This window comes from Trachurus trachurus (genome assembly GCF_905171665.1).
Source record: "Trachurus trachurus genome assembly, chromosome: 15".
In the NCBI taxonomy this organism is placed as follows: Eukaryota; Metazoa; Chordata; class Actinopteri; order Carangiformes; family Carangidae; genus Trachurus; species Trachurus trachurus.
In genome coordinates this window covers 27,979,049-28,051,137 of record NC_139906.1, presented here as the reverse complement: position 1 = coordinate 28,051,137, position 72,089 = coordinate 27,979,049, and the positions used below count along the sequence as shown (strand labels likewise).

Here is a 72,089-nt window from a genome sequence, read left to right as displayed (position 1 = left end):
ACACACACACACACACACACACACACACACACACACACACACACACACACACACACTAGGCCTGTCACAATTATTACATAATCGCCTGATTGCAATCATTGTGCTGATCGCAATTATTTTGCATAACGGTTAAAATGGTTTCCATCTGTTTTCATCTGTATAAAAACAGCTGGATGAAACTAACAGAAATGTCAGATCTCATCACTATTTCTTTGTCGTTTTCCACCGTTTGAGGTTTGAATGATGCTCTTTGGATGACATCATCATGTTGCACCCCCTTCTTCTTTTTCTTCTTCTTCTTCATCTATGGTTTAATGACACAAGAATCAATGGAGGAGTTTAATTTCTAATATTCAACGACAGCATTTCAATGAGCATCTATTGACATTAGAGTCATGGATTTAGTTGCAAAGCCAATAAATGTCTCTTTTTCTTCATAAGGTGTATGAGTCTTTATGCTTGTAACAGTGGCATAAAATGATGAGAAAAAGACAATTAAATTGTTAATCACAATTACAGTTGTGCTCAAAAGTTTACATACCCTGGCAGAATTTGTGAAATACATGGCTACATTTCAGAAACTATAATGCAACAAAACTTTTTTTATTCAGAGTTAGTGGCTGGGCGAAGCCATTTATTATCACACAATTGTGTTTGATCCTTTTGAATCCTAATGATAAGTGCAAACACCAAAATGGCCCTGATCAAAACTTTACATACTGTACCCTCAAAGTTTGACCCTGATAATATACACACAGATTCACACAGACACATTTAAATGGTTACTCAGGGTAACTGTCCACGCCTGTAACTTGACTGCTTGTAATTTGTGTCTGTGTATAAAAAGTCAATGAGATTCTGGGCTCTTGACAAACACCTGCACATTTCATCCATTGCTGCACTGACTTTGCTGGATTTTGAACCATGGGGAAAGCAAAAGAAATAATCAAAAATTCTGAGGGAGAACGTTGTTAAATTTTATAAAACAGAAAAAGGATAGAAAAAGACATCCAAAGATTTGAGAATGCCCATCATCAGTGTTCAAGCTCTCATGAAAGTGGAAATTGAGAGTTCTGTTCTGTTGATAACAAGCCACTGTCTGGTACCATCAAACATTTGTTGGTCAGACTCTCTGATGATCTTTTTATTTAAATGATTGTGTCATTTCTGGATGTCTCAATAGTTTAATTTGAATCCCATTAAAAATAAGAGTAATCTGTTTTGTCTGATCACTCCTGTCTTCCTTAATGAATGGTACACAGTTACAAAATCTTCCAGGGTACGTAAACTTTTGAGCACAACTGTATATGTATGGCAATAAATCGTCAGCTAAAATTTCATGATTGTGACAACCCTAACACACACACACACACACACACACACACACGCACACACACACACACACACAGTGACAGCACCAAACTGATCTGACTGAGCAGCTGATTGTGGTAAAACTGTAAAACTGTGGGACTACTGTACCAGGTTGCACATAGGCTACACCCACCTACACAGGCCAAAGCAAATCAAAGTGAAGTCCATATTAAAGAGCAGAGAGTGGAGGAGATGACAGGTAGAGGGGAGTGGAGGGTGGGGGACATGCTGTCATCTCTTTCCGTTGTCTCTGCTCTGTCTCTGTGGTTGGCCTGAGAGAGAAAGGGTGTGGAGAGGAAACACAGGCCGACAGGGTCCCTTCCTCCATCCTTTCATCTGGCCTTTTTCTTGCTGCTGCCATCAAATATTTAAACGGCCCTGTCTGTCTGTCTGTGGGTGATTGTGTGCCCTGTGTGTGTGTGTGTGGGACACACACTTGCCACCACAGTTTAGTCATCCATCCTTCTTTTTTGTAGCTGCTCCGTCTTTGTTGTTTGTTTCAGGATGTCAGATGGGCAGGTGACTCCAATGATCACAAAAACACACACACACCCTTCCCTTTTTACTTCCCACTCACTCTGTACATTTGCCTCCCTGCTCCCCTTGGTCTCTGCTGCTCTAACACTCTGTCTGTCTCTGTGTTCAGGACTGGGAGACATGGCAGTGTCCAACTCCATCGGCAGTAATGTGTTTGACATCTTGGTTGGACTCGGTCTCCCCTGGGCGCTGAAGACCCTGGCCATCGACTACGGCTCTGATGTAAGCGTTGTTCCCCACGCGTCCTCTTCTCTGCTTCTTTGTTCATAAATCTATAATTCTCCAACTAAAGACACGAGGACAAACTTCACTGGAGGAGTGGATGTGAGATGTGTCGGTGATGACTCAGCTTTTGTTTCACTGCAGCTTTGAAACCATAGGCCCCATTTATCAAGGCAAAAAATGAGATCTGAATGTGTCTATTTGATCAAGATGAAGTCGTATTAATCAAAGTTGTTCATTCACAGTGAATGATGACTCCCACCTGTTACGCATTCATCAGTTTAAGGCACACAATCAGCCAGGCTCATCTCCAGAATCCAAAATATGGTTGTTTAACACAGCTGTGAGCCTCACTGTGCAGAGTTACATGTTGTTGATTCAGACAGGAAAACATCCCATTGCATGTGGGAAAGTTTCCCTGGATGCAATGATGCATACGTTAAAGGGATAGTTCAACATTTTGGCAAATTGGCCCATTGCCATAATCCCCATACTGTAGTTTTAGGAGTAGGTTTGTTACCTTTAATTGTTGGTGCAAGCTGTTTTTAGAACGGCGGAGCAGAGCCACGAGCTGCTCATCAAATACACAATCCAACAACTCCAAAACGCTCTGGTGGACAAGTTGTGACTTGAACATTCACCACGCTATGAGATAATAACAGAACATTTCTAGACGGAGTTGTTTTCGAGGCAAATAAAAACTGCCCCCGACGGGAACAGGCATCAGTGGTTTTGCATGAATTTACCTCTAAAACAACTCCGTCTTGTAACGTTGTGTTATTATCTCATAGCGTGGTGAATGTTCAGGTCACAACTTGTCCACCAGAGCGTTTTGGAGTTGTTGGATTGTGTATTTGATGAGTTTGATGAGGGAAACCAAGAAATCCCATGAGCCTGCGTAGCGTAGCTCTGAGCAGCTCGGCTCCGCCGTTCTAAAAATAACTTGCACCGTCAATTAAAGGTAACGGACCTACTCCTAAAACTGTAGGGATTATGGCAATGGGCCATTTTGCCAAAATGTTGAACTACTGTATCCCTTTAAGTTCCTGACCTCATGGTGTCTTATATTGACGTCTCATAGCAAACAAAGTGTTTCACAGGTTAAAAACATACACACAGGAAGAATATGGTTCATTGACAGGTGATTGACACAGAATAAAAGATCTGTAGAACAACATAACATTGTCACACAACTCAGAAATCAGTTTCAATTTGCTAGATACCTACCAATTAAAGTTAGTGATAGTGAAGTAGCTGATGGATCAGAGAAACAGTAGGAAGCAGAAGTGCCCCATTTACTCTGAAAGAGCTGATTTGAAGCAGAATACAGGAACTTCATCATCATTACTACATGTTTGACACACTTTCAACCCATTCCTGTTTCTCTGCAAGCTCAGATATTTTTATATGCTACATTTTATTTGAACTTGATTTATATTCAAGAAAGTGAAAGTATCGAATATAGTTAATATTGTCTGTGGCGTTTCTAATCATAATTTGAAAAAGAAAATTTTTTTTTTTACAGGAATTTTCAGGCGGTTGATAAATACTGCTCTAATGCCTTGCATGGCAGCACTGTTCCTCACTCCCACCAGCAGATGTCCCCACTGAGCTGTGGTTTCAAACGCTTTGAGTAATCAACCAATTTTGACACAGCTGTGTTGAAAGTGTCATGGTTTGTGAAGCTCCACGATGGAGTGAGGCTGAGTTCATTGACCTTTTGGCCACCGGGAGCCACAGAACACACAGTGACTGACCTGGAGTCAGGTCCAGTACCAACTGTTTTCGCCAGTCTTCTTCTTCTTGGTCTTGGTCTTGGTCTTGGTCTTCTTCTTCTTCTTCTTCTTCTTCTTCTTCTTCTTCTTCTTCTTCTTCTTCTTCTTCTTCTTCTTCTTCTTCTTCTTCTTCCCATGCATGAAAAATCACCAAACCAATCGGCTTTATGCACAGCTCCACTACTTCCTGAAATTAGCCAGCTCCTTTATTTCCTGTCTTACATTATTGGACCAACTGATTAATCCAGGTGTGCCTGACCATTGTTGTGAGGTCAGACACACCTGGATTAATTTCTAAACGTTCTAAAGCTAATGTTTTTCGTTGTCTGCTCAGAATTCCTAGCCTAGAAATCTAGCTGCACCCTAGCGGCAGCAAATCTATTTGCTCCGTAGGTGGGTCTCGAAACGAGCCATAGGAACTTTTTGAGTCTCGAACACCGTTTGTGTTCACCAATCACAGCGCTCTATCTGTTTAGAGAGTCGTTGGGCGGCTTAACGCCATGACGACATACTTGCGACGGTGAAAAACATGACAACATGGCTTTGGCAAAGGAATCGTTTGAATCGGCGTTGGCATCAACTTTGAAAGAATTAAACTTGTCATTTTCTTTAAAAGTTGAGCAAGAAACTGCACTGAAGGCATTCATTTCGAAGAAGGATGTATTTGGTGTTTTGCCGACGGGATATGGGAAAAGTTTAATCTACGTCATCCTGCTCTTTGCTCTGATTGGTCGTAGCTCTACCCTATTGGTGCAGAGGCAGTTTGAAAGACAGCCTTCATCCCGCCCCCTGGATTGAGCCGAGGTCTACCGGTCGTTGCCAGACTAGACATGTTAATGATATAGTCTGGCTTGTAAGGCTACAGAATTGCCTAAAATGTGTCTAATGTGGAGCTGAGGAGCAGGTTCAAGTCAAACCTCAATGTCTGGACGTGAATGTTAACGTGTGATGTGTTCGTCCCGCAGATCAAACTCAACAGTAAAGGCCTGATCATCTCCGTGGGGCTCCTGCTGGCGTCTGTGTTTCTGACTGTGAGTATACACCAGCTGCTCCCGACCTCAGCCTGCATCAGTCTGAGTGTGTGACAGCTGCTGACTCCCTCTCTCTCTGCTGGTCTGGTCTGGTCTGTGCAGGTCCTGGGAGTTCACCTCAACAAGTGGACTCTGGACAAGCGTCTTGGCGCCGTGTGTCTCCTCCTCTACTCCGTCTTCCTGTGCTTCTCCTGCCTCATCGAGTACAACATCTTCACCTTTGTCAACCTGCCCACCTGCCGGGACTGACTTGACTGCACACGCACACACATATACACCCACAAACACACACACACACACACAAAGACCACAGATCTGATTTGGTGTTTTCCTGCGAGACGAGCTCTCACTCCGCTCTGTTTTTCTCAAGAGCAGAGGGACGGGGTGGAGGTCAGCGGGACTTGTCGCACCCCCTCCCTCACTACAACTACAACAACAACACAACCAAACCCACTGCTTCGTCTTCTCTCTGTGTTTAGGTGTGGATGTGGTCACGTTTTTACTAGCTGCTAACCTGAGAGGACAGGTGTGTCTGTACGGATAAGAATAATAAGCGATAATAAGGACGTAGGGTGTAGTTTAGTGCTGTGGTGCAGATGATAAGGATGAGGCTTTCAGACACACTTATCTTAGTTTCTGTCCTCTTATCCCTCACACACACACACACACAGACACACACACACACACACAGAACCAGGGCATTATCCACTCACCTTTTTATATTGACCTTCAGCAGCACCACAGCTGTAGCGAACGTGTTTTTTATTGGAGATGAATTAGCTTTATGGAGAGTCTGTCTTTTTTCCCCCCTGTAAATACTGCACCTTTGTAAATAACTCCAGATGTTCCCAGATGTTCTATTAATGAATTATTTATTCAAGTCATACGCACATTCTCTTCTTGTGAACCAGAAGTCCGGACCTCAGACAGGTTCCACGCGACCACTCATGTACAAAGAAGCACAATTTTAACCCGAAGCCGTCTGCTCCTGTTGATTTCGGTGTTTGATTTGGTTTAGCTGCGTCGTTCAGTTTAGTTATGTGTGTGAGTGTGTATGTGTGTGTGTGTGTGTGTGTGTTTAAACAGATTCAAAGTTGCACTGTGAAGAGCTGAAACAACTGTTCCCGATGCATGCTGATTATGAGGAAAGGCATCCTTGTAAAATGAAGCAGGTTCATATGAGATCATCATGTGAGGGCAGCGGTGGGGGGGTCAGAGGTCGGGGGGCTGGGGGCTGGGGGCTGGGGACTGTGTGTGTGTGGGTGTGGATGTGTGTGGGTGGGTGGGGGGTATTATAGCCTGTACTGCCACGTAGGGACTGCTTCTTCTCTTCTCTAAAACACTGACCAAATAGACTCAGAACAGCTGAGCCAAGGTGTTCCCTCCCAGCTGTACGTCCCCCTCCTCCTCCTCCTCTTCCTCCTCCTCCTCCTACTCCTCCTCTTCCTCCTTCAGTGGTAGTATTGTAGGAGTAGAGTAAAGATGCAATATAAAGCATCAGGACTTTATTACCCCAGCTTGGATACTTTAAAGCTGGGTTTTATTTTGTATCCGGGAGTCGTTTGTATTTTGTAATGACCGCTGTTTAGATTTGTCAGCTATGGTAGGTTTGTGCTACATAAATATTCCTACTAGTTTTTAGAGCATGTACAACGTGGTTTGTGAGATTTTTATTCTGCTGCGGGACAGAGACACAGACACAGAGGAGTCTTCCTCAGAGACGTCCTCCTAACACGTCAGCGTCTCCTGTCTGACTCACAGAGGGGGGAAAAAAAAACCTAAAATAAACCGACCTGAGCTGTTTCAGGAACATTTTTAATTTATTGATCAGTAATATAAACTATCAGTTGTCTTTTGAATGTAGAAGTCATTTATGGTGTTTATGTACGATAGGTATTTATTGATCTCAGAGACAGAGCAGAGCCTCTATACGATGTGACCGGGAACAGGGTTTAAAACGTGTGTGTGAATCTTCTGTAAGGCAATAAACACATGTGTAAATAAGACACGTTTATAATAGAGTTTAAAAAAGATGTCTGTCGGTGTGTAGCACAGCTCATCAGTCTTTATCAGTGACGACACAATCAATCCGAACAGGACTGTTATTAACATGAATTAAATATCATCAAAGCCACGTTTCACAGAATAATCAAGATAAGACCAACTGTTGAAATCACTGTCGGACTGACAATGGGGACGATGTCCTCTTCTTTACACAGCAGTAGCATACAGTAGCACACAATGGACTATTTCATGTACAGGTCCCATTACATCCTTATAATCTCTTAGAGCACCTAGAAGAATTGTCTGACATGGTACTAATTATAGAGAAAAGAGACTTACAGTAATAATGTTATGACTTGTTGGTCAATTACCTGTATTCATTTGAAGTTTTGAAAAATGAACCTGTTGAGTTTATACACAGATTATTTCCAAAGGGATTTTTGTGGAGGTCCATTTCTGTTAGAAAATATTTCTTTTAATTATCGGCAGAAACAGAAATTGAAGAAAACAACTCAATCAGCCGAAAGCAGTGAGGAAAAACAAGCAAGCTTCAAAAAGTTGAGCAAAGCACTTTACATAGTCCAATCGTCTATAAAGGAAGAGTGAGACTGGTCCGGTTTCACTCTTGTTCCATCATCGCGAAACCTGCAGGGACTCATAGATTCCTTCCCACTCAAACTGAGAACAGTAATAAGAAAGCACAAAGTGATGTGGCACATGCTGTGTTTTTAAAACTGCGTTTTTGTAGCTGATTTGAGTTCATGTTTCATGGGAAACAGTTACAACAATGATGTTATTGATGAAGTGAGAAGTCGCTTTGGCAATTTTAATTTTACCAGTCTGAGTAAAATTCTTCATGTTTTCTATTTACATATAACATTTATCTAATATATCTATATACACTTCTCAAAAAAATAAAGGGAACACTTAAAGCAGATATCAGTGGAATGTTTTTGTTAATATAAGTCCTAAATAGTCCTATTTTCCGTCAGCAATCACTTACATGAAGTATTTCAGCCTAAACACGAGTCTCTCCGTCACTCTGCTCTGCTGTAACCCGAGGGGAAAATTTTCCTTGTGGGATACAAGTGTTATCCAATGAGGAGAGAGAACGGGATGAAGGGCTGTGTGTGCAGCCAAGGGATGCGCGTGAATGTGGTGACGTAGCACGAGGACCAATTGATGCCTGACAAGGGCGGGGGCTGCTAACTCATGGTGCGTTCAAGGAAACTCGTACTTTGTGTTTTTCCTTCCTGTGAAGTCATACCAGTTCGATCTGGTACGAGTTCACGGGTCGGAAGTTACGAGTGGCCGTTATAGGGAACTTTCACAGACAACAGGATGGTAAAAACACGAGCTACGGGTTACCTGGAACGCTACAAAGTCGTAGTTGTGACTTGAAGCTGTAACTTACGGTTTCAAAAGCCTGCCTTGAACGCAGCATTAGCCGAAACGGCCGTGCCAGTGATATCTGCTTTAAACAACACATTTTAGACCTCAATTAATGAAATATTGCAGTTTAAAATCGTTATTCAATATATAGTAGAGTGTGTTGAGAACAAAATAACATAAAAATGATCAATGTAAATCAAAATTATCATCCCAGGTTGATTTCACACGGGTGTGATATACTTGGAGTTACAATGTGTTGTTCAAGTGTTCCCTTTTTTTTTTAGCAGTTATATAAATATATATATATATATTCTTAATTCAACATTTTTGATTTAGTGTCACACAATAACAATGCGCTGTATTTATTTTTGGCACGTTAGGAATTCAATTCATTCTGTTGTTTTTCTCGCAGAAACGGGCTTCCACACATTCTTTAAAAAAAAAAGCTAATATCTTGCTGCTAGTGTCTGCTAATGAATGGGAAATGAAGTCCTTTAACCTTGAGTTTCAACCTGCAGCTGACTGAGCACCGTCTCTGTTCTACTTGTAGTTTGTACCGCGCTGCACAGTTTACAAAGATCCTCCTGAGAGTTCAGTAACATATCAGTTTATTTCTGTGAAGCTGTCAGGAGGAGATGGTACTCGTCATTATTATCTCACCCAGTATCTATCGGTATCTATCACTCACCACACTGACTGTCATCCTGAAGTATTATCACTCATATATACATATATATATACATACACATACACACACATATATATATATATGTCATGTGTATCATGTGTACCATGCACTTTACATTAAACTGTTGATGTTACAGATGATTTGGTTCAATACATTCTGCGCTGCTATTCACTGCATGAACCTGAACCCTCCTGTGGGAATCATGTCTCTGAAACTAACCAAACCACAGACGCTCACATTATCAAAGGACGCGTCTTATAAGGAGATTTCTAAATTATTTGTGATATTCACATGGGTGATATATTGCTGCTGTACATATGTATACAAATAGGTGTAAATGTATTTATATATTTTTTGTCTTAATCTGTTGAATATATTTTTCATAGATCCTAGGTCTCCCTCGTACTCCCTTTGTTTTGACGTATTCCAGACCTCTGTCTGTCTTTGTTTACTCGCATGGAGATACTGTAATTTCAGTATAATAAATTATTTATGGTCAAATCTCTATGTATTTTGGAATGAGAATCCAATGGGTTTTTTTTAAGGTGGCACTGGATTTAGCTTGAACTGGATTTCCTAGAGGACTGCATGCTGTTGCTATAGTGTAGGACGTAGAGGACAGAGAGTGAGCGTTTGCAGACGATGTGTTTACCTATCTATCAAACTTTACTTCTTCATATACAAGAACGTTTTCAGCCAAGCGTTTACTTTGTGTTTATGTTTAAAAATGTCATTTTAGAGATCATTTTGCTACCTGAGCATTAATAAAGTTGTCCTTGTTTAAGGTAACACAACTCACTGTTGTATGTCTTTGGTGTTATATCTGATCAATACCTTTGCACTGATCATTCAGGGCCGTTGCTAGGAATTCTGGGCCCTCTGAAAGAATACTAAAGTGGGCCCCTCCCCCCCGACTTTTCCACTTTTTTTTTTAGACTACATATGTGTATTATCATTTTTTATTTAGCCTACTTTGTTTTGATGCTAATGCAGCATTTCCATGAGTATTAGTCAGGGTCTTATGCAGAATAATTCAGTCATACAAAGATTAGACTACTGGGATTTTTTTGGGGGCCCCACTGGTCGCTGGGCCCCTAGAATTATCATCACCTTTCTCCCCTATACAACGGCCCTGTGATAATTTAAAGCAACACTATGTTAGTTTCCAGTGTTCCTACCCGCACAGGAAAGTTCCGGAGTGCAGTTGCAGCCGGCGACCCCGATCAGGCTGCAGCGGCGGCACCATTCATCCTACTAAGCATTTTTCTACTACTTGAGTGAATTTAGAAACATTATTTTAAGGTTGAGAAACTACATAGTGTTGCTTTAACTATGAAGTTGGGAGCTAAAACCTGCACTGTTAAAATGTGAGATGAGAGCATCACATAGTGGTGAACAGCTAGTACAACACTGTCTGACAGAACACAAGTCATACACCTCATTTTATTTCCAAGGTTTATTAAGTACAAAATAATATTTATGATATTTTTCATGACAAATAAAGAGCAGGAAGACGTGTCCTGGATGAAAATGACATTTGACACCATGAAGAACATCACGTGTGAAGAATCCCTGCACTGATAAACATTCTGAACTACATCCAGACTACACACACAGGTGATGTTAATACTTGTCCTTCGACAGCTCTCAGGTTTCCTTCACACACGTCAGATCTTACCTCCATCTTTACTCAGACATTTAAAAGTTTCAAGTATTTTTCTGTCAGTACCAAACTCTACTCTAACAGACCGTACTGCAGCAACACTCCAGCTTGATCGGCGTGCACTGTAACACACCACGTTTCCACTGGGAGTGACCTCAGACCAGCTAAGACGTCCACACAGCCTCTGTATTCCTCACCAGAATAAAAGCTTCCAGCATCTGTCAGCAGTACAGAGTCCTGTTCAGTCAGAATATGAAGAAGATGCCCTTTAACAATATCTATCAGCTATGATACATTATCTTTCATATCACCAGGATAATCAGTAAATACATAATGAATGTTACATATTTAAACACTGGCAGATCAGCCTGTTTCTAGCATTACCCTGAAACACAAACCACATGCACAGACAATATTTACAAAAAAATCTTCAAATGTTAATCCTTAAGATTATTGTTAAAAAGAACAAACAATATATATAATATTTTAAACTATTTCATAGTCAGGGGTTTTTATGTCATTTAGAGATCTGGATCTTTTCCCTCAGAGTAGTGTGAAGCCCTGAGTGTCGGCAGATTGGGCTGAGTGAGATCTGATAAATGACCTCAGTCGGAGTCATGGGTAAGGGGAAGATACAGACTGTGGTTAAAACGTGTTTTTTTTCTAACTGAGTGAAGTCTGAGCAGCAGTCATGATCAGAGTTGAATCAGTTCTGTAAACTACAATGAAAGGAGCTTCACTGCTTCCTCTCTTATCTCCTATCTAGGAGAGAAAACTGCACAGTTCTGTCATTGGATTTCTTGCTGCAACAACATTTAATGCAATGCACTATTGTGGACTCGCATAAATGTAGAAAACAGCAGAAAAGCCAGGACTGATGGAAATCCTTGTCTGATTGACTGAAGCCCAGATACACCACGAAGAATAAGCAGATTATCTATTTCATCATCAATAAAATTCATTCTGACCCCTAAATAACTGTTTTAATGGTTTCTACTTGTATACTTTCATATTATTCTATTTCAATTTATAAATTAAGTTAATTAAAAAAAAAACATCCCTGTGAAAGTGCTGTCAAATTCTTTTCTACTGTAAGTCAAGCTGGTTCAGAACACCAGCTCCTGTGAGTCGCCTCCTATCTGTTATTTTCTTCTATTCCGTCTTCTTTGTTTGTGTTTAGTCTGTGGGGGATGTTCTAGTCTAGGACCAGTCAACACAACATGTTGACAGAAGAAGGAGAATCTGTATCTGTGTCCTGGTTCGGGGGCCGCGACCTTCACACAGTCACAGCAGCACGACAAGGCTGTGTGGTTACAAATTCATCTCTGTTAAAACCAAGGGGCTTAAAACTTCAAGTTCCCTGGTACCAAGGTGAAAGGTACAGGCTCTGAAGGGGCCACACCCAAGATGTGGCACCTGAGCTGGGCCACAGTTTGCTGTTTTCTGACTGCTCCAGTACCAGAACACAGGTCTCAAATAACCAGATCACAGTTTAAAGGTGGTCCATACAGTTAAAGGTTGAATATGTAGAATTACCAGAACAACAACAGAAAAAGAATTCCAGCAGTCGATTGCCAGACCGTTGCTAGGTAAAACGGGCCGTTGCTAAGGAAGCCGCTCTGATCAGAGGACAGCAGAGGAGGAGAGCTAAGCAGGATATTTACCTTATGTTTCATTTTTACCGTCATTAACAGCATAAATAAATGACTTGTAGCTTGTTGCAGGGAGAGTGGAGGCTCTCTGCCTTCCACACCGCTGCTGCTCAGAGCCTCCGCTGTCACTGCTCTCGTCAAGTTGAAAAAAAAAAAAAAAGGAGCTCGGTGGCACCAGGAGTCCGCGACAGTAAACGTGTTTATGACACATAAGACTACACAAATACTCCTAACATATATATGATAATCCATTGATCCACCGATTGATTATTAAAAAGGCTTGGTTGGAAACAAACGCATACGACCGGGAGGAGGCAGGAAAACTGCGGAGAATTGAGCCACATGTCGGCTACAGGCAGGTACGAATGTAAACAGAATGGGACAGAAAGTCATTGTCGAGCCCGTCAAAAAAATTTTAAAATATTAATTCAGACTAAAAATTCATTCTGTACGCCTCAAAACGCCCCGTGGATGTATATATATATTTTTTTTAAATATAGCTTTTAATAAATATTCTACATATTCAACCTTTAAGTATGAGTTGGGAACATTAGGAACTCTACAGGAAGTTAAAATCTTTTTATGCACATATCTTTTATGATCTCTGCAGGTTGTTTGTCTGTTCCTCTTGTTGAAAAAACATCAGGTTGCCGTGGGCAGCGAACACCACTAGGTGACGCCACAACACACTAAACACACAATCTGAAGGATTAACAGTTTGAGTACATTGAGAAGAAAACAGGACAGTTTACCAGCAACTGTCAGGAGTAAATCATAGTCATAGTCACCTAAATACATCTGTTGTACATTAAAAGAGATTTATCGGAGATTAGACGCATACGTCTGATTTCCCTCAGGTCACCTCACAGGTACGTGAGTCTGGGACTTCCCCAGGCACCAGGACTGAGAGTCCACGTGGTCTTCAACACCCTGCAGCATGTTCAACATGTTCCAGCTGCTCTGATGTCAAAGGAAGTACAAAAAAAAACACAACAACCCCCGCCTTCCTCCTGTTTCTTTCCCTCCTCGCTTCCTTTCATCCGTCCTCGCAGAGACCGTGTTCAACACGCTGGTCTCTGTCACTCATGTTTTGTCAGAGCAGGGACACAAAGACCCCATTCAGACCTCCAGTCCCCCGCCCGCCAGGCTGAGGCTCAGCGCCGGGCACAGGCCTAGACCCAGGGGGGGCTGGGGCGAGGAGGCCGCCGGCCCCCTGCTGAGGTCGTTCAGGTTGTCCGGGGGTTCAGAGGTCACGGTCAGGTTGTTGAGGTTGGGCGCGGCGGCCAGCGTCAGGGTGCCGCCGCCACCGGCCACCCGGCGGTAGACGAAGTGGAAGGGCGCGACCTGTTGGCGGCTGTGGAGCTCGGCCTTGATCTTCTGGGGGTGGGTGTCGGGGGCCAGCTGCTGACTGCTGCCCTCCATCAGCAGGAAGAGGCCGTAGTTCTGAGGGTCCGGCACCTTGAACTTGTGGGCGCACAGCTGGCACACCTCCTCCACGGTGGCGTACGGCCGCACCTGAAGGGTTTTGGCCGTGCAGCCGCTGTCCAGCTCCTGCAGCGCCACACGCAGGTAGTTCTGAGGAGGAGACACCATAGCATAAGTTATTTTATTCTCCTAATGATCTTATTCGTTTATTGAGTTTTACATATTAGAAAAACAATAGTGTTATAATTACAGATCTAAATTCAGTATACCCCAGAACAGATACCACCCCCCCACCCCCATCCCTCCGGCACCCAGCCCCAGCAGATGGACATGTAGCCTATAGTTAAAAGTAAAGACAAACAAAAGAAGAAAAAAAAAAAAAATAATAATAGTGATGATGATAGAGGAAGAGAAAAAGTGGGTAAATAAATAAACAAGTGAATAAATGAATGTATGAATAGATACAAAATAAATAAATAATAACAGTTGTAATACTCAATGAAATAAATAAATAGACTAATAAGATCAATAAAGAAACATAAATATTGGCAGGTAGTAAGGAGCTTCACTTCTCCGAAAAAACGTCGGAGCAAACTCCTAACCAGCCGTCATTTGGATACACAGTTACTTTCTCACATGAAAAAATATTAAAACTTAATAAAGTGACGTAATAACAGCGCTACGTGAGAAATAAAACAGCTTTTCGTTTTACAGCCACTGCTGCCGGCTGCCGCAAGATGCATTCTGGGAAACTTTTCATACCCCGCCGTTTGAAGTGTGCCTCTGAAAAATCTCAGTTTGAAGGGGTATGTAGCCCTACCACTTCCCCCTACCCCTCTGTCCTAACGGGAATTGGGACATCCCTACCCCTACACGTGAACGCGCAAAACGGAGGGGTAGGGGTAAGTGGTAGGGCCAAGGGGGGAAATGGGATTGGGCCTAAAGCTGATGGCAGTTGGTGCCCCGCTGCGATTTCCGTCGCCTTAACAACGCCACAACCCCTGTCCGCTACCCTGTCCCGCACATACAGGATTTCTCCACTCACTTGGCGGGGGCCACTATCTTTTCCAAGGTTGATCTGGTGCGCGGATACCACCAGGTGCCAGCCCATCCGCAGGATGTGCCCAAAACAGCTGTCATAACACCCTTTGGCCTTTTTGAGTTCCTGCGAATGCCTTTCGGACTTAAAGTGCCAGTTTGACGACTGTCCATCACCTTTCTGGGACACCACGTCACCCCACAGGGAGCGCTTCCTCTTCCTGCCAGTCATTCTGGCAGTCTGCCAGTGTAATAACTCATCTATCAGACGATGTAGCTCAAACTTTGTGCAAAATTCTATTTTCGAGTAAATGTGGGATGAAAGTGGGGTATTTTTTTTTCGCATTGGATAATGCAGGCACACAAATTATGCGTCCCGCTGCTCACGATTCATCAGCCACTGATATTGGATCCGTCATCCGTCAATCAAACGTCTGAGACACACACACACACCGAGCTCGGTCTTGCCCCAAACACTGAATATCCCACCCGCTCGATAACGACCAATCAAATTGGTGAGTACTCAAATGCACGTACTCGTACAGTACTTGTTCTGGAAAAAAGTGGTATTAGTGCACCCCTAATTAATAAAGTTCTATTCTATTCTATTCTAGATATATGAATCTGACTGAGGCCATTTGGAGGGCAGATTTACTGGACTGGACACTCTCCTCATCCTTGTGTTATCAGAGGATGATGAACCTTGTCCAGTCCACCTGGAGCCATAGAGTGACTGAATGTGGCTTCTCTACACCAGTGTGTACTTCCTGTAATGATTTCTTTGCAGCACAAACGAGCGCGGGCGTGTCTTTTACCTGGAAGTCGTCGATGGACGGTGCCGAGCGCAGGGTGGTGCGCCGGCGGTGCCACTGGTGGAGCGTGTCCCGGGTCTCGGAGCTCAGGACTCGAGCCGCCTGCTCCTCCTGGAAGTTGCGGATCAGGGACATGGCTCCGTAGGCGCTGGTCAGGTAGTACCCACCTGGACACGGAGACAGAGGGAAGAAGTTAGAGGGGTGGGGTCAGAGTCAGAGGGGTGGGGTCAGTAGAGGCGGAGGGTTGAACTGAACCGATACCTTCTCCGTGCAGCTGAGAGGGATCCAGCAGCTCCATCATGTAGAGGATCTCATTGTCCAGCTGTGGCATGTCACACTGAGCCAACACGTAGGTGAGCATGGGCAGGAAGTCGTCAGCGCCGTACAGACGACCTGAGAGCACAGACACAGGAGACAGGTTCAGGATCAGCTCATACAGGAATGTTACTGTTACTCTGTTATAGGGATGTCACGATTCCTTGTTTTCACAATTAATCATGGTAAACGCCACAATTAATTAATCGTAAAGATTCCTAAATACCGTTAAAATTTGATGTTGGAACCGTATCGGCAGATGTGCGCAAAAATAAAGGTCCATGCGCAGATACTGGTCCATTTATCTGACATAACATTGAATTGGTAGGAATTTAATGTTAGTCTGTCATTTTTAATTTAAAAAAAAGCAAAACAAAACAAAAACGATTAAAATAAACACAAACATTTGTTAAAGATGACAATTTATGACCTGAATATTTCAAACATTTACCCTGGGGATTAAGAATTGGTCATATATTAATAGATACTTGTGTAAACAATGAGTAATGTAATTATATTTTGACTATATTTGATTTGACACATTCACAGTGTTGTGAAATTAATTAATGCATAATAATTGTGATAATCGTAGTACTGTGATCATTTCTCTGACAATAATCGTACTAAGAAAATGTATAATCGTGACATCCCTACTCTGTTACATTTACTTGAGTAACTTTTTGGATAAACTGTGCTTGTAAGAGTAGTTTTAATGCAGCATACTTTTTACTTTTACTTGGATATATTTTAATATTTTAATATTAAGAAGTGGTACTTTAACTCCGTTACATTGAGCTACATTCCTCTTGCTACTTATCTCGCTTTTTATCAAACCAATTTTGTTGCTACAGTCTGATAAAACAAAAGTTATTTATAAGTTAGGTGCCTTTCTGAAGTGTGTCCTTTCTTTGTTTAAGTGATATTTACCATATTAATGATCTATTTATCTATGTTGGGTTTTTTTTGTATGTCCTCCATTTGCCAGAGATGTAAAGTATATACATAGTTTGCTTGCTACGCTTGACTACTTGTACTGTCTAATGTTTGTCTAATTTAAAGCAATGCACTATTGTAGACTCACATAAATGTAGAAAACAGCAGAAAAGCCAGGACTGATGGAAATCCTTGTCTGCTTGACTGAAGCCCAGATACATCATGAAGAATAAGCAGATTATCTATTTCATCATCAATAAAATTCATTTTGACCCCGAATATTTAAATAATAGTTTTAATGGTTTCTACTTGTATACTTTCACATTATTCTATTTCAATATTTCAATTCTTTATAAATAAAGTTAATTAAAAAAACATCCCTGTGAAAGTGCTGTCAAATTCTTTTCTACTGTAAGTCAAGCTGGTTCAGAACAGCAGCTCCTATTCAAACCTTTATTTATTCTCGAAAGGACATTGAGGTTTTACCCTCATTTGCAATGTTATCGAGATCACAGCAATATTCAAAGCGAAACACAATGTACAGCACAAGTCACATATAGTTAGGATAAAACACAGTTACAAAAGTTAAATACATCTGATTCATTTAAAAATTAAAAAAAACAGTTACAAACTGTGGTAAAGAGGTTTGAGATGATATTTTTATATGAGTTGCCTCCTATCTGTTATTTTCTTCTATTCCGTCTTCTTTGTTTCTATTTAGTCTGTGGGGGATGTTCTGGTCTAGGACCAGTCAACACAACATGTTGACAGAGGAGGGAGAATCTGTATCTGTGTCCTGGTTCAGGGGCCGCGACCTTCACACAGTCACAGCAGCACAACGAGGCTGTGTGTGTGGTTACAAATTCATCTCTCTACCTGTGCGACCGACCAAGGATCCAACAGGTGGATGATCACATCAGCACTGAGAGGAAACACCAGTGGGCGGGAGAGCCTGAGGATTAAACTGTTTGATTTTCAGCCAAATGTTAAAACCAATGGGCTTAAAACTTCAAGTTCCCTGGTACCAAGGTGCAAAGGTAGGTTTGTTTTGTGCTCCATGCCACGTATATGGTTGTGAGATAAATTAAAAAGTGAAGTGAAATGCAGCCACTAGCCAGGAAGTCACATGACTGCACACAAAATCTCTGCAGTAAACAGAGGTGGCTACTCCACCTCAAATTTGAGGAAACACGTTCTGGTCAGTAGATGTGTTGTGGCTCTGAGCTGGCCCGAGGAAGTGTCCACTTATCAGGAATTAATGGACGAGATGGAGGCCTGAACCGTCCCACATGAAGCCTGACACACACACAAAGTTTATGGACAGTTCATAGACCTCTGTATGCAAGAATATGTAAATTATTGTGGGTGCATTTGCCTTACTTTATGTTGTTAAGTGTTGTTCTTTGGCAAAATCTGAATTTGTGCATTGCTATTTTATATTTTTGTCTATTTGATTACATTAATGCGCTGATCATTAGACGATAAACCAGCGGTTACTCAGCAGTTACTCAGTACTTGAGTCGTTTTTTTTCACCAAGTACTTCCTTACTCTTACTCGAGTAAATATTTGGATGGCTACTTTTTACTTGAGTAATATTATTCTAAAGTAACAATACTCTTACTTGAGTAACATTTCTGGCTACTCTACCCACCTCTGCTCTGCTCAGCTGTGTGTGTGTGTGTGTGTGTGTGTGTGTGTGTGTGTGTGTGTGTGTGTGTGTGTGTGTGTGTGTGTGTGTGTGTGTGTGTGTGTGTGTGTGTGTGTGTGTGTCTGACTACCTGAGTTGTCCTCCATGATGGTGTAGATGAGTTTGCAGACCCTCAGCAGCGTGCTGACCTTCTTCTCGGGGGAGTAGAGTTTACACATGGTGTGGAACTTGTGTCTGATCTTCTCTACGGCCACCTGGTCCGGGGGCGGGGTGTCGGCCACGCCCATCTCCTGCGGCTGCCGCGCCTTGGCCAGCGACAGGTTCTCCTTCAGCTCCTGCCAGGCTCCGCTGCGCACCTGGAACTCCTTGAGCGCGGCGCTCACCACCGGCTTCAGAGGCTTCAAGACACACTTGTGCATCGCCTTCTCCAGGACCTGGTCTGAGGACAAGAGGAGAGATGTGATGTTATATTTCAGAGTGTAAAACTATTCTGTCACTTGTGCATTTTAGCTGGATCAGTGTAGGTTTATCAAACAGGAGGAAACAGTTTGTTTAGGACTATATTCAGCTGCGTAATGAGTAGTGAGTAGGGATGTCACAATTACTTCTTTTCGCAATTAATCGCGGTATTTAACGCCACAGTTAATTGATCATAAAGATTCCTAAATACCGTCACTTTCCAAAATAAAGATTATGTTTGAACCGTGTCGGCAGATGTGCACCAAAGTAAAGGTAAATGCACAAATTCTGATCCATTTACCTAACGTAGCATTGCATTGGTAGGAATTTAAATGGTAGAGTGTCATTTGTAATTAAAAAAAAAAGATTTAAATTAACTTAAACATTTGGTATGGATGACAATTAATGACTTGAATATTTCAAACACTTTCCCTGGCGGATTAATAATTGGTTATATATTAATAGATATTTAAAATATTTTATAATTTGTAATGTATATTTTAACTATATTTGATTTTACACATTAATAGTGTTGTGAATTTAATTAATGCATAATAATGTTGATAATGGTAATACTGTGATTGTTTCTCTGACAATAATCGTCCCAAAAAAATCTATTATCATGACATCACTAGTAGTGAGTATATTTGTGGCAGCAGGACGGTGTCTGTGAGAGTGTGTGTCAGAAATAAACCACAGTGTGTGTATGTTGCTGGTGGCTTTGTGATGTGTTGTAATGGACATCTGAGCTCAGAGGAAGAAGATACAGCAGCACAAAACGGAAAGTAATGACATGTGTCGGAGCCAGCACCAGAGTGGTCCAGTTCCTCTGAATGTGAACTTTGACCTCCTGGGTGTGTGTGTGTGCAGTGTGTGTGCAGTGTGTGTGTGTGTGTGTGTGTGTGTGTGTGTGTGTGTGTGTGTGTGTGTGGGCTGATAATGTCACACATGAGGAAGTGAAACTCAGCCCTCAGATAACAGGTTCCCTGACATGACACATGTTCAATGACGACATCATCCGTCTTAATGTCTGTTAGCATGTTAGCCGGGGGTGGGGGGGGGGTCGGATCTGGGGGTCAGTGTGGTGTCAGTCAGCTGAGTCTACACCAGCCTGTTGTCCTGTTGTGCCGTGACTCTATTAAATATGAAAGGAGGCTGAAAATCACATGTCTGTTCTGATGATACAAGTCAGTGGTCCTGAAATGTGTGTCTCTTTTCTATAATGTGTAGAGAATCTATAGCACTCTTAGTAAGTGTTTGCACTTTCTTTTAATACAAGATGCACAGCAGCAGTACGGAATAGGACGTGTTTCCTCCGCAGCACTGGTATGTGGGTGTGTCTCCCATTTAAACAGAACCAGCTGGTCCAAATCAGTCATCACGGTATAAAACCCATTCAATCCAATCATTCAAACACTGACATATTCGATAATGCATTGTAAAAATTTACATATAGCTAGGAAAAAAGTGAACCATCACAAATATCCCAACTATATCAGAAGATAGAAGCTCTTATGCACAGTAACAAGACAATAGGCTATATGCTGATGAATATAGAATGCCATAAATAGAAAAGGGAAAAAAAGGACAATAGAGTGAGCATGCCTTATCTACCTATTCTCTTCTATAATACACATTAGTTTCTGTGGGAAACAGTAAGGGAGAAACAGCTGGACAGGGAACCGGGATTTGACACAACACCAAAAAAAACTGAGAGCTGCTGGGTAGCTTGTTGCTGTCGAAGAAGCAGGTCTGTGGAGCCGATTAGTCGATTCTTATCACATGTCACGCAGTGCGCTTGCTGCCTCCCAAAAAGTTGACATTTTTCCTCTGCACAAAATGGATCAGTGTAGAATATGGATCAGCCAATCAGAGTCAGAGGTAAAAAATGTGATTACAGCATCTCTGCTCTCCATTATCGGTGGATCCAGACCGTCTTCCTGCAGACTGCTGAGGTCACACACATCACCACCTCTGCTCTCTGCTGCTGCTCGCTCTGTAAACACTGAGGTCTAGTGCAGAGTGTTGTTGTTGCTGGAGCTGAATAATGCAGAGTGTCCACACAGCTGAGCTACTGCAGCCTGACTAACACAAACATGATATCATGATACAGACAGGATGGAGGCAGAAGGAGGCCAAACCACAGCACTGCTGAATAAGGACCACGTGTGTGTGTGTGTGTGTTTATGTGTGTGTGTTGCGTTGCTGACTGTTTCCAGAATCCAATGAAATCAGCAGTTTTTGTGGCTGAGCACATCTGCAGACACAGACTATTTTACTTTCCACCACAGCTGGATGACGGCCATCATAAACCAGTTTCATTAGGCCGTCTAACTGGTCCGAATGGAAACTTTCTCATCAGCTCACATTACCGAGTCGACACCTCCCGACACGACACCTCTGCAGGATCTGGACCCGGTATAGCGACACACACACACAGGGGTGGCAGGCAGGCAGACACGCGTGCCAACGTCTCACAGACACATTCTCACTTCCTCATTCCACAGCCACCGACTGACGAAGAGTTTCCAGAGAGGAGGCGGCACGTTGACCCAGCGGAGGAAACAACTGTGGTTCTTCTTTCACTGGTTCTGGTCAGGACCGAGGAGATGTGTGGGTCAGCTAGTTTAACACTTTCTGCTTTTCAACCTCAAAGTGTCTGTAACACCAACCTGTGGTTTACTGCAACACTTTCACAGAGATTGAGTGATACCAAGTCAGAGAGCGAGGTATAAAATGGATGGATATAAATATCTATGCAGTGCCTTGGTTCCTGACAGGACCTGGTGCCAGGAAAAACCAAAGATTTATGAATAAAAACTTGAAACCAGCTGGTGTATGACATTTTGTCAAAATTGAGTTAAAAATGTATTTTTAATTCTGTGATTCTGTGAGTTGTATGCATTTGATCTCCAAAGCAACAACAAAAAAGAAGTTAAAGGTCCAGTGTGTAATAATTGGCAAGGTTTATTGGCAAAATCTGCATATATACTACCCATTAATATATTTGTATAAGTGTATAATTGCTATAAAATAAAATTTGTTTGGTTTTTGTAGCCTTATAATTATTTCCGAATGGAAAAATGAAAAAACATATGAAGAGTTCATTTGCAAAAGCAGGTAAGTGCCATTTTGAAAAAAATTAGCTGATGGTTTTGAATTATTCTTTACATAGTGTTGTTTTCAATAAAGCTTTATTTTTTTGAGTCTCATCTGTTTTTGTACATCTCATCTCCTTGGTCAAAGCCACTCAACTTTGGTTTGACTGACATCACCTGGTGTAAATAATAATTAAAAATGTTCAAATATTTTTTTTAAAAAGGAGGTATCTGCTTCTGCAAATGAACTCTTCATATCGTAAAATGGTTTAGATCTTCACCTCATCGCTCCATGCTCCTGAAACACGTCGTGGTAAACAAGTTTTTTTGCCCTCTGAGGCCACCGTCACTTTGCTGATGTGCGAGCGAGTGAGCGTTGCAAACTAGAACCTGAACGCTGGAAATCACGGTTTTCCTCCCATTTTACACATTGGACCTTTAATTTAAACTTAAGTTGAACTCCAACTGTATTTATAAAGTTTCACCTATGAGCCAATCAGCACACACTGATAGCAGGGGCCCACAGAGCCAACACTATACTTAGGTCAAGAGCTCTGATACAGAGATTATACATGTTTACCCACACCCACACACACACACACACACACACACACACACACACTCATTGACCTCTGTGTCCTACTAGTTCCTGCCCTGCTTCCACAGTGAACTGGTGTGTGTAGCTGTCATGGCGGCGGAGCGACCAACGTCAGAGTCTCTTCTGCTTCAAGGCTAAACAGGAAACCAGGGGGAAACTTGTACAGACTCCACACACTTCATATAAACATCCTCTGCTTCCTCCAGCCTCCAACCAAACACCTTGTCCAACCAAACAGGAAACATGTGAGGAACTTCAGTGACCTTACACTCCTCACGATTCCTTGTTTTCACAATTAATCGTGGTATTAAACGCCACAATTAATTAATTGTAAAGATTCCTAAATACTGTTACTTTCCCAAAAAGATGATGTTGGAACCTTATCGGCAGATGTGCGCAAAAATAAAGGTAAATGGTCCATTTAACTAATGTAACGTTGAATTGGTAGGAATTTAAATGTTAGCGTGTCATTTTTAATTTAAAAAAAAAACAACAAAAAACAAAAAACGATTAAAATAAACGCAAACATTTGGTATAGATGACAATTTATGATCTGAATATTTCAAACACTTCCCCTGGGGATTAAGAATTGGTCATATATTAATAGATACTTGAAATATTTTGTGTAAACAATGAGTAATGTAATTATATTATTGACTATACTTGATTTTACACATTCATGGTGTTGTGAAATTAATTAATGCAGAATAATCGTGATAATCGTAGTACCGTGATTAATTCTCTGACAATAATTCAAACAAACTACAAATTTACTACAATACTGAAGAATTTTTTCCCAGTATGTTGACACTGGTAATGACAGACTGGGTGGTGTCTGCAGGTCTGTGTTGCTCTGAGGAACAAGTGCACAGCAAACACTGAAGACATCATGACCTTCATCACCATACAGACACGCACACAAACACACGTGTAGACATAGAGACTCACTGTGTCCTTGGGATTGTACAAAAATAGTCGTGTGTTATCAGAGGGGAGGTGGGTCAGTCACTCTGCTGATACAAAGACTTCCCGCTTCACTCACAGATGGTAAACAGCCTCTGGATTTATCACTGGTTCATACAGACAGTGGGTGAGGGGTTTATAAGGGGAGTAAACTAACTTTACAAACTTATTTACTGCATTGTCAGAGAAAGGTGGATTAAAAAATCCCTTATCTCAAACTCCCTTACCTTAAACTCCCTTTCTGTAGCTAATAAGCAGCCACACATTAGTATAGTTTATAACATAAAAAAAGGGTCAAAAGAGCTTAGATTGATTAAATTGAATGAAAATGTAATGAAATGAAATAAAATAAAATAAAAATTTGATCACAAAAAAAGAGCTTGGATTCACTGCAACTTAAAAAAAAAAACACATTCATGAATGTGACGTTTCGGATGTCTACATTTAAAAGTCTCTGCTCAACAGCATCAATGATATGAGCCTGTAATAAATCAGTCAGACTCAGACTTTTTTTATTAACAACGATGAATGTATAACAAATGTTTCAGTGCAGATAAAGTGATTGAGAATAAAGAGCGACGGTGCAGATTTACTGATCTCAATCTCTGGAACAAACTGGGTAAACAAAACTCGGAATTTTCAATAAACTCCCACTAGACCCCTGGACTGCTGAACATCCTGAACCAAAACACACACACACACACACACACACACACACACACACGAAAACAACCTCCATAAACTCTGTGATCATCTCCTTTTCTGTGCTTTCACTGTTTTTATGTCACATCTCTCCCTGATGTCAGCACATGAAATACTCCATGAATGCACCACCAGTCCACAACAACACCGACTCCCAGGGGGCAAAGCGTGAGAGAGAGGAATCTGCAGAGAGAAGACAGAAAACACAGCGAGCGACCCCGACAGACTGCAGAGAGAGGGAGGTTCACCGGCTCCGATCCTCACACCCCGATTGGTCGGTTGGTACAAAGACCTGATAGTGGAGTAAGACAGACTTGCATTACTTGGCACGCAGCCTCTCCAAACCCATCTGGGCTGGGCGGACTCAGTGGTAAACACTGAAGCTGCCACAACTTGTGTCGTTGTTGCGCAAAACTCTTCCGAGAACTACTGTGAACAATTCAAAATGTGTCATCTCTGAGGAAAACAGGTCACAGAGAACCGGCACGAGAGCAGGCAGCCATGACGCCACACACACACACACAGTATACAATAGACTTAAAAACTTAACTTTTCTCAATCTTTTATATAGATTTTCTTCGTCACTGAAAGGTGAAGTGTTGTTGATCCATAAGATGTTCATGGTTTTAAGCACCAAAAGTCATCTTGACATCACTTCCTTTGCACTTACTGTAAGAGGCACCACACAGAGCTGAGCAGGCTGAAGAAACAGTCAGTGAAGCTGGAGCTAATTATGTGGTGTTTATAATGGATTCACTGACAATCGAGTCACAGACTGACCTGATCTTTTGTCTCTGGTGTTGAAGCCCCAAAAACACTAGACACTACATTTCCCATAATGCAACTAGACAGTCTTTCATTATTTCATCCTTTGTGTGGTAAACATCACCATCTCCAGTCTCTCTGTGTTTTTTTCCCCCGTTTTTTTACAGGTTAAATCTGGAGCTCAGGTATACTGTGTAAAACTGTTGTGAATGGGCCTTTAAAGGGATATGCCAACTTTTTTTTTTCGTGTCTTGCCTCACTCCCGAGTCCATGACCAGCAGATAGACACCATCCTTTCCACTGTGCGTGCAGTAACAAGGGAGATACGGGCAGAGCTGGCGCACCGCTAATTAGCTTCGCTCAAACGCTGGAAGTGCATAGGTAGTGTTAGCCTGCCTCCTACCTGAGCCGAAATCAGCAGTCAGAAGCTGACTTCATTTTAGCTCTAAATTCTGTAAATATTTCACTTTATCGACATTTTAAACATTTTTAGGCGAGAAAGTAGCCGTTTAGATCAGCAGTGTGTCGTTCATTTGTCTAAATACCAGCTGTTTACAGCTTTGTTCGGACGAATTCGGCGCTACTCAAGCTAGCCGTTGTGACCAACGCACTTCCGGTTACTATACTAAATACACCCGTTGCCCTTTAGACGAAGATTGGCCTTTCCGTTTAGAGTTGCTGAAGAGTTTCTCCGATGACTTTAGGTGGAGGCAGGCTAACACTACCTATGCACTTCCAGCGTTTGAGCTAAGCTAATTAGCGGTGCGCCAGCTCTGCCCGTATCTCCCTTGTTACTGCACGCACAGTCGAAAGGATGGTGTCTATCTGCTGGTCATGGACTCGGGAGTGAGGCAAGACACGAAAAAAAATATGTTGGCGTATCCCTTTAATAAAGATGTTATCACACAACAGACATAATTGTGTGATACCAGTGACACTACAACATGTTCGAAAAACATCATTATGCTTTAAATTAGATTGAACAAAAATGCCATATGAAAACACATAGCCCCCCCCCCCCCCACCCCCCAGCAGTGAACAGGACCAGTAGAAACAGGTCGCATCACCAGTCTCTTCCTCCTGAGACAAAACCCTCTTTGTGCTCTCTTTACATGTCTCTCTGTCCAAGGTCCAACACAGCCTCTAAGTCCTGCCTCAATGATTCAGGCTGCTCTTCCGGCAGGTGTGTGTGTGTGTGTGTCAGTGTGTCTGTGTGCATGCATGTGTATGTGCATGTGGTTTTCCCCTTACGCATTGCTGAGACGGTTTCATAAGACACCATAAAGGATATAATAAAGGGGCATAAAAGAGAAATGCAAATAAAGACATGCTGTAAGTATGCATCTGGTTTCGACAAGTGAGACTGATAACTCTGTGTCCACCTGTCCTTCCCTTTTTCCCTCACATGGACACTGACCCACACAACACACACGGAGAGACACGGAGAGGCTGATGACCGCGGCAGGCTGTGAGCACATGCAGACGTCCAGCCGAAAACACGTGAGGATGAGTTTTTCCTCACTGAAGTGAAACTGCTGGTTCTGCATCCAACGCTGTTTTTCAGAAAAAAAACATCCACTCGCTCGCACTTCCTAAAAATATTTCTAGATATCTGCAGACGCAGAAATGACAACATCGCCTCCCGCTGAGGTGACGACCAGTTCACCAAGACAAAACGCCAGCAGTGATCTCACAGCTTTGAAGGGATAGTTCAACATTTAGACAAATTTGTCTATTGCCATAACCCCTATAGTCATAGCAGTAGGTTCATTACCTTTAATTATCGGTGCATGTTGTTTTGAGATCAGCGGGGCAGAGACAACAAACACAATGGAGGTGAATGGTACAGGTCCCCTGTCCCTCATCAAACTCATCAAATACACAATCCAACAACTCCAAAACACTCTGGTGGACAAGTTGTAACCTGCACATTCACCACGCTATGAGATAATAATGTAACATTACAAGACAGAGTTGTTTCCGAGGCAAATGCATAGCCGGAACTACATTCCAGACATGGCTGCTGGGTGGAGTGATTTCAAAAGTGCAGGTAGTCGTAGCGTCACATATATACATGATTATTTCATACATAGAGTGGTGAATGTGCGGGTCAGGAGAGTGTTTTGGAGTTGTTGGATTGTGAATTTGATGAGGGAAAGGCAAAAGTACCATTCACCTCCATCACAGGTAATGCACCTACACCTAGGGATTATGGCAATAGGAGAATTTGCCAAAATGTTGAATTATCCCTTTAATTAACTGAGATAACTGAAGTGACTGTGACAGAGGAAGGAGGAGAACGACGACCGGGTCTTTGGGACTCACCGATCTGGTCTTCAGGGATGAGGCTCTCGATGGGCGGCTCCAGCTCGGAGCTCTGTCTCAGGTAGCTCTTCATCTGGGTGATGAACTGGCGGAGGGTCTGCAGCAGCTCCAGTCCGGAGGCGTAGCCCTGCCAGGCCTGGGTGCCCGCACCCTCGCCCATGTAGCTCAGGTAGTCCTGCACCAGGGAGCCGAAGTACGAGCCCTTGTCCCTGGACAGCTCCACGACCCGGCGGACCGCCCTCTTCTCCGGCGTCAGCAGGGAGTTGAAGACGCCGCTCATCTTCCTCAGGTGACCTCGCAGCGCCTTCTGCAGGACCAGAGCCCCGGCGCTGGACCGCCGGCCGGTGCGGTGTCCCGGCGGCACCATGGTCAGGTCCTGGTCGCTCTCCAGGCTGACCCCGTAGTCCGCCTCCTCTTCGTCCTCGTCCTCGTCGTCGTCGTCGTCCTCCTCGATGCTGCAGTAGGACAGGTGGGACGGGGGCAGGGACAGGGGGAGGTGGGCGTTCAGGTCGGCCGTGGTGGGGGGGCAGGGGTCGTGCAGAGGGGGGAGGAAGAAGACGGAGGACTGGGAGCATTCCAGAGAGTCCGAGGAGTCGGTGGACAGGCTCATGTCGCTCAGCCGCTGGCCCCCGCCCTCCCTGCTGTCCTCCCCGGCGTCTTCTTCTCCTGGCGTCTCCGCCTGCTTGCCGGTTGTCATCGGTGACGGCTGCGGAGGACTGCCGGAGTCCTGGGTGCTGGATCTAGTTCCAGACCTCTGAGACAGTCTGGCCTTGATGAGAGCCTTCTGGATGGTCTGCTCCTCCAGCGCCAGGTGGCACTGAGCGTCCTCCTGGCTGAAGGACGCAGAGGCCTTGCCCCGCCGCGGAGAGGAGGAGAGGGGGGCCAGAGAGAGGGGGAGGGAGGCCCGGGAGATGGAGATGGGGGAGCTGATGCTGAGCCTCTTGGGGGGGGACGAGGAGGGGCTGATGCTCAGCGAGGAGCCCAGGCGAGAGAGGAGGCTGCTGCCCCTCTCCCGCTCCCTCTCCTCCCCCTTCTCCTTGGGGATGTTGATCCAGGCGATCTTCTCCGGCATGCTGCGCGGTCGGACGGCGGGGGCCGAGCGGCGCGGCGAGAAGCGCGGCGGGGGCGGACGCGGGGGAGGGGAACGGGAAACAGCGGCGTCGGCGGTGGCGCTCTGCAGCTTGCGACCAGTGTCGTCCCGCCGCGCGTCGTCACCCGCGACGCCCGAGCTCCACGTCGGTGACCTGCTCCTCCTGCTGCTGCTGCTGCTGCTGCTGCCAGGCTCCTCCCTCAGGCCCCCTGCTGCTGACGGGGTGGGGGTGGGGGCGGCGGTGCTGGTGGGATCACTCTCTGGTTGGTGGACCTTACAACACAATACAATAAATCTTTATTATCCACCATGGTGGAAATTTGCCTTCGGCTCACCGTAAAGATACAAAATTTCATTAAAGGGATTGTTCACCCAAAATTGAAATTTCACTCATTATCTACTCACCCTCATGTGGACTAAGGGCTGGGAGAAGTTTCAGAGTCCTCCGTGGCTTCTCTGAGTTACAGGGGGTCTCGGTGTAGCAGTGCATGTCCATATAACGGTTGCAAATGGATACCAACTGTCTTCGTAACAAAAAGACACACCAGAAAACATCCAAATACCTCCATAGTGCTCGTATGTAATGTCTGTCTTGTATTGAAGCCCCGAAATGCGAAATTGTCTTTAAAAATTTAATAAGTCTATTTTTAAAAAAATTTAATAAGTCTATTTTCCAAGCTTGTTTGTAGCGGAAACTCCTCTTCCCGGTTCGTCCAAATTTGACGAACCGGGAAGAGGAGCTTCGAGAAGCTTCCGTTACAAAACAAGTTTGAAATATAGACTTATTTAATTTTTTTCAAGACAATTTCGCATTTCGGGGCTTCAATACAAGACAGACATTACATACGAGCAGCATGGAGGTATTTGGATGTTTTTTGGTGTGTCTTTTTGTTACGAAGACAGTTAGTATCCATTTGCAACCGTTATATGGACATGCACTGCTACGCCGAGACCCCCTGTAACTCAGAGAAGCCACGGAGGACTCTGAAACTTCTCCCAGCCCTTAGTCCACATGAGGGTGAGTAGATAATGAGTGAATTTTCAATTTTGGGTGAACTATCCCTTTAATAATGTCGTTAAAAACACAGTTAAAACATATAGTTAGAAAAAAGGAAAAAGAGACAGTTAAGAGCAGTTCAGTGTTAGTGCATCATCACTTATGTTGAGTTGAGGAGGCGAGTAGCGTTGGGGATAAAATGGACCTTTATGAAGAGGGGGTTGATGAAGCACAGGGCTCTGCTGGACGGGCAGCGCTCAGGCTCGGTCGGGGAGATGGTTGGAAGCTGAGAACATCCTCGGGCGGTTGCTGCGGAGACGGGTCTCTGGGCAGGGGGGGGCAGTCTGTCAGGAGCTGCTGCTGCTGACACCGGGCCAGAGTCCTTCCTCCTGTGGAACAGCTGGGAGTCCCAGAAGCCTGGAAGACACAGCGAGGGACATATGATATAACAACAATATGTCAGACAGGGCTGAGTGATCTCAACCGTGGTCCAAGCAGCACCCTGTGAAATGGGCTAACAGCCAGCGGTTACATCACGTTACATTAATCTCTGAGCACAGAGAACAAGTGTCCTGCTTTACTCGTTTCACTGTCCAACTCTCTTTCTCTCTCTCTCTCTCTCTTTAACAACCTGAGCAGGGCCGTTGCTAGGAATTCTGGGCCCCCTGAAAGAATACTAAAGTAGGCCCCTGCCCCATGACTTTTCCAATTTTTTTCTTTGACTACGTATACATATTATCATTTTTTATTTAGCCTTCTTTCTTTTGATGCTAATGCAGAATTACTATGAGTATTAGTCAGGGTCTTATGCAGAATAATTCAGTCATACCAAGATTAGACCATTCCTCGGATGTTTTTGGGCCCTACTGGTCGCTGGGCCCCAAGAATTATCATCACCTTTCTCCCCTATACAACGGCCCTGAACCTGAGTGCTGATAGTAAGACAACAAAAACCTATTTTATTACCTCTTTTCATTGTTTCAGGATGTCACTGTACCTATCTTAAAACTAATTGCTCATGTTTCTAATTAACTAATTAATTAATTTTTATTCTTTCTTTCTCCATTTTCGTTATTGTTTTTACAGTATATTCACATCATTTATCCTTGTTATTCAATATCTCTATTCTGTATGTTAGACTTATGTGGGTAGGGGTGGTGTGTGGGAGTGTGAGCAAGATGTCTGTATTGTCATATGTTATAATGTAGTGTATTGTTGTCATGTGGTCTATGTATATGTCTGTCTAGGGACACCCTTGAAAATGACATGCTACATCTCAAGGGGCTATCCTTTAATAAATTCCTGTAATTCCTTTAAAAACATGTCATGGCTTTGTAAAAAAAAAAAAGAAAAAAAAAGTCAACATCACAAACTGTGTCTATGCCCGTTTCATTTCATTTAATTTATTTGTGTATTTGTAATGGGAGTCTGCATATTCATGAACATACAAAAATAATTTGTTGTAAATAAGCCAGATTTAGCTCAGGAGCTCATTTCCATCCATAGTCCCATGGTGCACAAATAAAATAATTTTAAAAAGACATAATACATTACATCACACAATGGTTGCATCAGTGGGAGGAAACAAAAAGTGGTGAAATGTTCAAGTGCATTTATCAGACAGTAAAGTGCCTACTGTTGTATATAAAAAAAAAACTACCCTTAATGTTCACAGAGCTGTTTTTTTTTTTTTTTTACTTTTTTTAAAAATGTTTTTAGCTGTTTCTTAAATACTATGCATGTTGTGCTTTGTGTTCCATGTTGAGAAACCATAAATCAATAGAACTTTCTGTGCAAATCTGGTTTTCCTGAACTGAACCTCACAGTGGAGGCTGACCTAGTTATTGTCACGCTAGTTTTCCTTGTGATAAAATCCCCCAGGGCCAGTAGTGGTGCCAACCCTAATGATCTGTAGATGAGGCAGGTACTCTTAAATAACCTCAAATTCTCAAAGTTTAACAACTTGCACAGATATATACTGTATATATGATATGTATCTATTGAGTTTCATACTATAAATAGTGCGTTACTAGATTAATGGGGAATCCAGTGAACTTCTCCTCAACACTCAAAGGAATGAGCTATTGCCATCATTTTGGCGACTGTTGATCACAGATGTCGTCCATCAGCCCAGGAGACTTTCCACCAATTCTGCTCATTTTTGCCACATCATGGAAAAATGAAACCAATCATTTTGTGTAACTACTGATGAACAACAGTTAGAGGCTGAGGACTGAGCGGTTCAGTTTGCGACACACATCGTCTTGTTTTTAACTAAGTCTGCAGAAACAACCGTCACTGTCTGTAGACGTAGCAGCAGACCACCACCATAATAATGCTTGGTCAGCCACAGCTCCCTTCATGTTCTCAGTCAGAGAAGTTACCACTAAACACACAAGATGCTCAACTGAGTCAAGTTACCATAAAACAACCAGACACAATCCTTAGGCCATGAGAGCAAGCCACAGATAGAAAGAGAAAATAATTCATAATACTGGTAAAAACAAGCTGCCCTGTGTCCTGTTACTGTAGTAACTAACTAACTAATGACAACATATTTACCATTATGAACCTCCAGTTACTGACACATTGAGGAGAAGAAAAGCAGTTCAGCTGAACCCTTCAGCAGCTTGTAGGATGAAACCAGAGCAGCAGAAGCTCCATGGTCAGACTGGGAAAGAAAATTCACCGGCTCCAAGAACAACAGTGATGGAGCCGGTGCAGAGACGGTGATGACTCGATATGACTAAAACCTTCATGGAAGTTTTAACGGTCCAGTGAAAGAGCAGGAACTAAGCCTGTGGTCCTCATGTCCAGTCCACCTGTCCTCTGGTCTCATCTCATTATCTTGGTGAGACTCTGGTTTCTCCAGAGGAGGAAGTTCTCAAGGTCACTCATCTGAATGCGTTGTGTAGCACCGAGCAGGGCCGTTGCTAAGAATTCTGGGCCCCTGAAAGAATACTAAAGTGGGCCCCTGACTTTTCCACTTTTTTCTTAGACTAGGTATGTATTATGATTTTTTATTTAGCCTACTTGTTTATTTATTAAAACAATTTATTTTTGTTTTGATGCTAATGCAGCATTACTATGAGTATTAGTCAGGGTCTTATGCAGAATAATTCAGTCATACAAAGATTAGACTACTGGGGTTTTTTGTGGGCTAGGCTGGGCCCCTAGAATTATCATCACCTTTCTCCCCTATACAACGGCCCTGCACCGAGCCATCTCACCTGTGGGTGTGGTATTAAATGCAAGGTTTATCGGCGACGCCTCACATGCACTAACATGCACACTTTAACGCGCACGCTCTCTCAGACTCGTTTCAAGAACAAAGAACAGAGAAACTACAACACAGAAGGGGTGCGGCTTCGTTTTCTGCTCGCGATGCCATTACGGTACTATAACTATAACTTTATAAACAGTTGTTTGCTGTTGTATTATTGTTTAAATTGTCCACTAAACCTTTCAAACCCACATCATTAGTCTAATTGCAGTGTACGCTGTGGCAAACTTTTGTCTGTTTGCACGACTAAGCTAATGAGATTAGTCCAGATGAGTTGTCACTCAGTGATGTAACATGAAGGTGTCTGACTCATCACAGTTCCTGAGAAGTCACCAATGGGAACGGTTGCCGGTTAATGGTGTGGCCTATTCATCAGCAGTGTTATTGAAACCACTGAACACACAAACCGACACTGTTTGACCAGTTAAATTCCAGTCCACTCCTCACATTCACTATAGATCCTCCTATTATTACTTACTACACATTTGACTTGATTTGATCTGAAGTTATTTCCAACAAAAAGTCAATTATCATAAATTACAAAAAGAACAATTAACAATAACAATATTTGAAAAGTTTGCACTTATGTGGTCCTAACCCTTTATCCCTTATCCTCTACACACAAAGAGCACTAAACAACTTTTACACAACAGTTTTCCATGTTGTAGCAGACGGAGCAACACAAACACACAGCATCAGAAGTGGAGACAATAGTCCATGAGGACAGCAGTGCCAGACACAGACACAGAGCAGAGAGTCAGTCAGTACTCACTGTGATCACAGCTCCTGTTGCTCTCAGTCTAACGTCTCTGCACTGCTCTGATGGAACTGAACTGCACACACCACTCGCTGCTGCGTCTGCACAAGCCGAGACTGGACTCTCTCTGTTGTGACTCACTTGTTAATGTGTGTGTGTGTGTGTGTGTGTGTGTGTGTGTGTGTATGTGTGGGCGGGCTCTGCTCCTCCCTCCCTCCCTCTTTCTCTCCCTCCCCCCGCTCCATTTCTCTCCCTCTGACACAGAGACCCAAAGTTTCTCCCGTCTCCCTCCCTCCCTCTCTTGTTTACTCTCTCTCTCTCTGCTGATGTTGCCTCGGACTGTTACACTGCCCCTGTGTTCAGATCTGATCTGATCTGAGATCTCTTGTCTCAACAGATATTTCACACTTTTTTTTTCTCCCTCTACAGAATTGATGATTGTTCCAAAAAAGTGAAAAAAGCATGTTCATACAGGTATGTGCAGAGCGCAGCACTCCTTTACACACACTGCTGCACATTTTCCAGAGAAGCGAAGGTTTGAAACAAACAAAGATAAAAGATAAAAGATCAGATGTTGTGGTTTAAGTTTATTCTTGACCTTGGAAACAGTAGTTGGACAAATAATCTCAATGACTGGAAACTTCCCTTTTCTGTTGTTGTCTGCACGGCAGCACCATGTGGTCCCGAGACCACATGGACAAATACTTGAGCTCAGTTTATTGCTTGAGGTTGATCATTGCTCTGTTCATGCATTTTGCTCCTAAACACCATTTGCATTGTCAATACAGAGCAAATCATCAAAAAGACAGTGGACCTGAGAGCTCAATGCACTGAAACTTCAGAAAACACAATCAAATCAACAAAAGGGCGTACTCTATGTGGCTTAGATGAATGTTTATTGATAAAAATACAGAAAACAGACCAGTTGTGCGCACATCCAATACTGTCTTAGGCCAGGTGTTGGATGATCAGGGCATCCAAACAGAGAAACAAAAGGGGAATATATGTACACTGAGTTAAAGGTACATTGTGTAGGAATTACTCCCATCTAGCGTTGCGGTTGTCTATCGCAAGCAACTCAATCGTATTTTTCATGCTGCATTCACGTGAAATTGGGCAGACGGCAGACGGATGACAGCTGCTGCACGTAACGGCATAAACAAGCCTCTATGTAAACAAGTGGTCCGTCAGCACGAGGCAAAACAATACACGTGACAATATGTTGTCATGGCGATGTGGTATTGTTTACCTGACCCACGTTTTACCGGCTTTCTCTCCACTTCTGTGACTAAAATGACATCTGGTTTGTTATCGACGGCCGTCTGCCCGACTGCAGGTGAATGCAGCATCAGTGTAACGCTCCATTCCTCCTCACTGCGTTACCGTGGTGACTTTTCACAGACGCCACCTCCACCTGAGCCGACAGCTCCGGTGTCTCCGCTGAGTTTCCGTGGTTTCCTACCGTCACGCTGCCACTGAAGGTAAAAACATGGAGACACCACATGGCAGCCAGCACCGAGCTTACCCGCTCCATGTAGATATGAATGATATGAACGGCTAATTCAGAGCTGAAAGGAACACTTCACTTTGTTGATGGGGGGGATTACTGATTAATGAAAAATATACTTTTGAACCAAATAATCGATTTTCGTGAATAGATAACAGGAGAAGTTACACAATGTCCCTTTCAGGGTTCCTACAGCTTAAGCCAAGTTAAATTTAAGCCTTTTTAAAAGCCACTTGAAATGAAATTTAAGACCGACTTCATGATAAACACAAATGCAGAAAAAAGAAAAAAAAACACCACATCAATTACATAGGGTTAGGGACAATTTTACCCACTTTCCTATGTGATCCAAGGTAAAGTGACTGCTACATGAACATTGGATTGTGTCTCTTTCCAGCTGTCCTTTCAAAATAAATGCATAAAAAGTCCGGAAAGAAAAAAAAAGCACTGACTCGGGAGCTGGAGGCGGTGAGAAATTTAGCGTTGACGGCCGCCACTAACTTCTCTATGTCGGAATGTTACCAATTATTTTGAGATTTGAGACTAATTACAATCATAAAATACCACTTACCATGTGTTAACATTTTTAAGACTTTTGAAAAATTGATTTAAGACATTTTAATGCCAGTTAAGGCCTTATTTTTAGATTAATGAATTCAATGCCTTTTAAGACTTTTTAAGGATCCGTAAGAACCCTGCCTTTAAAGCTCCCAATTATCTTTAATGACTAAAAAACACAACGTTTCGACCCGGACGGTCTTCCTCAGGCAGCTATAAAGAAATGACATGGCAGGTGACAGGTATATATATGTAGGCTGAAAGCCTGGTGACATCACACTTCTGCCAACTGTCAATCAAACAGGCAGGCTTCAAGTGAGCCATATATAGGCTACAAATAGGCTACAATATACACAATAAATGCAAACAATAAATTGATAAATATTGATAAAAATACAACTCAACAACATGTTGTTGAGTTGTATTTTGATCTTTTTAGATGTTTTAATGTGGAATAGTTATGGATTATATCTTTAAATTACAGGGCGTTGAGCTGTCAGGGTTTAAAGCAGCTCTGTGGCCACGGTAATAACAGGTCCAGCTTCATCTGTCCAGGAGCCAAGACACCAGGTCATCGCTATGGTAACAGCCTGTGGTCATGTGTTAGGTACTAATGTGACTCTGGATCTCAGTTTTTTGAGTTTGTTTTTTGTTCCTTTAATTGACCAGTCATTTGAGAGGGAGAGGAAACCGGGAGGCAGAGAGAGAGGAAACGACATGCAGCGCCACTGGACCTCAGGTTTAACGCTTCCTGAACCACCTCCTAAACTAGCCTGCGCTTCCCCCCTCCCCAAATGTAAAAATGTAAGAATAAAGTGAGAGACACACAGCAGGTGAATATCACTGAGAAGACGTCACACACACACACTGTGTTATTGTGGTAAACACTGAAGAACACAAGAGACAGAAGAGATTTATAGATCATTCAGAGCCACATTAAAGGAAGATGTCATCACATTACTGTCTGTATTCAGACTCTGGAGATCTGAGAGCTGAGTCATACATACAGCATGAATGAAGTGAATGGACCGGTTCAGATTTCCATTCTTACCTCAGCTATAAGGACAAAACTCCAATGTTTAAGTTACAGGAAGCAGCTGGTAGTCTAAACACGCGCAAACAGCAGTATTTAAGAGACCCTGAGGAGTTTGCTTTTGGTTATAAAAGAGTCTCATATTAATGTGGATCAATCTATGTTACCCACACTTGTTAATGGGTCCATTTTCGATAAATATATTGTTTTGTCTTTATAGTTATTTTGTTATTATTATTTAGTGGTCGACTTGCCCAGCATTTCCTAGTTTCAGTTTCCCAGACACTGTCTGGCGGATCATGGGAATAACGCAGCTGAATCGCCGTTTATGGTCGGAACTACGATGGTATCGTAGTTCCGTCTTGTGCCGGTCGAAGAATGTCACCGTGCACGCAGAGGCTCATGGGAAATGTAGTTTGAAAACGCTTCGCTTTCCAAAACTCCTCGCAGTCCGTTTAATTGAGGGTTTGTGGTAATCGTTTTTGGCCATGGAGAGAGAGCTGGATGGCCACAAACACAGAATGAAAATTTGATCTCGATGGAATGAATTGAATTGAACTGAATTGATATTTATTTAAGTTCGCCAGAATGACCCAGACGCAAGGAAATGCAGAGTATAAGAGCTTTTGCCCTGGCAGGTATTAATTCAATAACTGCAGCTATTTGTGCATAAAGCTGTGCCAGTTAAGACTTGCCTTTCAAACTCATCTCATCACACATCTACTCTGGCAGAAACGCCCATATTTGTATATTCATTAACATTAGAAAATAGAAAGTGTCACCTGTGACCTGAGAGAGGTAGAAAATGAAATGCATTTTTTGTTTTACTGTCCTTTTTACCATGACTGTAGACATAAGCTCTTTCTTAAAATGACCCCGGACTGTCCTGATTTGTTTTCTGTGTCCGATGACTGTAGACTAGCATAGCTGTGTAGTGAAAAAGTGTTTTATTTAGCTCAGTATGTGTTGAATGCTTACCAAAAGCGCATGGGCGCGCTTTACGTTTGATTGTGGATTGTGCTTTCTGATGACTGTAGATCCTGGATTAGTGTATGTGGAGATGTTTTTTTGTTTATTGTTCTTTATTTCTTTTGGTGTGTCTTGTAAGCGTATGTAAGTGTTATGACACAGTGAAAATAAAAAACTAACTAACTAACTAACTAACATTAAGGCAAATGCGCTAAATGGATTGTGCATGTTATTTTGCCCATTTGGGAGATAGAATCCTCGGTGTGGCCGGTTAGTAGATCAGCTTCAACATGTCTTTGCGTGTGCAATCAAGTTACGCACGCGAACCTTTAGTAAATCAGGCCCTAAGAGTTACTCCACACTCTCCGGAGGTGCCGGTGGTGTCAGTGTTTTTAGGTCTGTGGTCTGGCTCTGCACCGAGGCCCTCGGCAGCGGGAGGAGCTCCAGAGACACCCAGCTGATGCGTGACTCCATGCCCAACCGAGCAGCACAGATCTGGGCCTGCAACAGGCTTTCGTGCCTGCAGGGTGAGGCATTAACCACTGGTATGTCAGTGGATGTTTGGAGCGCTGCCTGATTTACACACAACAGATGTAGGAGGCGAGGAGGAGGGCAGAGCGCTGATCAGTCCCGTCTGCAGAGACCTGAAGCTGGCAAACACAACGGGGTGCACACACAGTCCCCCTCAGCACAGACCCCAGACCCCCCCCCCCCCCTCTCTCTCTGACCAACAACACTTAATCTTCAACACTACTGCAACATCTGGTGCTGTCATCATTCAATGCTGTTGCTTCTTTCTGAATAGAACTGTCTCAGCATGAAGCATGGTGTTAATGTGATAGAGACCAACACAAATTAGCACATAATTGTGGAGTGGAAGGAAAATGATACATTCATACAGGATCGTGTTCAGTATTTTTTACAAATAAAAATCTGAAAATGTTTTATCACTTCCGGTTCAACCCCGGAGTTGGTACATTCCCTTTCCAGTTGATGTAATTTGTAAATTTGTTTTGGGACTTGTACATTTGTCTCAGTGTTTGTAAAAGTGTTTTGTTTCTTGTTAAAGGGACAACGAGGAGTTTCTATTTGGTTATAAAAAAGTCCCACGTTAATGTGGATGAATCTACGTTACCCACACTTGTTAATGGGCCCATTTTTGATAAATATATCGTTTTGTCTCTATCGTTATTTTGTTATTATTAGTGGTGGTGGAAATGCTGGTCGACCAGCGTTTCTTTACTTTCGGTTTCGTGGCGAGTCATGAGAATAACGCCGCCGAATCGCCGTTTATGGTCGGAACTACGACGGTATGTGATCGTCTTTGAACCTCTGACTTTAATTCTTGATAAATGAAAACATGAGTCTGTCTTGCGCCGGTCAAAGAACTTCACGGTCGTTGTCCCTTTAATTTGTTTTCTGAAATGTAAATGTGTTTCAGGACTTGTAAATGTGTTATGGTAGCTAATGTAATTTTGTTTTATGATATGTAAAAATGTTTTCTAAAATGTAAATTTGTCTCAAGCTTTGTAGAAGTGTTTCAGATTTTGTAATGTTGGTTTGCACCTCCAGGCCACCGTACGTAAAATCCCAATAAAACACATTCAAGTTTGTGGTTGTAACGTGACAAAATGTGGAAACGTTCAAGGGGTATGAATACTTGAATGTGTCTATAATTGAATAAATAATTGCAACTCAACAGACCTGGTCCAAGTTTAGCAATCTCCTCCAGGTCTGCAGATGTTGTTGCTGAGGCGATAGCGTCTGGAAGCTTCAGAGTGAACGGCAACACGTCCCTGTAAAAAAAAAAGACAGAGAGAGATAGAGGGATGAGTGACAGAATCATGGTGTTCAATAAGAGGAGTGTGTTCGGCTTTTTATGACGTTATCTCTAGATAATGCGATATTTTTTAGTGATCTGTCAAAAGATTCATTGAGCACATTCTGATGGAAGGGTTAGCAATAAATTGACTTTAACAATTGGTATTTGTGTTATAGGCAGGAAAGGCAAAAAAGGAGACCGCACACTTCAGCTCCCATGTGCAGATTTATTAGCACATCAACAATAAACAGTAACGTTTCGAGCGCGCTGCTCTTCTTCAAACTATCTCATACATATACATATATGTGAGCTTTGTAAAAAAATCTGTGAATATATGAGATGATTCTCCTGATGTTATTTATCATATGATATTCGACTGTGACGGGTCTATATGCTATTTTCTATTGTTTATGTTCTATTTTCTTTTGATATATGTGGTTCCTGAGATGTCCTGCATATGATCGTTGTAGTAGCTACTTCTCATGTTTTGCTTCTTGGTACATATCGTGAGGGAGTCCTACTGATGGATTATATGCATGTTTTTCTTCTATATAACGTTAACCTTTCTATTGTTTGTGGTTGGATCTGTCCTTTATCCATTTCAAGGTTATAGGAAATTGAACTCTAAAATGTGATTAAATCTAAAATATGTTAAATCTCTAGACATGATTAAAATGTAAAAAATGTGATAACCTTGTATAGACTTTGAAAATTAGCCATCTTAATACTAAGAGGCGCCTCTAATTTACTAGATCTTTATGATGGCCAGTCAGCCTGATGGGCTTTGATCTATTTAAATTATGATGGATGGTTTTGATAGATATTTTTTTTATATATATTCTATGTTTTTATTTTGCACAAGGTGTGTTCTGATTCATGTATTTCCCTTTACCATGTGACTTATCATGTGACCCTCAGGGGAAGGTTTAAAAATGGGGCGTCTGATATGTGTGAGTTAGTCTGAAGAAGAGCAGTGCGCTCGAAATGTTACTGTTTATTGTTGATGTGCTAATAAATCTGCACATAAGGGAGCTGATGTGTGCGGTCTCCTTTTTTGCCTTTCCTGTCTACATTTGTGTTTGAGGCCAGCGCCTTTTTAAACTGGATGTGCGCGACCTTGTCTACTATTTGTGTTATAGGACAATATTTAAGAACAATGAATATCTAGATTTTCTCCTCTCCTTCACCTCTGCCTTCCTTGGACTCCTGTAGCTCACATCCTCCCCCCTTGTTTTCCTCTTACAGTGAGACATAAATGCAGCCTTAGCTCCCCAAACAGGCTCAGTCCTGCCAGTTGTTTAGACTGGTCTGGTTTGGTTCTGCTCTGTGGCGTCCAACCTTGACCACACCACAGTCCACTGCAAAATTTTGTTCAAAGGCTGTTGATACTAAAGGCAGCAGCCACCTAATTTATCTCAACCTCTCAATCTGAGGCAGCAACCGAGTGGGAGAAACGTCTGTCACTGCGAGATACAGCCAACAACAGCCGAGTCATTTCCTATTGCATCATACGAAAGAAAAAGGACTTGGTGGAAAAATACTACTGTCAAAGTCACAATGCAATATTGCTTGAAATATTGGGACCATATATAAAGCAACAACTCCACCTGAAACTACACAGTGCACTTTTACAGACAAAATTACAGTTTGCACATTAACCTCACAGGTGAAAGTGAGTTAAATTGTTTGATCGAATAAAAGTGAAAATTTGTTCTGAGTTATTTCTTTGTCAGTTGTAGTTTTAATTGTAGCTGGGAAGAAAAAAACTGAATTGAATCAAAACTGCAAATTGAGTTCGGTGGTAAAAGTACCTGAGATTCTATTTTTAGTCCGTATCGCGCCGCCCCCGACCACCCACGAAAAGAGTCAGGACTGAGCTGAATGAATGACTACATGTAGTGAGTCAGTGTTTACAATGGAACATGCAGCAGTCATGTTTTTCTATTCTGTCTCTCCAACATCTAAAAATGAATCTCTGCTTCCTGCTTGAAATAAAACATCCTTTACACTTCCTCCTTGGCTTCTGTGGGTTTGTAGTTTTGTTTGTGTTGACCTTCAACTCTGTCCTACCTACGCAGTGACTCTGTCAGACAGCAATTCCTGTTCAAATCATTCATTAGCTTTCTTTAGGCAACACAGTCAGGAAAGAATAAATACAAGCATTTTATATACTCAATATACCCAACTGCACCTGTCAGTGGTGTCAGGAGGCAAGGCAATTTTTTTATATAGCCCATTTCTACAAACAGTTTGTCTCAAAGGGATTTACATAGCAGCTGAAGATGAGGAAACACATTGTGGATACAGCTGATAGGTGGAGCTGAAACTTTCCCTATAGTAATGATGTTATCGGCCCAGACTGCTGGGGAACTTCCCATGATGCACGAAACTCTTACTGTTATCATTCATCTCTTTCATCATTCATCTCAATCAACCTGCAGTGTTATCTATTTCACTCCGGACTGCACCTGTTTGTGTACTGGGGGAGTGAGTGACTGGCAGCGGTGAACTCACCTGCTGATGCAGCAGAACGCCACCAGGCGGAAAAGGTCTGCAAAGCTGAGCCCCGATCCCTCCAGAGAGAACGCTGTAGGAGATCAGAGCAGAGGAAGACCGTGAGTCAACAGACTCTTCGAGTGGAAGGAGAAACTCCCCCCAACCTTTATCAATGACCTTCTACACCATTAGGTATTAGAGAAGATTCACTAAATGTAATGGAAATCTTTCTTAAAGGATAATTTCCGTTTTTTACAACCTGGACCTTATTTCTAGCATAAAATACGATAATTTACCCACCCAGACAACTTTGGTGTCATTTGGAGTCGTTTTGACGAAATCAGCCCCAGTGGAGCGGCGCGTATATCCGAATAATGCGAGAACACGGGGCACGCAATGCAGCCTCTTAATAACACATTATCCGCCGCAAAACTTGTTCATTTCACCAATAATTTGTTATGATACGCTAGTGCTATTCCCCTCCAAGCCCGAGAGGTTGTCTCGGTGAGTAAATGATCGTATTTTATGCTAGAAATAAGGTCCAGGTTGTAAAAAACAGAAATTATCCTTTAAAGGTCCAGTGTGTAAAATAGGTGGGAAAACCGTGATATCTAGCATTCAGACTCTAGTTTGCAGCGCTCACTCACTCACTCGCTAGCGCTCAGTGAACAAGTGGTAAACAAGTGAACTTGTTTTACGATATGTCTGCCATTTCCTCCTCCTTCTTCTTCGTTGGTTTATTTATGAACGAAACTCTTGAATCGTGCTCTCTGGTTGGCTGGATTCTCCGTTGGGGCTGCCGTACAAACATGGCGGCGCAAAATGGGGACACTCTCAAGCAAGACCTTTCTTATATGTAGATATAAAAGAATAATTATAAGGCTACAAAAACCAAACTAATTTTATTTTATAGCGATTATACACTTATACAAATATATTCATGGTAGTATTTTGCTAATAAACCTTGACCTTGAATTATTACACTCTGGACCTTTAAAGCCCCTGTACAGACTTTTCATTTAGTGTAGATTTTGGTGGTCCCTGTAGACAAAAGCGGCGGAATGAAGACTGCATTTCCCACTGTCATGAAGACGTTTGTCTGGCCGGCGCGTGTAGATTTGTTTTAGAAACGTCGGAAAGAAGACGGGACTTGTTTTTTTTTTTGTTTTTTTAACATCATAATGTATCTATTTGTTTCGTCAGTGGTCTGACACAACCATGCCTTCCAGAGGTATAGAATTAGCATATCTTCACACTGATGGGCTCATTTGCTGTTGTAGGTAACAGAGACACATCAGCAGAAACCAGAGACTTTTGCGTATCCAGTTAAAAGCTCCGTACCTGGGCTTTAAGATAGAAAATTAGAAAAAGTAAAAAAACAGAACTCCCAACCATGCTCACTCTAAATCTGTATCATGTTTCAGTGGTGAAGGGGGCAGAGCACAAACACCTGAGACCAGTCAACACAAACAGGTGGTTGAATGAATCAAAACTTCTACCAGTGAAGCTAATGTGACCTGGGTATGAACATCAGTGTGGTTGCATAATAATAACTCAAATTTGTATAGTGCCTCAACCCAAGGTTGCTTTAACAAACAAAGGGGAGAAGACTAAACACCTGTTAGGAAAGGCCATGGGGAAAGGTGGGTCTTAAAGACAGATTTAAAGGGATACGCCAACATTTTTTTTTCTGTGCCTTGCCTCACTCCCGAGTCCATGACCAGCAGATAGACACCATCCTTTCGACTATGCGTGCAGTAACAAGGGAGATACGGGCAGAGCTGGCGCACCGCTAATTAGCTTAGCTCAAACACTGGAAGTGTATAGGTAGTGTTAGCCTGCCTCCTACCCGAGCCGAAATCAGCAGTCAGAAGCCGATTTCATTTTAGCTCTAAACTCTGTAAATATATCACTTTATCAACATTTCAAACATTTTTAGGCGAGAAAGTAGCCGTTTAGATCAGCAGTGTGTTGTTAATTTGTCTAAATACCAGCTGTTTACAATTTTGTTCGGACGAATTCGGCGCTACTCAAGCTAGCTGTTGTGACCAACGCACTTCCGGTTACTTTAACAAAATAAAACACCCGTTGCCCTTTACATACAGAAAACCATGACGATAGAATTTGTGCTTTTATTTTGAAATAGGAAGCTAACCGACCCTCGATGTAGCTAGCTTGAACCAAAATAAACCGTCTTTGCTTGAACCCTCCGTTTTGACCGATCTCGTCCCGTTACCGGCATTTGACCGCTCAAGATGCCTTACCGGAGAGTTTTGTCAGCTCTGAGACGAAGATCGGCCCCCTGATTTCCGTTTAGAGTTGCTGAAGAGTTTCTCTGATGACTTTAGGTGGAGGCAGGCTAACACTACCTATGCACTTCCAGCGTTTGAGCTAATTTAATTAGCGGTGTGCCAGCTCTGCCCGTATCTCCCTTGTTACTGCACGCACAGTCGAAAGGATGGTGTCTATCTGCTTGTCATGGACTCGGGAGTGATGGCAAGACACGAAAAAAAAAATGTTGGCGTATCCCTTGTTTTGCATGTACATAACATGACTGTGTCAGAGTGAGAGACAGTCAGTCATGCTCATGTGCTGAGATTAAAGAAGATACACTGTAGAGATGTGAGCCCATGTCAATTAACACGTTGACTTGACAACGACGGGTTAACGTTTAAAGGTTGACATGCTGGAGTGAGCTTGGACCGTCATGCGTTAGAGATGTCAGTACACTGTCTCTTTGTCTGGTGTCTTCAGCAGAGAACAATGATGCTGATTGGTACATCCACGTCCTCCATGAGGCCTCTCTCTCTCTCTCGACTGTTCTCTGCCCTCATAGCACACTGCAGCAGTGATCAGAGCTGCAGGCCGCAGTGACTCACACAGAGCACATACTCTCTGCAGGTAATCATGGCTGCTGACAGACCAAAACACGTCACTGACGGGACTGTTTGGAGGGAAGTTTTTTAAAGACTAAAAATAGAACAAAGAAAAGAAGAGTGATAAAGGAGGAAGAGGACACCTGATGAAGAGTTCACTGACACATGGAGAACAACAGTGGTAGACGCTGGTAGAAAGCCTTAAAAGAGAAGAGACCACAGTGCTGACAGCACAAGCTCAGTCCAGAACACACACTGTGCCTGTTGTCTAGTCAGAGTCTGGCTCGGTTTCTGTCTCAGACTTGGGTCAGTCCTCTCTCATCCAGCTGAGCTGCACCATTCCACTGAACACAGATGAAGAACCCAGACTTATTCTGGATGTCTGAACATGATATATTGTGCTGTTTTCTATGCTCTAGCTAGATTCATTGATGGAGCTTGGAAAGGAAAGGATTATATCCCACATGAAATCATGGTTTGCTGCTTTTTTTTCCTTTAAGACGACACGTTATAGCCATTCTTGAATTTATGTATTTAAATGTTTAGTGTCTTATAAGCCCATGTGGGCTGGGCACAAACAAAATATGCATGACACTTAAATAAAACAAGCTGTTACGTTAGGAAAGTGATTGTGTTATGAGAGCAGAGAAAATCTTCTGGGAGCCACCATCTGAGACTTGGTCTCATAGTAGTATTAGTATTTTTTTAGTATTGTATTTTACACAGAATACAGTTAGTAAAAAGATGATAATAATTTATTTACACATTCTCAGGATGACATAAAAAAGAACTGTACACAGTAATTAGGTGTGAGGAATGACTGAAAAGGCATAGGCTGAAGCAAATGCTTACATGCCTGTCCTACATTTTCATTTTCATAAGCTACAGCCCAAAAGAGAAAACAATAGAAGGAATCGCCTTGTTGTTTAGGCTACACATACTTCTGGGTAGAAAATCAGCATGAGAACAATAGTGACTGACGAGAGTTTATATTTAGGCTATATCTAATTTTTCACGTCAATACATCACCGTTAGACTAATCTGATGTTTGTTATGTCTATAAAACCAATGATTGGACAAACATTACTATTTGTGTGTGCATGTTTTTGTAATTAGTCATGGTTATCGTAAATTGGCCGGGCTAACCGTTACCTGTTTCAGTGATGGTCCATGAAAAAATATTTCCTCCAGCGGATATCTTAGCTACAACATGACTGAGCTAACTGGAGTAGTTTCATGTCGTGTCTGACAATGGGAGGGTTTTAACAGCTGACGTCCTGATGTTAGCTTAGCTACCGCCGTTAGCTTAGCTACTGCCATTATCTTGGCTACCGCCGTTAGCTTAGCTACTGCCATTATCTTAGCTACCGCCGTTAGCTTAGCTACTGCCATTATCTTAGCTACCGCCGTTAGCTTAGCTACTGGCGTTATCTTAGCTACTGGCGTTATCTTAGCTACTGGCGTTATCTTAGCTACCGCCGTCAGCTGTCCCTGTCAGCTGAGCCACTGATGCTTTCTAGACACTGTGATTCCCCCAAACTGAATAAACACAACACTGCTTTGCTCGTGCACAAATAGTAATGTTCAATCATTTCAGATTTGTCTAAATGGTGATAGTAGCGTGAAACACATGACATAGCTAAACTCTCATTCGTTACTATTGCTCTCATTCAAATTACGTGCTGGTTTTCTACCCGGATGTAGTTGTAAACAACAAGGCGATTTGTTCTATAGTCATAGCATTAGTATTGCTATGATATGCATTATAAACATGTTAGATCAGTAAATCCCCCTGCTTCTTTCTGCAGATGTAGGATTTGGAATTGAACTCTGCCTCTGTCCTATAAACATTAAAGTATGTGGGTATTACATGTGAAATTATAAATACTGTATGATGGTAGATTCTGAAATAATGAAACCTGCACAACACCGTGATGATTGATGATGCCGCATGGTTATGTTACAGTTATGTTAGCTCCAGATATCTCACTTTGTTCCAGTTGTAAAGTGAAACTTTTTTTTTTTTTTTCTAAATTGGGTTGGATTTTCAACCCAACATAGTGGCTCTCAATGCTGGCTAGTCAGAATCACTGGCATGTGCACCAACTTCTACAGCTACAGTTTCATTTAGAGAAGACATGACACTTTAAATATGTCAATTATATGTGTCTATGAGACGATACTATGACATCATCTGTGCATCATGCCAAGATAACGCCTCCTCCTGTCTTCAGTCTTTGAAGTCACCGCTTCCTTTTAATTGTGGGAAGTGATACGGTTAACAGTACAAACTTGTCTCAGTGTAAAGCTGATGAGAGTGGCAGATAAAGGCGTGAAAACACTGCAGTGTTACTATACTGCACAAAAAAACAACAATAGAGCAACAAAGAGATGAAGAGGAGTTCAGGTCCTTACTGTACTGGCTCTCCCTGACAGGGAAGTCTCTGACAGGGACCTCAGAGTCCTGGTCCATTCGTAGAGATATGACTTTCCTCTGTAGGGTAGTTGACCTTCTCACCACAAATGTCTGTAAAGAGAAAGCAAGCAGTCAGTCCAGTTCCCTCATGACTGAAGATCTGTGTATTTCTTAAAGGGATAGTTCACCTAAAATTCAAATTTCACTCATCATCTACTCACCCTCATGTGGACTAAGGGCTGGGAGAAGTTTCAGAGTCCTCCGTGGCTTCTCTGAGTTACAGGGGGTCTCGGCGTAGCAGTGCATGTCCATATAAAGGTTGCAAATGGATACCAACTGTCTTCGTAGAGTTGAGCCGGATACTCGGCTGAAACGAGTATCCGGTACGGATAAAGCACTTTTGCCGAGTACGAGTATTAAACGAGTAATACGAGTCAATATCTGTGCTCGGGGGGGGAAAAAAAAAAAGAAAAGATTGAATGAAAATCCTCATTGGATAGCTGACTGTGTCTGCGTTCTGTGATAGGCTACAGCCCCTCCCCTACACACATGCAGGTGTGTTGCTGTGTCCGCTCTGATCACTCACACACAGAACAGCTGACAGCTGTCTGTCTCTCTCTGTCTCTCCCTCAGTCACTCAGGTTCGCCGGTCTTTTCCCTTAACGTTTAGCGTTTCTTCAGCTTCAGGTTTGTTTTTACTTCAGCTACTTACTTATGAACCAGTAGAGTTCTGGTAAACGTGGCTTTGTTCAGACGTGGTGCCGACTCGCGTTGCGTCTCTGCCTGTCGGAGATTTTTTTTTTTTTTCCCACACGCTCTCTCTCTCTCTCTGCCGGTCGTCGGAGTTTTTTTTTTTTTTTTGAACCGTCAGCTGGCTCTAACCAGTTTTTTTTAACTTCATGCACTGAGTGTCTGACACTTTCTTGCTGTATTTCATAAAAAATAGTAGTGGTATAAATTACAAATGAAGCTACACTCTCTCCCCCCTCCCCTCTCTCTCTCATGATCAGTGATACAGAATAATGAGTGATACACAGAGAGAAGCTGACACTCAGCTGTCTCTGTCTCTCTCTTAGGCTACTCACTCACTCACACACACACACACCTGGTGTGGAAATAAAATAAAAAAAAAGGAAAAATCCCACTGATCATTAAAAAAAATTTAAAGTTAAAAAAAAAAGTTGTTGAGTATGAAAACTCTTGTTCATTACATTTTCCTTAATAATTGCAACTGCATGTGTTGTATTGTCCTGTAAACAGTTTTCTAATTAGCAATAACTATAACAATTTCTGATCAACCCATGTCAATTGCATGCTTAAAATAACATGCCGGTTAAAGCCACGCCCATTTCAAGACAACCCGACCCACTTCTGGGTTAAACCCCGCCCACTTCCGGTTTAGGCCCCGCCCACTCCGAGTACAGATACAGATACAGATAATTCATATGGTTAACAGATACAGATACAGATACAGATAATGCTGTACTCGCTCATCCCTATGTCTTCGTAACAAAAAGACACACCAAAAAACATCCAAATACCTCCATGCTGCTCGTATGTAATGTCCCTCTTGTATTGAAGCCCCGAAATGCGAAATTATTTCAAGCTTGTTTTGTAGCGGAAGCTTCTCGAAGCTCCTCTTCCCGGTTTGTCAAATTTGGACGAACTGGGAAGAGGACAGACCCTGGTTCGTCCAAGTTTGACGAACCGGGAAGAGGAGCTTCCGCTACAAACAAGCTTGAAAAATAGACTTATTTAATTTTTTTCGGGACAATTTCGCATTTCAGGGCTTCAATACAAGACGGACATTACATACGAGCAGCATGGAGGTATTTGGATGTTTTTTGGTGTGTCTTTTTGTTACGAAGACAGTTGGTATCCATTTGCAACCGTTACATGCACTGCTACGCCGAGACCCCCTGTAACTCAGAGAAGCCACGGAGGACTCTGAAACTTCTCCCAGCCCTTAGTCCACATGAGGGTGAGTAGATAATGAATGAAATTTCATTTTTGGGTGAACTATCCCTTTAAAGTAAAGGACTTGCAGAGTGACATTCAGACGGTGTGTCTATGTTATTTATGACATGACCTCTGTATCTAGGGTTTGCCCCCCTCCATTTAAGACTTGAGTACCCCCAAATGCAGAGTTTCCATGCTTGTCTGCAGCTTACCCCTGCATCCTGGTTCTGCAGGAGGAGCCGGGCCTCCTGGCGGCTCAGGCTCAGCTGCAGCCACACAGCATGAGTCTGGATCAGCCGGTCCAGAATGCTGAGCCGTCGGTGGAGGGAGTCGTAGCCCGAGTCTCTGGCTCCGGCCGGGCCCACTCCAATCCCAGCACAGGGCGAAGGCTGCAAGAAGAGCCCCCCCACCTCTTCACCCAGGCTGCACACAGGGACAGACCAGGAGAAAGACTTCATGGTTATTGCAATCTACGGAGACTAAGAGTTTAAAAACCTCAGAATAAGAAGAGCACAATCAATCAATAAGGCAATAATGCAACAGCAATACAGTTACAGCTAGTGTTATTTATTTCTTTTTGCTGCTAATGTACACTTTGTTATTTGTTAATAAATAATATTAAGTACATTTATATCTGTTAATTTGTTACCTTTTTTTTTAACAAGGCTAAATGTTTATGTCAAGCCTGATGCCTTCACCCACATGGCCAGGTATACGGTTCATTCATTCAACAGTAGTATCAGATCGGTATCGGGTATTGGCCGATACGCTCAGCCCAGGTATCGGTATCGGATTGGATCGGAAAAAACTGGATCGGTGCATCTCCAACTTTAATCTGTATAATTGCACTACGACATTTATATTATATTTATATATCATCTTCCTGTACTTATTGTATGCTATTTATTAAACTACGTATGCACTCTGGTTGCATTTCCATTTTGTCACCTTGTTGTTCTTAACATGTGTAATGACAATAAATTGAATCAATCAATCAATTAGTTTAAAATTAAATATTATAAATAATTATCTTACTCTTGCTTTTAAAGCCTATTTGCCTTGTGTATATGTCTTGTATTGATGGTTACATTGATGGACACTATTTATTTCACTGTCCATTCATGTAGCCTACTCATATGGTTGTGTTGTTTTGATTTTTGATAGTTGTTACGTGTTTCCATTACGTCATTCCAGTGTGTGCTCTGATTGGCCCACGTGGCCCACTGTATCTATTTAACCACACGGTAATATGATGAACCTGATGAAGGTCCCTGAGACTGACACCTGCCTCTGGAGGTGCGCTAAGTCTTGTCTAACTTTGTCTACAAGCATCAATAAAACAACAGCTGATGGAGACTGGAAGGGTAACTCTGTTCCAATCAGCTGTCACATCCAAGTAATGATTTTCAATATGATCGATGGATACCGTCAACAGGTGATTAGCAGTGGTTTAACTGTATTCACCATTCAACCATGAGCGCTGGTAACAATCAGTTATCAGTTAGTTATCTTTTGGTTATCATCTGTCTGTTAGTTAGTTATCAATTAGTAATTCCTTTTTTTATCCTAACTGTTTTGGTTATATCTATTTTTCAGCACATTCCTGTTTTACTAATACAGTGTAGACCTCTCCAGACTAGTTTTTCAACCTCTCCGTTTTAAAGTTTCTCAATAAACCTCATCAGCTCAGTGGAAACTCCGCAGTCGTCAGAGGGGGAAAAAACTGAATTCTCCTGCAGATGTGACAAAAAACAGGAAACTTAACTCAGTCTTTCCTGCAGCAGTTGAAGTAAATTCCTGGAAACAACATGAATGCCTCTGGTCATATTTAGACAGGGGTTGGGTGGGGCCTCTTGTGGCTGACACGGGTATTACAACAACAAAGAAAGGCTCCCCGACAAAAACAGACTTCTCCCTGCTGAAAAGTAGGAGGAGTCTACTGTTTAATCCTCAAGTTATTTCATTACCTTCCACAGCTTCACTTACTTCTACCAAAGTCCTTGCTTCTACTGCTGCAGGAAAAGGGGAGTTCAGCTTGTTTGGACTTTTCAAATGTGTAGGAATTACTAATAACTATTATAAACACAGTATGTCAGGGCCAGAGTGGACAAATGATGACTGTTCTATTAACAGCTGATAATGGAAAACTATCAGTGAGTTTTCTGCCAGTTTAAGAAGTTAATATCCACGTTAAGAGACACATGGGAGGAATGTGAAAGCTGAGTGTCACACACCACAGGACACTGCAAACACAGAGGCCAGTCAGTGGTACGCTATCCTCTGCTGGTAGCCACAGAGAACTGCACCACACAGCCAAACCGTCCTACAGACACACACTCCACACTGACCTGAGAGCTGGCTCCGTGCTGCCGTCTCCCTCTGCAGGCTCGGCCACGGTCATCTCCTTCTTCAAGGTGCCAAGCTCCCAGGCAAACGAGTCGATGAGCTGCAGGGACACGAGACAAGAGTCAGTGACAGTTCAGAGATCAGTGAGCACATACAGAGTGTCTGTATTCAAATCCCTTGAACTTTTCCACATTTTGTCACATTAGAGTTGTTCCCTAATCACAGGGTCAGAGATTCAAACCCAGGATCCTAATGCACATTGTACATACATAGGGTGCCTTGCAAAAGTATTCAAACTTTTCCACATTTTGTCACGTTACAACCACAAACTTAAATGTATTTTATTGGGATTTTAAAGGGACAACGAGGAGTTTCTCCATCGCCAGAACGAAAAATTCCGCGACAATAAAAAAGTCTCTCGTTAATGTGGATGAATCTACGTTACCCACACTTGTTAATGGGCCCATTTTTGATAAATATATTGTTATTTTGTTATTATTAGGTTTTCATGGCAAGTCATGAGAATAACGCCGCCGAATTGCCGTTTATGGTCGGAACTACGGCGGTATGTGATCGTCTTCAAACCTCTGACTTTAATTCTTGATGAATGAAAACATGAGTCTGTCTTGCGCCGGTCAAAGAATTTTACGGTGCGCGCGGAGGCTCAAAAATGTAGCGTGAAAACGCTTCGCTTTTCCAAAACTCCTCGTTGTCCCTTTAAATGTAATTTATTGGGATTTTAAAGTATATTTTTGGGGGGCTTTTTGGCCTTTAATGTACAGGACAGTTGAGAGAGAGACAGGAAATGGGAATGACATGCAGGATAGGGCTTCTCGGTCCAGGATTCAAACCGGGGGTCGCTTGCAGTGAGGACTATAGCCTCAACACATGGGGCGGCTGCTCTACCAACTGAGCTAAACACCGCCTCATTTTATTGGGATTTAATGTGATAGACCAACACAAAGTAGAGCATCATTGTGGAGCAGAAGGAAAATGATACATGGTGTTGAAGATTTTTTACAAATAGAAAATGTAACTTTTTGGCCTACATGCAAAACTCTCTATGTGTGGCGGAAACCGAACACTGCACATTAACCTGAACACACCATCCCCAGTGTGAAACATGGAGGTGGCAGCATCAGGCTGTGGGGGCTTTTCTTCAGCAGGGACAGGGAAGCTGATCAGAGTTGATGGAAGATGGATGGAGCTAAATCCAGGGCAATCCTGGAGGAAAAGCTGTTTAGAGGCAGAAAAAGACTGAGACTGGGGCAGAAGTTCACCTTCCAGCAGGACAACCACCCTAAACATCCAGCCAGATCTACAATGGACTGGTTTACATCAAAGCATATCCATGTGTTAGAACGGCCCAGTCAAAGTCCAGACCTCAATCCTACTGAGAAGGAATTTGTAGCAAGACTTGAAAACTGTTGTTCACAGACTCTCTCTCTCCATCCAATCTGACTCAACTGGAGCTGTTCTGTAAAGAAAAACGGGCAAAAACTGCAGCTGTAGATGTGTAAAGCTGCTAGAGACAAACCCCAAAAGACTTGCAGCTGCTGTAACTGCAGCTGAAGGTGGTTCATCAAGTGTCGACTCGGGGGCTGATTCATATGCACGCTACACTTTTCAGATTTTTACGTAAAAAATCTTCAACACCACATATCATTTTCCTTCCACTTCTCAATTATGCACTACTTTGTGTTGGTCTATCACATTAAATCCCAATAAAACACTTTCAAGTTTGTGGTTGTAACGTGACAAAATGTGGTAAAGTTCAAGGGTGTGAATACTTTTGCAAGGCACTGTACAGAGACAGAGTTGTGCTCAACTTAAGGAGTGTGTTCAGTGGTTTCTGCTGACTTTCTTGTGGTCTGCATCTGGTCGGATGCAATTTGCATTTTGTCACCTTGTTGTTCTTAACATGTGTAATGACAATAAATTGAATCAATCAATCAGTTTAAAATTAATCCTATAAATAATTATCTTACTCCTGCTTTTATAGCTTATTTGCCTTGTGTATATGTCTTGTATTGATGGTTACATTGATGGACACTATTTTTTTCATAGTCCATTCATGTCTACAAGTCTAGTTCAAGAGGAATGAATACTTTTGCAAGGCACTGTACAGAGACAGAGTTGTGCTCAACTTAAAGGGATAGTATCATTTTTTTTTAAGTGGGGTTGTATGATCTACAAATAGCCCCTAAGTACTTTAATTGCAGTAGAAGACTCTCTGCACTCCTCCCGTTAGCAACGCCAGCCCATAGCCCTGCCCAGAGATTTACAACATACTTTGTTGTGAATGGACCCAAAGAAACGGCCTATTTTCGCGGCCTAAAAGAGGTTTTACGTGAAAAAAATACACAGTTCTATTGTTCGCTATAATATAATTTTTTCCAGCCCTTCAAAGTGCAGGAAAAACACAGTTTTTATTTGGACCTATAACCAATTCACGTATCCCTCCGCCCAGGGTTAGCGTCCAGCCGATCAGCAGTTGGTTAGCTCCAAATAAAAACTGTGTTTTTCCTGCACTTTGAAGGGCTGGAAAAAATTATATTATAGCGAACAATAGAACTGTGTATTTTTTTCACGTAAAACCTCTTTTAGGCCGCGAAAATAGGCCGTTTCTTTGGGTCCATTCACAACAAAGTATGTTGTAAATCTCTGGGCAGGGCTATGGGCTGGCGTTGCTAACGGGAGGAAGTAAAAAAAAAAAAAAAAAAAAAAGCCAGCCATGCTGTATGCTTGCATTAGGCCCTTTTCCTGTAAAAACACTGGTAATTAATAGTAATAGTAATCATCTTTATTAAACTAATGCCTGAAGAAAATTTGCGTGGTTGATTATTTCATGAATGCAGTATTTATATGAATCAAAGTAAACTGATTCATAACTTTCAACAGAGGTGAATAATTCACACTGTACACAGGGTGTGCTGTTTGTTTTCACTAGGGGTGTGCGTGCGTGTGTGTATAAATAATCTGACGGGGCAGAACAGGAAGTTAATGAGCTCCTCCCTCAGGCGTCTAAAACACCCTCCTTCACAGTAAAACCACTTCTTCCTAGAACTCAGACTGACCCCGATTCCTCTCTCTGTGACACTGCCCTCATGTGTTTCGTTTCCCAGTTGTTGGGACATGTTTGTGTTGAGCAACATCACATCAGCAGAGTGAGGAGGCAGCCGGTTTTATAGGAACTCACTCTGTCTGACCTGGTGGTTCTGTGGTTCACTGCCTCAAGACACTTTAGAATCACATTAACAAAAACTCCACTGACAACATCCACATCCACTGTTTACTAGAATTCTGCTTTTATGTGGACAGGGGGCCAGAGAAGAGGAAGGAAGAGGCAGTAAAGCTGTGCTCACATCTCCACATCAATGACTGGTTCAATGAAGTCAGAGTTGCTGACATGAAGTTAACTACATTTTACATCAGCAAATAATCTACCCACATATAGGACGAATCGTCTTGTTGTTTACTTCCGGGTAGAAAACCAGCATTCGAACAATAGTGACGGACAAGAGTTTCGCTATATATATATAATTTTTTTCATGTCACTATATCGCCGTTTAGACTAATCTGATGTTTGTAAAGTCTATAAAACCAATGATTGGACAAACATTACTATTTACGTGTGCACATTTTTGTAATTAGTCATGGTTATCATAGATTAGCCGGGCTAACGGTTAGCTACCTGTTTAACTTTAATAACTCAGTGACTCAACAAACCGTCCATAAAAAAAGAAATTCTCCAGCTGATATCTGAGTTACAACATGACTGAGCTAACTGGAGTAGTTTCATGTTGTGTCCGACAACGGGAGGGTTTTAACAGCTGACGTCCTGGTGGGGGTCATTCCTATGTTCCCACAGCCCTATGTTCCCTCAGCCCTATGTTCCCTCATTTCTAACTTTTGTTGTCACTGGAAATTAGGCCCTATGTTCCCTCAGCCCTTTGGTCCCACCATTGGTTGGGTTTAGGCAATGAAGAAAGGAGTTGGTTAAGTTTAGTAAAAAGACCAGGTAGAGGCTAGACAGGCCAGATAGGTAGAGTCCAGATAGGCAGAGAGAGTCCAGAGGGAACATAGGGCTGAGGGAACATAGGGCTGTGGGAACATAGGCACGCTCCCGTCCTGGTGTTAGCTTAGCTACCGCCATCAGCTGTCCCTGTCAGCTGCAGCCACTGATGCTTTCTAGACACTGTGATTCCCCCAAACGGAATAAATATACAACACATAGCGCACACAAAACACACACAGAGAAATATTAATGTTTCTTCAATCATTTCAGATTTGTCTAAACGGCGATAGGGCGTGAAAAATATGATATATATATAGCTAAACTCTCGTTCGTTACTACTGTTCTCATTCAAATTACATGCAGGTTTTCTACCCGGAAGTAGTTGTAAACAACAAGGCGATTTACTCTATACATAAGACAGTAGTCTTCCTTTCTGTTATTTTATCATTTTTACATTAAAATATCCCATTCTTCCTGGTTACGTTACAGCAGGTTGAACAGGTGTACTGACAAAAGCTTTGGCCTTTCACTTGCACAGGTTTTATCGCACATACCAACACTAACTCTGCTGTAGTTTACGTGAACTCGGGTAATCAGCAGGGTTATCCGTTTCACTTCACCGCTCTGCCCTGGCGTCCTGTGTGTGCGTGTATGTGCAGCGCCACTGAACACACCCTACTATCAAACTATGCCTGGAAAGGATAAAATCTTATCTCTACATGTGTTTCCGTATCTATCTTACCCTCACACTGCTGTGATAAGGGTTCTTAGCTTCTCAGCTGTGAGGTGTGGTAACACCATCAGCTCTTGTTACTATTTCTTCAGAGACTGGAAACTAACACTTTGTGATCTGTAAGATGATGACAAAAACCCACAGTAGCCTTATCTTTCTATGACTAAATCATTCTGCATATAACCCTGACTAATATTGTGTCAAGCACTGTAAAGAACATAGAGTGAGAGAAAAACAAGTAAAAAAAAAGTTTTAAATACACAGTCTAAGAAAAAAGAGTCAATAAAAAGTCAAGGGGGAGGGGCCCACTTCAGTATTCTTTCAGGAAGCCCAGAATTCCTAGCAACGCCCCTGCAAACACATGATCTCTTACTTGCACAACCAACAATTATTTCATTTCATTGTTTTTTCCTTGGTGCTTTTATGCTGTGTTTTTAATATTTTATATGTGCTGTTTTTATGCTGTGTCTTTTGCACTATTATTATAAGATGTTCTGTATGTATTTATTTTCTGTGAGGCGCCATACAAATAAAATCTATTATTATTATTATTATTATTATAACTAACCTGACCAGGTCAGTATATTCAATGTCAAAAGATAAACCTGTTCTCTTTGCCTTCCATCAGACAATCTTTATGTTAACTCAATGTGTGGACATGTGTGGATTTAGATTTGCGACTGATACCTTCAAGAAACTGCCCTTCCTCTCCTGCCTGCAGGGCTGACTGACAGAGGACATGATGCGTTCACGGTCTTCTCCGAGTCCTTCTGTCTGCTGAACCGTCTGTGGAGGAAAATCACATCAGGATCTCACATCAAGGAGAAACAGAGGGAGGCTGAAACATTCACTGCCATGGTTGATGACGTAAGGTTTAGAAACAAGATCACGAGTTGCGTTAAAATGAATGCTTCCTCAACATTACACAATCTTTGTCGTCATGTTCATCATGGTCATGAATGGTAGAAAGAAACAACTGGTATTATTTTCTCATGAGAATCAAACGCCACTGTCTTCATTCATTCATCCACCACAACCTCCTTACGTAGACTTGACATGACTACTACTATGACAACTGGATGTCACCTAGCAACAAATGTAATTAAGGCTAATAAAAAAGCCTGCTTCACAACCTATTCGTCACCTTTTTTTTTTTTTACAGAAAAGTCTCACATTATACCTCCAATTCACTGGAATTTGTTTGGTTTAAAGGGACAGTTCACCCAAAATTGAAATTCATTATCTACTCACCCTCATGTGGACTAAGGGCTGGGAGAAGTTTCAGAGTCCTCCGTGGCTTCTCTGAGTTACAGGGGGTCTCGGCGTAGCAGTGCATGTCCATATAACGGTTGCAAATGGATACCAACTGTCTTCGTACCAAAAAGACACACCAAAAAACATCCAAATACCTCCATGCTGCTCCTATGTAATGTCCGTCTTGTATTGAAGCCCCGAAATGCGAAATTGTCCTGAAAAAAATTAAATAAGTCTATATTTCAAGCTTGTTTTGTAGCGGAAGCTTCTCGAAAGCTTTGCGGAAAATCTCGAAAGGACAGACACAAACAAGCTTGAAATATAGACTTATTTAATTTTTTTCGGGACAATTTTGCATTTCGGGGCTTCAATACAAGACAGACATGACATACGAGCAGCATGGAGGTATTTGGATGTTTTTTAGTGTGTCTCTTTAGCCGTTTTCCCACTAAAATTAGCGGGTCGACGCGGGTTTTTTAAACGCGGGTCGACCCGCTAACAATCGGCATTTGGCCCCTTTCCCATTGACCAAAATGAGCCGAGTCCGACCCCCCGCTGAGGGATCAGACAGAGCATAAACCAGTCGCCCCGCTCTCATCCGCGGTGCAAGAGACACACACAGTCATGCCACAGCCGCCCGCCGCGGAGTGTCCGCCCGCCGAGGCAGACTCTCTGGCTGGCTGACCTGGAGCACCAGGACCGCGGAGGACAGAGAGTCTGCTGCGGCCGGATGACGGACGTCCGCGGCACAACACGTCAGTTAAACAGACTGTCGCTTCTTTTCTTTTCTTTTTTTCTATCGTTTTCGGTCAGTGTTCTCTGATCTTTTGATCCCAGTCTCGGATGAGAGCAGAGCGGAGCAGAGCTTTGTTTTGGTACGTGATATGAGACGCGACCGGCGCGATGACGTAGCGTCACGTAACGTTCAGTGTCATCACGTAAATTAGCGGGTTGACGCGGGTCTGGCGTTCCCACTGCAAGCCGTTAGGAGCCGAGCCGATTAAAGGCGATTTTAACCCGCGTCGCTTGCCGAGTCGTTTGACCCGCGTCGGCTCGGTGCGCCTTTCCCACTGCCACCAAAAGCCGATTGTTAGCGGGTTTAAACGGGTTTTTTGGCCAGTGGGAAAGGGGTATTTGTTACGAAGACAGTTGGTATCCATTTGCAACCGTTGGACATATGGACATGCACTGCTACCCCGAGACCCCCTGTAAGTCAGAGAAGCCACGGAGGACTCTGAAACTTCTCCCAGCCCTTAGTCGACATGAAGGTGAGTAGGTAATGAGTGAAATTTCAATTTTGGGTGAATTATCTATCCCTTTAACCTTACCAGCATCACTGAAGGGTTGAGTCAGAGGCGTGTGTGTGCGTGTGTGTCTGTTGAACACCTGTAATCACACCTTACACTGTCGCCATGACCGACCACACCCTGAAGCCAGTCAGGGGAGAAGCTGAGCTGCTGTGGCTCTGGAGGCTCTGGAGGAACTACAGGACGTTCCTCCTCCTCAACACAACAAGAGCTGAAGCATCTGCCTTATTTACAACCACAAACATTCCTTTTTTCTTTTAACTTGAGGTCCTCACAGACCTCACTGAATTTTAATGTCACTCAATACAACCTCTATCAAAGAGTGCTCATTTATGTACACAATGCTGAGCAGAGGGAGAACACATGCACACACTTCCACACACAGGCTTGACCCAGATGTGGTGGATCCTGTTACAGCAGCTGATGTGAGCCAGCTGTGTGAAGACATGCAAACAAGAGGAAAACACCACCAGCATCCGTCCCACTGGCACAATTCCCCACCCACTAACACTGCATCCATAGAGCCTGGACATAGATCTAGACTGGATCCTGTCTGTCCCTGGAAAACCCACCGGATCTGCTCAATAACTGAAGCCATCATCATCATCATCATCGGCAGGAAGCAGAGATGTGATCCTGAGACCACCACGCTTTCTGCCAATGAATGGCCCAGTCCAGTACCCACACAGAATGAGGCTGGACTCTGTCACAAACTGGACTTGGAGTCAGTGGCCTGGATCAGATTGAGCAGTTGGTCAATGGGCAGTTTTTGAAGCATCAGCAGTAATGGGGTTATACCGGACAGCTGATCTACCAATCACCAGTTACAACCTCCATCTTTATGATGGGAAAGAAATAATGAAACGGTAGAAACCAACAACTCCTCCATAACCATACAGGTCATTTTAACAAAGACCTGTAGACCTCACAGAAGACCATAGACCTGGCAGTAGACCTGATGGTAGAACTGACAGAAGATCTGTAGACCCGACAGTGGACCTGGCAGTAGATCTGTAAACCTCACAGAAGACCTGATGGTAGACCTATAGACCTGATAATAGACTTGACAGTAGATCTGTAGCACTGACAGAAGTTCTGACAGTAGATATGTGGACCTGACAGTAGACCTGATGGTATATCTGTAGACCTGACAGTAGACCTGATGGTACAGTAGATCTGTAGACCTGACAGTAGACCTGATGGTATATCTGTAGACCTGATGGTAGATCTGTAGACCTGACAGTAGACCTGACAGTAGACCTGATGGTAGATCTGTAGACCTGATAGCAGACCAGACAGTAGACCTAACAGTTTCCTGACAGTAGATCTGTAGACCTGACAGTAGATCTGACAGTAGATCTGTAGACCTGACAGCAGATCTTTAGACCTGACATTAGACCTGGAGATCTCACAGTAGACCTGACAGTAGACCTGATGGTAGATCTGTAGACCTGACAGTAGACCTGATGGTAGACCTGACAGTTTCCTGACAGCAGATCTGTAGACCTGACATTAGACCTGGAGATCTCACAGTAGACCTGACAGTAGATCTGTAAAACTACAGTTGACCTGACAGTGGAACTAATAATAGATCTGTAGACTCCACAGTAGACCTCACAGTTGTCGACCTTACAATAGACCTGTACACCTGACAGATCAGACAGCAGACCTGTATACCTGTCACTAGATCTATAGACTCAACATTAGACCTCTAGAACTGAAAACAGATCTGTAGAGCTAACAGTAGACTCAAGGGTCTGTTAGCAGACCTGTAGACACGTATGGTATGCTTTTTATCCTCTTCCACTCATTTACTCTGGGTTTTCCTCCTGTATAAATACACAGGCATTATTCAACACTGGATTACCAGAAAACAAAAGAGGAAACTGAAAATCAACTCAGTGTGTGTGTGTGTGTGTGTGTGTGTGTGTGTGTGTGTGTGTGTGTGTGTGTGTGTGTGTGTGTGTGTGTGTGTGTGTGTGTGTGTGTGTGTGTGTGTGTGTGTGTGTGTGTGTGTGTGTGCATGCCTGCGTAACACACAGTCACAGCAGTTGAGTCACTCTTATTCACAGTATTGATGAGGTGGAAAAACTACGTCTTTATGCAGAGAAGCCAACACGTCAGTGCCCACAGATCTTCAACACAAATTATGTGATTTCATGTAGCTGGAACTTTGCTGCAAGTGTGTTGAAATAGCAGAGAGTTCATGTGCATGACTCACGTCGTCTGACCTACAGGGCATATTCACCTCACACTCACCAAGTCCAATGTTTTGATCAGGGTTCTGCAGCTGTACAATCTGACACATGTTACAGCTGTGTTAACAACCAAACCACTGAACCGGGTCAGGAACCAGATCTGCTGCTGCTCTGAACCTCCTGACCCTGTCAGGCAGGACAGGACTAAACAGGGTCAGAGGATGGCAGCCATTTAGTTCATTTGACATGAAACACCTATGTTTAGCTCACACATTACAGTTCCCCTCATACTCTGTGTGCATGCATGTGTGTGTGGGTGGGTGTGTGTGTGTACCCACTTTGCAGGGCGAAGTTTCATTCCAAGGAAAACCAACCACATACAATGAGGAAGTTCTCTGTAACCACACTCCACATTTTGTCATTTTGCACTGTTATCAAACCTACAAGTAAAATAAGTTTCTTCAGTGCAGTGGAAATCTTGATGTAAGTTTGAAGTGCTAAGTATTATGTCATTTTTACATTTAGGAAATGATGTACTCTCAGAAGACATGAGTTTTTAAGAGATTGCTCTGTTCCACCATCAGGGAACCACAGAGGAGAACAGTCTGCACTCTGCAGGGGTTTCACTACAAAGAAGTCCTGCTAGAAGATCAGTGCAGCAGTGGAGGCCAGAGATAACCATTGTCTGGACCAAGCGCTGAGTGGTGTATTGAGTCAAGACCTGACTTTTCTAAAGCTGTATAGATCAAAGAGGCAGGACTGAGACACACCCTGTTCTTCAAGCCAAAGTGTACGTACACCTCCTCAAAAAGAGAGCTATAGTCCACAGTTTGTGACACCCTGCCCCCAGGAAAATAGAGACCTACGTTTAAAGGGATAGTACAACATTTTGGCAAAATCGCCTATTGCCATAATCCCTATATCCTACCTATTCTTAAAGGGATAGTTCACCCAAAATTCAAATTTCACTCATTATCTACTCACCCTCATGTCGACTAAGGGCTGGGAGAAGTTTCAGAGTCCTCCGTGGCTTCTCTGAGTTACAGGGGGTCTCGGCGTAGCAGTGCATGTCCATATAACGGTTGCAAATGGATACCAACTGTCTTCGTAACAAAAAGACACACCAAAAAACATCCAAATACCTCAATGCTGCTCGTATGTAATGTCCGTCTTGTATTGAAGCCCCGAAATGCGAAATTGTCCCAAAAAAATTAAATAAGTCTATTTTACAAGCTTGTTTGTACCGGAAGCTCCTCATCCCAGTTCGTCAAATTTGGACGAACTGGGAAGAGGACAGACCCTGGTTCGTCCAAATATGACGAACCGGGAAGAGGAGCTTGAAATATAGACTTATTAAAAAATTTTCGGGACAATTTCGCATTTCGGGGCTTCAATACAAGACAGACATTACATACGAGCAGCATGGAGGTATTTGGGTGTTTTTTGGTGTGTCTTTTTGTTACGAAGACAGTTGGTATCCATTTGCAACCGTTATATGGACATGCACTGCTACGCCGAGACCCCCTGTAACTCAGAGAAGGAACAGAGGACTCTGAAAATTCTCACAGCCCTTAGTCCACATGAGGGTGAGTAGATAATGAGTGAAATTTCAATTTTAGGTGAACTATCCCTTTAAGGTTAGGTTCATTACCTTTAATTGTCAGTGCAAGCTGTTTTTAGATCGGCAGGGCAGAGACGCGAGCTGCTCAGCTAACGCAATGGAGGCGGATGGTACTTTTGCCATTCCCTCATTAAACTCATCAAATACACAATCCAACAACTCCAAAAACGCTCTCGTGGACATGTGCAGGCAAATTTGCAAAAATGCTGAACTATCCCTTTAACTCCACTAACCAGTGAATGCCCAGACTGAACATCAAAATGACATGCATGTTCAGGAAAGTCTCGTGGTTCTGAAAATCTATGAATTTTTGTAGACCCCTTTCTCCGATACATTTGTATCTCCGTAGCGCCGTCTGCAACTGCACTCTGCAACTTTCCACCGCAGTTCCACTAAGCTTCAAACACCAAGCTCAAGCCCAGTCTCCCTGCTCCTCTCACCCACACACCAGCCCCCTTGTGCTGGGCCCCATGGCCGATCAGCCTAAAAGAGCTCCGGCGACACACAAAACCCTCTTTGCTTGGCACCGGCAATGGCAGAGGCAGCGGCTCCATCAACAAATTTACGTTGGCTTCTGTGGTTCTCCGGGACTACAGTACATACAGTGTTTACGACACAGCTAGCAGACAGTTGCCCTTCTCAACCAGAGTACTAAAATGTACATTGCGTTGCTTTAAACAGACATTTCAGTTTTTGTTGTAAACATACTGATTTTGTTTTGAAAAGTGCTGCATTGATAAAGTTATTATTACCACTTGTTATTATGATACAACCAGCAAAAAGGTGACTTAAGGGTGCACTACTGCAGCATGGAGGTTGGCGCTGTAGTGTAGAAAATGTTGTTGATTATCATTTTATACGGTAATTAAGAAATATAATTACGAACCTTCAACAATTCTGTTTTTTTCAACCACTTCATCAGTCGGCCTCCTGCTTACAAGTTCTACTTTTACTCTTCAGCTATTGCTTCATCTATATTAGTATTGCTTCAACAATGCTGTCAATTTTCAAAATAGTTGAATATACTTAACTTTTTCAACTTTATAGGCTACTAATGTTTCAATTCAAATTCAATTCAACAATTCACGCATTTTTCAACCATGCCATGTAAACAGACATTCTTCTCACATGTTCTCCTTTAAAGGGATAGTTCACCCAAAATTCAAATTTCACTCATTATCTACTCACCCTCATGTCGACTAAGGGCTGGGAGAAGTTTCAGAGTCCTCCGTGCCTTCTCTGAGTTACGGGGGGGTCCGTGCAGCAGTATTTGTCATATAATGGTTGTGAATGGATACCAACTTTCTTCGTCCAAAAAGACACACCAAAAAACATCCAAATACCTCCATACTGCTCGTCTGTAATGTCCCTCTTGTATTGAAGCCCCGACATGAGAAATTGTTCTGCCGGTCAGTGCAAATCACGCGAGATTTGCACGGACACAGTGAACCGAGACAATGGGAGCTTCAGCTACAAACAAGCTTAAAATATAGACTTATTTAATTTTTTTCTGAACAATTTCTCATGTCGGGGCTTCAATACAAGAGGGACATTACAACAAAAGTTGGTATCCATTGACAACCATTATATGGACAAATACTGCTGCGCGGACCCCCCCGTAACTCAGAGAAGGCATGGAGGACTCTGAAAATTCTCACAGCTCTTAGTCGACATGAGGGTGAGTAGATAATGAGTGAAATTTGAATTTTGGGTGAACTATCCCTTTAAATCTTCAACTATTCATTCAGCTTTTTTTAGCACATCTTCAGCAATGTTTGCCCGTTGTCAATTCCCAGTGTATTTGAGCAGGCTTCAGCTGTTATACTTCAACATGTTCTGCCTTTTTAACATTTCTACAGTTTTGAGGCCTATTAGCCATAGCTTTAGCCTTTTCAGCATTGCTTTTCCCAGCCTTCAGCATTCACGTGCCTTTTTCTGCAGGAAATGCATTTAGCCAAGTCAGTCATACAACTGACCAGGGCCAACATGGTCCTCTGACATTCCTCTGACGTGAGAGAGACACCAGGAATGGTCTGCCTCAGTCCTGACACTGAGCACTAAGCACATTAACAGATTTCTGAGGAGATTGGAAAACCAGGGTCTTGGCTGGTACCAGGAAATAATTTGGCACTTTATCATGTTTCTCTTTCTCTCTCGCTCTCTGACTCACACACTGTTTGGTGACAACAGGTGGGGGTCCTGTCTGAGGAAGTTTTAACACCAGTCTCATTACCATGCAAACAATAAAGGACACACCAGGCTGTGAGGTGAGGCATTCAAAGGATGGAGGAAATCTGAGAATGACAAATCCACTGATGCTCCAGGCCACACAGAAGAAAACAGGATGACATCTGAGTGTTTCCTCACACGATGACTCATATTATTGTAGCTTATCCTTCTATTCAACAATTAACACTAAAGCATTAGTTCTCTTTATTCTCCCTAATCCCTGTCAGAAGCTCCTTTCAGTGCAGCTCTAATGAGAGACCATCTGCAATTATCACATCAACATGAGCTCTGTCTGAAGAGCAGCGCAACTTCACACAACACATTAATGCCATAATAACATCAGTGTTACACAAAACTGTTTGTGAATCTGTTTAATTTGCTTCACTTGTCAGTTCTGGCTGTATGTAGCCTACGTGTATTTAATCACTTTCTCTTGCTGAACATATCTGTGCCTTTTGTGTACTGTGTCCCACCGAGTTAGTTGTGTGTGCCTTATTTGATTAAAAAGCAGGTCAAAGTCCTATTAGGTATTGAAACTAAGACTGCTTTTTGTAACAAGTTGTAAATGTTCTCTGTAGTAAAGCTGGACATTTTAACATGGAAGTCTATGGGGACTGGCTGACTGCTGGAGCCAGATTCTAGTGACCACTGGAGGAAGTGAAACTTTTGAAACTTCATTGCTGCCTAATTTTCCTTAAAACAAGCAGTCAGCACTTCAAATGTGTGACGTTACAATTAAAAGGTCACCCCGGCCTCTCAGGCCCACCTGCCTGGACCTGGACCTGCACCTCTACCTGTTCATCCAAATCTTGCGAAATTTTGTCTCTCAGTGTTTACCTGAAATCTGTTGTATTTTGTTTCGATCAGTGTGACCCAATCAGACAAGAGTTTCAGATCTTATCTACTGATTGGCTCACTTCCCCATGGTTGCCTGAGACATGGAGAGATGATTTTTGGATCTTAAAAATTAAAATTAATTAAAATTAATTATGGGTCCTAAACATTATAGATTATAATTATAATTTCATGTCCCGCTGCCAAATCCTGTTTACTATACTAAAATACAACCCTGCTGCCAATGACATAGCCTATAATCCAGTGTTTACTATCTCATTGCACTATTACCTCTTTGTTTATTGGCACTATCAACTGACCACCTTTACTAGATAGATAGATAGATAGATAGATAGATAGATAGATAGATAGATAGATAGATAGATAGATAGATAGATAGATAGATAGATAGATAGATGCCTTTTATTGTCCCATAAAAGTATCAAACAGCTGCAGCTCGAGTTTTAACCAGAACAAAGAGATCAGATCACATCAGCCCGGTTCTTAAGACCTTACATTGGCTCCCAGTCGGCTACAGAATAGATTTTAAAGTTCTGCTACTGGTTTACAAATCACTGAATGGTTTAGGTCCAGAATACATGAATGACAAGTTAGTAGAGTATAAACGCAGTAGAGCTCTGAGATCTACTGACTCTGTGCTTCACTATCTGACCTGAGTCAGTAGATCTCAGAGCTCTACTGGGTTTATACTTCAAACCAGACATGGTGAAGCAGCATTTAGCTGTTATGCTGCACACAAGTGGAACAAACTACCAGCAGAACTGAAATCAGCCCCAACTGTAAGCACTTTTAAATCCAGGTTAAAAACATTTCTCTTTTCACGTGCTTATAGCTGAGCTCTTTTAAGAACTTAAAACTTTATCTATTTTATTTTATTTTATTTTACTTTTATTTGCTCTTGCTCTTAATTCTGTTTTTAGTGTTTTGTTTGTTTTTATTCTGTTTTATGCTTCTTTTTTAATGTTTTGTCTTTATGTAAAGCACATTGAGTTGCCTTGGTATGAAATGCGCTAATAAAGATGCCTTGCCTTGCCATAGGAATTTCACAGTCTGTCACAGATGACAGAATATAGGACAGCATGTCTACACCACCAAAAACAGACACATTATCACACATACATTTGTATAACAGGTTATAGTGGGAGTTTGATGAGTACGGAGAACTTGTAGGCTATGTGTTCTCTCTTCTTGCTCAGTTGTTGCTGTCCTCATTCTGTCTTTTGTGTAAAAGCAAACTGACGATAAACCGGAGTCAAATTCTGCACACTTCGCAAATAAATGTGACTCTGATTTTTATCTGATCTCAACACACAGTCTGCAATGTGTGCACTGTGCAGGTTAGCACTGACGTCAGCCAACAGGTGGAGATGACTCGTACGACACGTCCCACCGGATTCCTCTTGGTTGTGTTGCGGTTTGTGCCGGTGACCGAGCAAGCGCACACGGACACCGACACCGACAGTGTCCACACACAGACAGACAGACACACACACAGTTATAGTAGAGTTGGTGGAGGTGACACACAGAGGACAGAGACACGGTGTAAACACCAGTGTAAGACCAAGCTAACGGCTAACTTTAACCAACCTACCTGTTACAGACCGAGTGTTTGTCCAGTTCGGCAAAGGAAAACTTCAACGCTCGGACCATAGGCTCCAGATGTAGAAATCATTGTAGCTCCATAAAGAGATTATCTTCTGTCTTCATGACTTCTCATAATCAATAATCAATACTTTTATACTTTAGGGTCCATAAATCCAGAGAACAGGGTCCCTCCCGTGCCCCAACTCCTTTGAGGAGCTGAGAGCTGCTTTGTTCTCGGGCTGTAAAGACAACCGCAAAAACAAAGCACTTCCGCTTGGGCTTTTCAAAATAAAAAATGACGTTACTTTACGTACAAGGGTTAAAGGTGAACTGAGTTTCCATAGATGTTACGAGATGTGGGTTTCTGCAAAACATCGTATACTATTGGCATTAATGCATTAAAACGATACAATTATTAAAAATGATGACACCGGGGACTTTAATCTTAAGGGAAAGGCCCACTTCCGGACGTGTTCCTCCCTAAATGATTAGCTTGATGTTTCTGCAACATTGGAGCAAAACAAACTCCGAGTTAACTTTCAGGTCACGTGTCCAGAGTAGACCGGGATTGTTATCGGTCCAGAGGCCTGCGGTAGCCAACGAAACGAGTTAAACCAACCAATTACCTAAACCTAACATTGATCGTCCCTAGATAACCTATATTAAGAAGCTGGTCATCAACCGCCTCAGTAAACCCTCTTTCTTTGATGTGAAAGATGCAAAGTTGTCAAAGCAACATTGTCAAGAGTGAACTATGCCTGCAATTAAATTAGCTACTTCCAAAGGTGTCTATTATGCATCTATTAGGCTGTGATGTGATGCAGACGGTTAGCTGCTGCAGAAAAAAGGCAGAGAAGAGAAGTGGTGTGGACAGTCTGAATGAAATCAAAGATATCAGAGGTTACCAGATATAGTCAAAGAGTTTCCTCATGTTATTCTGAGCTGAGATGAGGAAGAGTAAAAGCTTCTTCGCTGTCCAGAATCTTGTTCCATTATCATTTCAAATAAAGTTAACAGTTATTGCAGTTCACAAAACTCTGACTTATTACTAAAGTAAAACAAGCAAGAAAATAAGTAAAAATCTTGATGTGAAAAATAACGTATTGAGTTGAGAGTGCCACAGTGTGTCTTACAATGCATTCATCTTTTAATTTCAGTTTCATTTATTCATTTTAAAAGCTGAAAACAGAGGAGGAAGGAACAAGACACATTTACTGACATCCCTCTGTCTGTCTGTCTGTCTGTCGGTGTGTGTGTGTGTGTGTGTGTGTGTGTGTGTGTGCGTGCGTGCGTGCGTGTGTGTGTGTGTGTGTGTGTGAGAGAGAGAGTGTGTGTGTGAGAGAGAGAGAGAGAGAGAGAGAGAGAGAGAGAGAGAGAGAGAGAGAGAGAGAGATTACCGGAGAACTGATTGTTTTTTTAATTTGACAAGATTAGAATGAAACAAGACAAAAAGTAAAATAGAATATAATTTAACAAATAACCAAAAATATATATAGCATACATTTAACAAACTATGGGCAGCTGCAACATAAGATGTGAATCAAGTGAGGATTCTTAATGCTCTATTTGATCTGTCTATGTATTATGTTGACAGCTTTAAAAAAAACATGTCACAGATCAGTGCATAAAAGTGAGAAAACAGTAGGCTACTACGCACTGTGAAACTGAGAAACTCAGAACTGCAATTTGACATGTTGGATTCCTATTATAACAGCAAAGTAAGATTCTTCTAACAGGATGAATATCACATACATAGAGAATACATGTGTCCATATTTATATTGAGACTGAGCTCATTAAAAACCAACCCCAATACAACAAAAATTATTCAATTAGTGTTGAAGCAAAATATGAAACAATCCTTGAAGCCCACAAGTCTTACCATGTGGTTGTGGTTCCAACTGCACAACATGTGTGTTTTAATGGAGACAATTCCCCCAGGAAACACTCATCTCAGTGAAAACACTGCAGCTACAGTTTGTTGTTGGTGATCCGACTGTGAATATGACTCAACAGGACAGTGGTATTAATCAGAATGCTGGTGGTGTTATATCGCCCCCTACACGACAAACACACTCTGTGCAGATTCTCTCCATCAATGGAGTTACAAAGCTGCTCTAGGGGACGTTACTGCATTCCTAACAAACTCCACAACAATCTCTATAGGGGCCAGACAGTCTAGGCTGTCAGGACCCCTTTGTTTTCGCCAGGATTCTTCTTCTTTTAGGCACATCAAGCGTCTAAAATTTAAAAACTTTGAAAACTCCTAACAAATCACTGTATGTGCTACAGTTTTGCAATTTTGGAGTCATAGTAAATAACGTTGGGCAAATATAAGAATTTTATCTGAAAAACTGATTTTTTGAAAACATTTTGGATTCTGTTCCCATGTGAACAACTGCAGTCAATGTAAGAGTGGCAGTTTTTCACATATGGAGCAAAACACTTAACGCTAAAAACAAGTGACCAACCTTTCCAAGCCGTCAAGATGCAATACATGTATTATCAGATTTTTGTCTTGATTTTTGACACCCTTTCAACAGCTCTCAGTCCTCTGGACTTGTTCTTCCAGACTGAGGAGCCACTTTGTAAATGTCGGTGTGCATGTAGCTCTGGTTAAAACCGTCAGCTTCCTCAGAATCTGGAATGTCTGCAGGAGGTTTGCAGCAGCGACGGCTGCTCCCTCCCTGTCTGAACGGGGCAAACCGCAGCCACTTCTTCACCACGTCGGCGTACTGGTGATGAGTGGCCTCTTTACCCACCGGCGTCCGTTTCAGTGCCCCTGAGAGGTAAACGCAACTGTCATTCCAGATCAACAAACACTGATCAAACAGTCCAGACCATATCAACCCAAACAAAGTCATTAGGTGAACGGGACACAAGCATGTCTGTCAAGTAAGTTGCTATCGTTCAACTGCTCAACAACACAGCTCATAAAGGAAACTGAGGTTCGTCATGTGTGGATAAATATTTTTATTCAATCTCATGCACGTGGAGGAGATGCAACTCTGTCACCTTCAGAGGCAGGAAAACACGCAAGACGACATGGGGCAAAAACACATAATCTCGTATATGAACTGACATTGAACACTGTCAGACACTGGCAACTAATATTTGGCAAACACTGCACTTCGTCCACTGCAAAAACTCAAAATCTTTCCAAGAATATTTGTCTTATTTCCTGTCAAAATGTCTAATTTCTAGTCAAAACTAATCTCTTTGCACTTAAAATAAGACTCATCACCTAAAAAGTAACTTGTTTTTAGATCATTTTCACTTGTTTCAAACAAATTTTCACTTGAAATAAGTAGAAAATCTGCCAGTGAAAGCAAGTTTTTGTGCTTGTAATAAAAATTCTACTTATTTCAAGTGAAAATCTGCACTAGTAAAAAGTGTCTAAAAACAAGCTACTTTTTATGTGATGAGTCTTATTTTAACTATTGACTAGAAATGAGACAAATATTCTTGGTAAGATTTTGAGTTTTTGCAGTGTCAAGGCTGTCTCTTTCTCTCAAGTTTCTACTATCTCTGAGCTCCATCAAGTCATTCAGCAATCACAACCTGTCACTTGAAGACTTATACTACATTACTACATCAATATTTAGTAATCATTTCTACATTAAATAAAAGGGTCAACACTTGGTTGTAAATCTGTAAACTCAATGTCTGAGGATATTTAGCTTTTTCCAGACTTGGCCCCGCCACTGAGTTGTACATATTTAAAAAAGGGTTACAGGGTTTTAATGGTGACATGACTTGTTAACATTAAAGCAACATTGCAGAGTTTATCGGCCTTAAAATAATGTCCCCCCCCCCCCCCCCCCCCCGCCACACAGTCTCCTTGCAAACATGTGGGAAACACTGTCGTTTCTTAACGGGAAGCGCTGGATGCACTGGCTGATAAGTTTCGTTTTTACCCCCCCCACACACACAGACGATAGCGCTTCTCAACCAGATGGTGGAAGCACTGAGCTGAAACTCCGCAATGTTGCTTTAAGAATGGAGTTTGCTGGAAATGTTAACAGCCAGTGTTAATGGAAAATTATGTGTTGCCTATTGTAACAGTCTGGTTCAAATAATGTAGGATATCAATGGAGCTCTATGACAGTGAAGAATAACAGACACTCCACTCTGTCAGTAGGATAAACACATAGTTGGTTTTGTTTTTTTATGGTATTTGTTATTTGTTTCAGCTGATCTACATGATTCATCAGTTCTTCTTCTGCAGTGGTTCTCAAAGTGGGGTCCGGGGACCCCCAGGGGTCCTTGAGAGGATTCAAGGGGGTCCCCAATTTTTTACACAAAATGTTACCACATCTCTTTTCCAGAAATATCACATTTTTTCTTGAATTTTTTCTAAAAATTCATGCCATTGGCAGTAATTTGAACGTACATTGACTAAAAAGAAGGAACGTTATTCAGTCTCAGAACAAATATTTTTGTATTTCTGGTGTTTGTTTCAAAATGTTGTCCAATGGGGGGTCCGTGGTCTAATTTGTGTCCGTTTTGGGGTCCTTGATGTAAAAACGTTTGAGAACCACCGTTCTACTGTACCTCCTTTTGCTAAAACTGGACTTCATTCTCTCTCTATGGTTTCAATAAAGTTTACACTGTCTTACAATTAGAAACTTCACATTGTATATCCTACTTACGGAAGAGGACGCCTTGGAGGTGAGTGTTTCTGAAGCTCCTCTTCTGTCCGCGGCCCATCCAGTTCAGCTCAGAGCCGACGGCAAAAGAAAGCACAGCTTGCATGAGACGTCTC

The 72,089-nt window shown here is 42.4% G+C and overlaps 2 protein-coding genes across 3 annotated transcripts in view; one reads left to right on the top strand and one right to left on the bottom strand.

The window, feature by feature from the left end:
• The window catches only part of LOC310998085 (sodium/potassium/calcium exchanger 3-like), a 22,533-nt gene extending 16,417 nt beyond the window's left edge, over positions 1-6,116 (top strand). The window contains exons 14-16 of the mRNA XM_083987984.1: positions 2,018-2,130; positions 4,871-4,936; positions 5,039-6,116. Of these exons, the coding sequence (XP_083844110.1) occupies positions 2,018-2,130; positions 4,871-4,936; positions 5,039-5,185 (326 nt within the window). The 3' untranslated portion in view covers positions 5,186-6,116. The remainder of the gene's footprint in view (positions 1-2,017; positions 2,131-4,870; positions 4,937-5,038) is intronic.
• A 6,697-nt stretch (positions 6,117-12,813) lies between these two features.
• LOC310998073 (ras and Rab interactor 2-like) lies at positions 12,814-67,524 on the bottom strand. Of its 2 annotated transcripts, none has more exons than XM_083987959.1 (13): positions 67,329-67,524; positions 56,965-57,063; positions 51,529-51,626; positions 49,393-49,603; positions 47,221-47,332; positions 41,948-42,020; positions 39,316-39,407; positions 29,710-29,921; positions 27,418-28,780; positions 18,638-18,946; positions 15,872-16,003; positions 15,614-15,777; positions 12,814-13,910 (listed from the first exon to the last, which is right to left on the bottom strand). In XM_083987959.1, the coding sequence occupies exons 2-13, from the start codon at positions 57,016-57,018 to the stop codon at positions 13,455-13,457; spliced, it is 3,276 nt and encodes a 1,091-aa protein (XP_083844085.1). In that variant the 5' UTR covers positions 57,019-57,063; positions 67,329-67,524; the 3' UTR covers positions 12,814-13,454. The 2 variants fall into 2 exon arrangements, with proteins under 2 accessions (XP_083844085.1, XP_083844084.1); XM_083987958.1 differs by having other exon boundaries at positions 67,333-67,507.
• Between the last annotated feature and the right edge of the window lie 4,565 nt (positions 67,525-72,089).

Bases quoted from the DNA above. Each gene is read 5' to 3' on its own strand.
- LOC310998073 (XM_083987959.1), bottom strand. From the start codon at position 57,018: ATGTCCTCTGTCAGTCAGCCCTGCAGGCAGGAGAGGAAGGGCAGTTTC. The intron at 51,627-56,964 runs GTATCAGTCGCA...GTGTCCCTGCAG, and splicing joins GGAAGGGCAGTTTCTTGAAG to CTCATCGACTCGTTTGCCTG. The intron at 29,922-39,315 runs GTCTGTTGAGTT...TGTGTCTTCCAG, and splicing joins GATTGCTAAACTTGGACCAG to GCTTCTGGGACTCCCAGCTG.